This window comes from Thermobia domestica, chromosome 4 (genome assembly GCF_964235325.1).
Source record: "Thermobia domestica chromosome 4, izTheDome1.hap1.1, whole genome shotgun sequence".
NCBI classification, from domain to species: Eukaryota; Metazoa; Arthropoda; class Insecta; order Zygentoma; family Lepismatidae; genus Thermobia; species Thermobia domestica.
The window spans coordinates 34,520,732-34,592,820 of NC_137457.1; positions in this window are offsets into that span (position 1 = coordinate 34,520,732).

Genomic DNA, 72,089 nt, shown 5'->3' on the forward strand with positions numbered 1-72,089 from the left:
GCACTAAGCTCACAAGACGCTGTAAGTTACGTGGGGCCTTCGTGGGGAACACCCACGAAAAAAGAGCAGTCCGCATCAGTTCACTTTGTATATGATTTCCGACTGGACCCGATATTTTCCTTTCACAAACTTGGATTAAGAGGCGGAGAGAGAGGTTGTTAGCTTTGTTCGAATACTAAAGGTAAGTGCTATCCCCATACATTTGGAAATCTTTTTTAATATGAAGGTCATTTACAACTTTCTGCCGCTGAAGCTTACAGAGGTTTACTGCCTTTAAAACAATTTCCCTTCAGTTTGTGGTAAGTTCTCACCTAGACATGCTAAGCCATGTGGGAGCAAGAAAAGAAGAATAGAAGAGGAACGTAGAGTTTTTCAAGTGAAATGGGAGATCGCATATTTTTGTTGTGAAGTGCGTGAAAAGATAATATGTTTGATTTGTTTGACAAAATATTAGTGTACCGAAGGACTATAATATAAGGCGACATGAAACCCATCGTGCGAAGTACGAAGAGTTTGAAGGAAAAACGAGAGAAGATAAGCTTCGGGACTTGAAGTCGACTCTTGCCAAACAGCAAAGCACATTCACTAAACCACACAAGGACAGTGAGGCAGCAGTAAAAGCTAGCTATGTAGTTGCAGAACTTCTGGCCAAAAATCAAAATGTTTTACTGAAGGTGAATTTATAAAGGACTGCATGGTGAAAATCGCAAACATTTTGTACCCGGATAGTATTAATTCATTCAAAAATATTGCGTTATCGAGAAATACAGTGGCAGAAAGTATTGTGGAATTAGCAGGTGATATTGGCGAAGAGTTGAAAGAAAAAATTGAAAATTTTGTGGCATTCTTACTAGCGATAGATGAAAGTGTGGATGTGTCTGGTGTCGTGCAGTTAGTAGTGTTCATTCGCCGGTGTGATGGTGATTTCATTGTCAAAAGGAATTACTTATTATTCCACTCCACGACACAACTACTGGGGAGGATATTTATAACGAAGTGGATGTCATTTTGCAAAACTATAATCTTCCTCTAAATAGGTTAGTGAGTGTCGCTACAGATGGAGCTCCAGCAATAAAAGGAAGCCACTCTGGCTTCGTTTCTAAACTACGAAATAAAAAGATCAGTAATTATCCTGAAAATATTTTACATCATTTTCATTGCATTGTACCAAGAAGTTCTTTGTTCAAAGGCTAAATATGGACCATGTATTAAACTAACTAACTCTATGGCCTATGGAACCCGGAGGTTCAATGCCGCGTTCACAAAAGCTCTCCACTGACTTCTATCCTTGGCTAACTGCATCCAGTTTCTACTTTGTATTCCAATCTCTGCGAGATCCATCTTAATATTGTCCTCCCATCTGCCCCTAGGTCTTCCTAATGGTCGTTTTCCGATTGGTCTTCCAGTCAAAACTTTCAAAGCGTTTCTACTTTCTTCCATTCTAGCTACATGACCCGCCCACCTAAGCCTCCTAGACTTGACGACCCTAACAATGTTGGGTGAGCCATATAAATTATGTAGTTCCTCGTTATGAAGTTTCGGCCATTCCCCATTCCCGTTCCTCTTGGGTCCGAATATTCGTCTCAGGATCTTGTTCTCAAATACTTTCAGTCTATGTTCTTCCCTCAGAGTAAGTAACCATGTTTCGCAGCCATACAGAACAACATGTATGATTATCGTTTTATATATTTTAAGCTTCAAATTCCTCGATATAACTCGCGACGACAAGCGATTTTGAACCGAATAGTAACACGAATTCCCTGGTTTTAGTCCACATTTAATTTCTCCGTGAATATGATTTTCGTCGGTTAATATTGATCCTAGATATTTGAAACTATCCACTTCATCAAAAGTATTATTTAATATTTTAACGCTTCCATAATTTGCTGTATTACGGTCCCGATGCACTTAAATGTATTTAGTTATCTCTGCATTTACTTCTAAACCCATGTCCCTGCCGGCGTTTAATAATATCTCTGCATTTCTTTCTATTGTTCTCCCATCATCCCCTATTAAATTTACATCATCTTCATATGCCATACCGTTCAACTCTATGCCCTGGTTGCTATCTTTGATTTTCCTTATAGCGTATTCCAGAACGAAATTAAATAACAATGGCGACAACGCATCTCCCTGTTTCAGGCCATTTTCGACGTGAAAGCTCGTGGACAAAAATTTTCCTACCCGGACTTTACTTTGTGATTCATTTAAACATATCTTAATTAATCTAATTAGTTTTCTCGGTATTCCAAGTTCTGTAAGAACGTTGTATAATGTTTCTCTCCTAACCGAGTCGTACGCCTTTCTAAAATAAATAAATAGTTGATGTACCGGGGTATTGTATTCCCACTTGTTTTCGAGTATTTGGCGAATGGTAAATATTTGGTCGATAGTTGATCGATTTCGTCTGAATCCGCACTGATATTCTCCAATAATGTCATCTGCGTATGGAGTCAGTCTTGCTAATAAATTATTTGAAAGGATTTTATAGCATGTTGACAGAAGAGAAATGCCTTGATAATTATTACAGTCAGTTTTGTCGCCTTTCTTGTGAATTGGAACAATGGTTGATGCTTTCCACTTTTGTGGCAATTCTTCCTTGTTCCAGATAAGGAGAATCAGTTTGTTTATCTTGTTCCACAATTTTTCGCCCCCAGCTAAAATTACCTCAGCCGGAATTTCATCTACATCCGGAGATTTGTGTTTCTTTAATTTCTTTATAGCGGTTTCTACTTCTATTCGATTGGGTTCTGGAATATATGGTTTTGCGGTGTGTATCTCCTTTTCTCCAATAATAACGTTTTAAACTTTATATGGGGTTTTATAGTTTCGATTTAAGCCAATTTTATTTTTCCTATTTTGCCTATTTCCACCTTTACTTCCTAAATCATTTCTTTAGTGTCTAATGTTGCCTATTATGTGCATTTCCTTCAAAATGAGCCTACATTAGGAAAATACATAATTTATATAACATAAATATACATATATTAGGTGTTTGTTAACACAAGCACCTGATATGTTACAGTAAATATACATACTTCTTACATACCATGTACATACTTGGAGAGGCGATTTTTGACATGAAAAGAAGACAGAATGTTCTTTTGAATGTCACCAATCACCTCCCGAAATATTTGCACACCTTTGTGTCTCGTCCAATTGTTAGGATTCGATTTTCGATTCCAAGTTGGCCTCCCTGTCACTCGTGCATGACGTGGAATTTCTCAATATGCAAGAGGACTTTTTGTCTTCTTTTGATGTCACCAATCACCTCCCGAAATATGTACAAATCTTTCAGGTTCACCCACTATGTATGAAATGCGTAACAAACTTCTTTTTATAAATACAATAAAATGTATTAACAAAGAAGTATGTTCCTATATTCTTTATACATTAACCATGACTTGAATATATTTTTAATAGTATTAAGTATTTATCGCCATTGTTTATAGTTACATTTTAGTGCCTATTTCACTATCTACTGTTTAGTTTTTAGTGCCTATTTTCCTGCCTATTTTTGAGGTTTTTAGTGCCTAATCCGGTCTCTAATAATGAATAACTTTAAAGGCAGGACTTTCATCCGTTAAGAAATTAAATAACTACTGCAATTTGAAACACGTGTAGTAGCCAAACTATATTTTGGATTTTAAACACAAACGTTAAATATATCCTTCAGATTCAATAATCAATTTTGAGAAATTCGCAAGGAAGACTCCTGAATTTCCGTTACGTTACAATATATATACAGGCCGGTCCAAAAAAATATCCCCACTTGAATAGTTTGCTGAAAAACAATATTTGCTTCTATAATGAGAGACTATTTGAACATGATTTTGCATGGTGTGTTTCGCAATGTATTTTACAACATATTTTCAAAATTGTTTACACATCTGACATCGATTTCAGTATTTTGTGTGATGACATTTAGCTTGTTTCAGTGCCTGTACTCGTTTCGGCATTGATGCAACAAGATTGTCACAAGTGCCTGGCTCGGTTTCATGATACAACACATGAACATTTGTTTTCAATTAGTTCCCTTTTATTTGTTATACAATATTTGCTTAGTTTAGACGACATAATGGCCCACAAATTTTCAATAGGATTTAGGTCCGGTGAATTTGCAGGCCACCGCAATCTCTGGATACCAAGATTTGACACACATTTGTTAACAATCTTCGAGCGATGACACGCAGCATTATCGTCTTGGAAATTGAACGGTACCAAGTTAACTCCACTGAAATGGTCCCTGGCTGAAATGGTTTTCTAATATCTCACAGTATTTCGAACCATCAATTGAACCAACGCACACTTTCCATCTTCCCACTCCCTTTGAACACATCGCTCCCCACAACATGACACTATCACTAAACTTTTTTGTTTCTTTGATGCATTCTTTCTGCAACTTCTCTCCAGGCTCAATCCACAATTTCACACTGCTGTAGTTCCCAAAACACTAAATTCCTTTTCATCTGAGAAAACTTCCAATCTTCGGCTGTCCAGTTTTCAAACATTTCTACGAATCGCTTTCTGACTGTAATGTGTTTGCCTGACAAAAGTGGCTTCCTTACAGGACTTTTCTTCTTAATGTTCATGTCAGAAAACCGTCGGAGCACTGTTTGATGTGAAACTGACTTCCCTTCTTTATCACTTATCTTAACAGCAATCTGCTTGGAACTTAATTTCCTATCTTGCCTAGCAATCCTTTTCATTGTCCTACAGAGTCGGTCGTTTGTCTTCTCTTTGCGCCCACATCTATACTTTAAGCTTGACATTCCGGTTTCTGCCTTACGTTTCAAAACGTTAAAAACAGTTTTATGATCAATGAGTATCCTTCTAGCAATTCCCGTTAGATATCCCTTCCGAATTCCATGCTAAAATTTTTCCTTGCTTACGAGGAGACAGGTCTTTCGCCTTTCCCATGATGTAAACACTGATACTTTAGAGTAAAATTAATATTAAATTACACAAACACATCTACAGGACTGTGAAATTTAGAATCGAACAACAGTTCACTGAAAAATCATCACACTAAACCTTCAGTCTATAGTTCCAATGATCTGCTTCCGCAACAACAGCTGACTGAGAATGGCGGGAAAGTGTTCGAGAGGGACTTCGTGATTAGCGGAAAAAAACAGGAAATGGTGATTAGCAGAGACACCTAGGGGATATTTTTGTAAACTAAAAAGAAACGAATGCCATTTCTCATTTGATTGTTGCACTAATTTTAAAATTTTGGAATGAAATCTTTCTGTAATTTCATGTTAAACAAGACAGGCCAGCCTGTTTTCTGACATCTATTCTCTAACAAAATCAATAAAATTAGAGACAATATCAATAGAATGATTCCTAAGTATATTACGAATTATTTACAATACACATTTAACCTAAAACCCATGATAGGAAATAAAATTTGTTTGAAAATCTGAAATAAAGAATACGTTTAAAGTAAATATTCACAGTGGGGATATTTTTTTGGGGATCGGACTCCATATATGTATAACAGATTATACTATATATATATATATATATATATATATATATATATATATATATTCATCCTCACGGCATTGTCAAGGCTCTATATTTGTATTTTACATTTAAAGTTGCAACCAGGTGTCTCTGACTGCCGTATTCGGTAGCCCGATCATCACCCCTGTTCTTCGCGCGCAGAGTCATTGGAAGAACTGAAAACGTACTCTGTACACAAACAGTTTATGGTTGTGAACTCGGAAAGCCTGGTACTTCTGCTTGTCATGATCAAAAAGTGGGAGAAAAAATGATGTGTAGAATGTAAAGAGGGTACAGCAGTGTCTGATGCTTGTAAGGGAACATATTCATTTGTAGTTCGTGCACATTCCGCCTGTAGCGCTACTGTGACACAACGTATATTTTAACTGTATAACTCTTGTACACCGCTAGTAGGTCTATTGGCGTTAGTGAAACTATGTTGTCAGCTCTGACTGCGATAAGGCACTGCCGTGCTGCTTTTGCTTTTCTTTTTTCCCCTTTTTCATTTGTGAGACGCCAAACATGTTGTTTTTGCTTGTTTTTGCTGAACGGGTTCCTGCGAGCGAAGTATTTAAGAAGTTGACTACATATTCTTGTTTGCGATAGTTTTAAATTGGTTAACTGTTGAAAAATATACGAAAATATAGCTGTACTTAAGGTATATTAGTCGACGACGTAGCTACTGACAGTGTTGATTACAGATTTTCTCGAGGAAGAATTTAATTACAGTAGAGGTGAAAAGGAGACGTCCATTTAGACAGCCCCCCCCTTATCAGACTCAATCGGAAATGGTCTCAATCGTTTGTACACAAATGTGCAGGCGAAATTTTCGTTTGTACTCAATTAGGGGCGCCGTCAGAACGAAAACAAAGTGGGGGCTGTCTAAATGGAAGCCCCCCACCCACCATGTCCAATTCAATCACAAATTGTCGCAATCGTTTTGTACATCGTTTGTACAGAAATGTGCAAGAGAAATTTTCGTTTTACACAATAAGGGGCGCCGCCAGAACGAAAACAAAGTGGGGGCTGTCTACGTGGTAGCCCCCACCATGTCCAATTCAATCACAAATTGTCGCAATCGTTTGTACATGGTTTGAACACAATGTGAAGGCGAAATTATCGTTTGCACACAATTAGGGGCGCCAGCAGAACGAAAACAACGTGAGGGGCTGTCAAAATGGAAGCCCCCCACCATGTCCAATTCAATCTCAAATTGTCGCAATCGTTTCCACATCGTTTGTACAGAAATGTGAATTCGAAATTTTCCTTTGTATACAATTACGGGCGCCGCCAAAGCGAAAACAAAGTGGGGGCTGTCTAAATGATAGCCCCCACCATGTACAATTCAATCACAAATTGTCGCAATCGTTTCTACATCGCTTGAACAGAAATGTGCAAGCCAAATTTTCGTTTGTAGACAATTAGGGGCGCCGCCAGAACGAAAACAAGTGGGGGCTGTCTAAGTCGTAGTCCCCCACTACGTACAATTGAATCAGAATTGTCGCAATCGTTTGTACATCATTTGTACAGAAATCTGCAAGCGAAATTTTCGTTTTCAGATAATTAGGGGCGTCGCCAGAACGGAAAAAAGTGGGGGACTGTCTAAATGTTAGCCCCCCCAAAATGTCCAATTCAATGACAAATTATCGCATTCGTTTCTACATCTTTTGTACAGAAATGTGCAGGCAAAAGTTTTGTTTGTACACAATTAGGGGGGCCGCCAGAACGAAAACAAAGTGCGGGCTATCGAAATGGTAGGCCCCCCCACCATGTCCAATTTAATCACAAATTGTCGCAATCGTTCCTACATCGTTTGTACAGAAATGTGCAGGCGAAATTTTTGTTTGTACACAATTAGGGGCGCCGCCAGAACGAAATCAAAGTGGGGTCTATCTAAATGGTATTCTCTTCCACCATGTCCAATTTAATCACAAATTGCCGCAATCGTTCCTACATCGTTTGTACAGAACTGTGCAGGCGAGATTTTTGTTTGTACAAAATTAATGGCGCCGCAAGAACGAAAATAATGTGGGGGCTGTCTAATTGGTAGCCCGCCACCATATCCAATTCAATCACAATTTGTCACATTCGTTTCTACATCGTTTGTACAGAAATGTGCAGGTCAAATTTTCGTTTGTACAAAATTAGGGGCGCCGCCAGAACGAAAACATGGTGAAGTGGGGACTGTTTAAATGGTAGCACTTCACCATGTCAAATTCAAGCAAAAATTGTCGCAATCGTTTCTACATCATTTGTACAAGAATGTGCAGGCGAAATTTTTGCTTGTACATAAATGGGAGCGCCGTAAAAACTGAATCAAATTGGGGGCTGTCTAAGTGATAGCCCCTCCCCAAATGTCCAATTCAATCACAAATTGTCGCAATCGTTTCCACATCGTTTCTACAGAAATGTGAAGGCTAAATTTTCGTTTGTACATAATTAAGGGCGCCGCTATAACGACAAAAAATGGGGGTCTGTCTAAGAGATACCCCCCCCCACCATGTCCAATTCAATCACATATTGTTGCAATCGTTTGTACATCGTTTGTACAGAAATATGCAGGCGAAATTTTCGTTTGTACGCAATTAGGGGGCGACGGCAGAACGAAAACAAAGTGGGGGGCTGTCTAAATGGTAGCCCCCCACCATCTGCAATTGAACCTCAAATTGTCGCAATCGTTTGAATATAGTTATAGAGAAATGTGCAGGCGATATTTTCGTTTGTACCAAGGCCGGCGCTAGAAGTTTTGCCGCCCTGGGCGGTTCTTACACATGCCGCCCTTTTATTGTTTTCTTTCTCAAATTTTGCCGCCCCTGTATTTTTTTCTTTTTTCAAATTTTGCCGCCCATCAGACTTGCCGCCCCGGGCGGTGGCAGGGCTCGACCCCCCCTCGCGCCGGCCCTGTTTTGTACAGAATTAGGGGCACCGCCAGAACGAAAACAAAGTGGGGTCTGTCTAAATGGTAGCCCTCCCACCATGTTCAATTCAACCACAAACTGTCGCACTTGTTTGTACGCCTTTGTACATAAATGTGCAGCTGAAATTTTCGTTTGCACATAAATGTGGCCCCGCCAAAACGATAACAAACTATGGGCTCTCTAATTGATAGCCCTCCCACCATGTCGAATTCAACCACAAACTGTCGCACTTGTTTATTACGGTTTTGTACAGAAATTTGCAGGCGAAATTTTCGTTTGTACACAATTGCGAGCGCGCCAAAACGATAACAAAGTATAGGCTGCCTAATTGGTAGCACCTCCCTACTCCGATTCAAAAGAAAATTATCTCAATTGTTTGTACATCGTTTGAGCAGTAATACGCAGGCGAAAGTTGTTTTTCTACGCTATCAGGTGCGTGGACAGAACGAAAAAAAGGGGAGTTGTCTAAGTGCTAGCCCCACCATGTTCGATTGAACCACAAATTGTCGCGATCGTTTATACATCGTTTGTGCAGAAATGTGCAGGTAAAATTTTCGTTTGTATTAAATAATATACGGATGTGAGTATTTTTAATATCTGCGATCAACGTTAACCGGTTTGAATAACGGTTGCTGAGTTTGAAAATGGTACCTATTACACTAGTCGAAAAAAAATTCTTTTTCTCTGGCACACGGAAGAAAATACCTGATTCTAATAGAACTTTTCACGTAGAATTCGAATCTGCAATCAGTTTTTCGTGACAGAGGTGTTTTCGGAAAATTTCCCCTCAAATTTCTTTTCTTTTTCTTTTTTCTTTTTTTAAAAACCATTTTCATACTTGTAGCTTGGATACGTTAGGTATATAAACACACAAATTATATTGTATGTTAGCTTGATTTATACTTAGTAAGCCCTCTAAGTAGCATTCTTCTATCTAGAGAAATAAACATATTTATATAAGAATATGCTATGTGTACTGTTCATTTTACAATATTCATTAGTGCAGATAAAATAACATATAACTTCCATTACAATATAAGCACGGTTTATATCTTATTGGATTTGAAATAAAACATATGTTCAATGATGTATACACCGTGTCAGCACTTTATATCTACTTAATAAATAATACAATAGAAGTGAGTGGTATCTTCTTAAAAAATGGACACTTACTTACCTCAACTAATATGTTTTAGTTGTCGACTTTCTTCTGTGTTTGGTTTCTAGAACATCTCTTTTAAGTGTCCAACAGTAATCAGCTAGCATTTTTGAACTTCACTGTCACTGGTATCTCTTCTCCATGGAGGAATTGTCCTGATGAAAATGTTCCCCATACTCATCACTAACAGCACCAAGGTTTTCAGGAAAGAAATGCAGGTGGGAGTCTAGAAAGTGAACTTTAAGTGACATGTTGCAACCCATTTCATTGAATGATTGCCGGAAATCACTCACAATTTCACGGTAATTTGGGGCTTTCTTGTTTCCTAAAAAATTCTCTGTTAAACATTTAAATGGACACCAAGCTGCTTTCTCAACCAGAGTTAAGAGATCCTCAAATTTTTGGTCACGAATCAAACATCTTATTTGGGGGTCTGCAAAACTCCCTAGCGTCACTAACCCGAGGAATTTTTTCCTTGAGGTAACAAGATCCTGCATTACTTTGTCCATTGCCCTAACAAAGTTTTTGAAGAGCCCTAGCTTTATGTGAAGAGGAGGTAGAATTATCTAATCAGGGCTCACCAGTGAGGAATAAACAGTATTCTTCTGTCCAGGAGTTAATACACGCTTTAGCCATTCCTTCTTGATGTAATGTTCCGCTTTGTTCCTGCTGTCCCATTCGCAGAGGTAACAACATTTCGTATAACCAAGCTGCAAACCCATTAACAAAGAAATGACGTAAATCACAGCAAACGGTCCACTTGTATTTCTCATACTGAATGTTTTCTAACACTATTTCGATGTTTTCATAGGTTTCCTTCATATTAGTTGCATAAGCCAAAGGCACTGAATTAAATTTGTTGCCATTGTGCTAAAGGACAGCCTTAAAACTAGTTTTCGAAGAGTCAATAAGCAATCTCCACTCTGTACTTATGTGCATGTCCAAGTGTATCCATCACAGCACAGACATTATTACAATACACTAAATCATTTTCTTGAAAATAATAGTTTTGAAACTCTGTATGAAGGTTTCGAAAAATACACACTTTAGTGTCACGATGGAGCAGATTCCAGCCTTAAAAGTAGTATCAAGAAGTTCTGTCTGTGTCTTGGAGAGTTTTAAATCCCGTACGAGGTCATTTAGTTCACCCGGAGTTATCAGATGGGGATCCAATGTAGATGTGCTTCCTACATAAGTAGGATCATCATCTTCATTTGGAACTTCAATAGTTGCCTCAAGTACGTAATCCTCATTTAGCGTAAGATGAGGAAGAGGTACTGGTATAGGTAATTCTGCACTGTGTGGAACTGGCCTAATTGCTTATGGCAAATTAGGGTACAGTACTGTGTGGTTAGATTTACTGCTTATTTCTTTTAACTGTGTCATACAAAAGTAGCAGTCTGAAGAATGATCTTTGCGTTCCCTCCAGATCATCGGTACTGCGAAGTTCATGTTTCGTCCACCATTTGACCACCCAGTCAGACGTTTCACGCAAGTACAACAAATGTAGTGAGGAACCCAGTTCTTATCTTGGTCTCCTACACAGCAACCAAAATATAACTGATAACACTTCCTCACAAGTGGAGTAAAACATCGACGTTGTGATTTAAATATCAGCTCCCCACATACATAACAGAAATTGTCCGGTTTATTACACACTTCCTCGACATCTTCTATCCTGTAACGTATCACACACACACACACACAGACACACAGGAATCTACACTCCATCAAATTCCCACAAAATCCCTCTAGAAATTTCCTCATACAAAAATGGTGACATGGTGTACACATCATTGAAAATGTTTTATTGGAAGTCCAATGAGGTATAAACCGTGGTATATTGTAATTTTCGTGGAAATTATATGTGTTGAAGACCGACCCGACCCCACGCGTGACCCGAATTGGCTGACCCGACCCGACAACCCGACCAGAGCTGACCCGATTGGCCCGACCCAAAGTGACCCGAGTGAACCAACCCGAAGTGACCTAACCCGACAACCGACCCGAGTGACCTGACCTTACAATCTAATCAGTTTGAGAGAGCTAGAACCTTACAAAACTGCCACCAGAAAAAAATGCTGACCAATTCTTATGCATAAACCATTGTTTCGGCTTTTTTTATTTGTAGTATAATTATCCTTCTCCTCCTCCCCAGTGTTCTGCCATTAATGACAGGCCAGTTTCCGTGAACTAGGTAAGAAGCTTCCATTTTTGCGATTTCCCGCTAATATCTGCCTCGCAACCCAACATAAAGTACCACCCTCCTTATTACAATCTATCAATTGCTATCTTCTTACACACTCTCGCTCTCCTGATATCACCCCCTTTACTACATCTCTCAGAATGCAATCCCTTAGCAAGATCGAAACTTGTGATCCGTCCATTTTTTCGCTTCCTTATATCGTCTAATATTGCTCTCGTCTCTTGCATTTTTTCAGCAATTCCTAATTCGTTTTCCTCTCTACCCTGCTAACCTTCTTTATTTTACTCCACATCCAAATTTCCAAGGTTAAAATTTAGGCAATCAACTTCGAAAATCAAAATAAAATTTGACTGAGTTCTGAAGACTAAAAGAATAAAAGTTCTGAAGACAACATTATTTTCTAGTAAGGAATGTATATAGAACTTCTTTTAATATTTTTTGCTGTGTAACGAACAAAAATTTCATCACGTTAACATTCCGATTTTTCTATTTAAAAACAGCGCTGCTGTCTGATAGAATCATAAGGAACTAATTGCACTGAAATTTCATTCTGTAGGGAATTACCTTTTATTTTTTCTTGATTAATTTATCTAGAAGATATTTGCAACATTATATAAAATTAGCAAGTATTTTATTGGGGAGAAAGTCAAATCACTACCGAAGCAATAATAATAATAATAATAATAATAATAATAATAATAATAATCTGAAGATGACCAAGAAAGTTCTGTCTCTTTGTGGAGGTCTGTGTTCAATTGGGCCTCACACCGTGAGTTGAATGCGAATGGATGTAAGGTGAAGGTCAGTTGTTGGACGAGACGAGACGAGACAGAATTTTCATGAAGGGGTACGAGATGAGACAGAGCTCTTTCAATAGAAACATATGCACTTTTCGAGACAAGACTACCTTCACGACACATTTTCGAGACGAGAATGCCCCAAACCTGGTCTCGTGAGCAACACTAGTAAGTATATCCAACATACTACTTGGTTGTGGCTGTTCAGATACACCGTGAACGTGCGTAAGGACTGAGTGAACATGGGGCCTTCACAGAGCGTCATAAGGGCTTGTTTGCTGTACGAGTTCAAATTGCTGCTCCGCGGGGCGGAAGATATGACAGACCTTTGGTGAGGGTGTCGTGACTACGCGGAGAGTGCAGTGGTATGACGGTTTAAGGACGGTGACGAAACACTCGAAGACGCACCACGTGCCGGAAGACAAACAGATGTTCAAAATAAAGATCTTCAGGCAGCAATTGAGGAGAAGGCACATATGTGAGGAACTGGTACTACATTTCAGTGTGAGTGGAGAAACCATTCGGCACCACCACCATCAACTTGGGAAGCACTGCAAGTTGGGTTGATGGGTCCTACATGATTTGACTTGGAGCCAGAAAGCAACGCGAGCAGACACCTGTGTTTCTTTGGTGTCTCGTCTGAGGAAGGGGCAATTTCTGAATAGGGTGTTGACATGTGATGGGAAGTGGGTCATGTACGAAGCTCCACGGCGCTGTCATTGTTGGTTAGCATCCCATGAACCGGTTGAAAACAGCCCAAGCCAGCACTACACCAGAGTAAGGTTCTCCTGTGCATTTTGCGGACTGCTCGAGGCATCGTCCATCGGGAACTGCTACAAGCTGGTCAGATCATCAATGCAACTGTGTACTGTCATTGTGTACTGTCTGGATCCAGCAGTTCTGAATCGCATAGGGGTCCTCTTGTTACAAGGCAACGCTAAGCCCCACGTGGCTAAAATGACCCAGTGCATCATTCTACGCCTTCAATGGAAAACACTATTGGATCCGCCATACTCCACGGACATTGCACCGTCAGATTATCACCTGTTCCATTCCTTGGACAATCACCTTAGAGAACGCCAATTCAAATCACTAGTAGAGGTTCAATATGCACTTGATACCTTTTTCACTTCACGTCCCACCAAGTTCGACTGCGATGGAATCCATAGCCTTCCAGAACGTCGGCAGAAGGTCGTCGAGGCTGATGGAGACGATTTTTGATATTCTAGGTATGTCTTAGGTTACATACCAATGTTCGAAGGTGTTGGTGAAAAGGCGGCGGAACTTTCTTGGGCACTCTTAAAGTTATAATAATAATAATAATAATAATAATAATAATAATAATAATAATAATAATAATAATAATAATAATAATAATAATAATAATAATAATAATAATAATAATAATATTAATAATAATAATGTGTCCTGCCCAAAGGCAGATGTTTGACCCGAAGATCCATGGGTATTGATTCCAGTCCGTACCAAGTAAGTTTTCTGGTGGACAAACACCATGTGCATGGGTTTTCTCGGTGTTCTCCCATTTCCTCCCACTTTCTGCATTCAACCACTTCAATTATTTCTCATCATCGCTGTCTCTCTTAGCGTTGCTGCATAACGTTGGACGTTAACTAGATATTTCCTTTCAATTTCACTTAATGTGACATTCAACTTGACATAGAAACGCAGAAAGGAAAAAAGTCGGTAGTAATATTAATTACAATTACAATGCCAATTAGTTAATATAGGGTTAAATTAAAATTTTGTTACTATTTCACCTTCAATTAGTCACAATTATCATTCATTCACCAACTTCGAATTGAATTCTACAACAAAGCTCCTTATAGTATTCCGTATAGAAAATAAGTGAAGAATGTGACGACTCGACCCGAGTGACCCGACACGAGCTAACCCGACTAACCCGACCCGACAACCCGACTCGACCCGACCCGACCCGTAACCCGACTCGACCCGACCCGACCCGACCCGTAACCCGACCCGTTTGAGAGCACTATTAGAGGGATACAATTTACAGTACAATTTATTTTGTATGGTTTAGCATACTTTAAGGCTACCATACTTTTTGAAAACAGAAAAAACGGGACATCTTACAAATAGTAGTAAATATTGCATTTTGTATTAATTTTATCTTTCCAATTTTACTATAGTATCGCACTAGTTATACAACTTAAAATAATGTATTAATATAGTCCATACTTAATCAACAGTGCTAAAAATTATTATAGAAGCTAGAAGCTGTTATACAATATAAACGCAATCAGTGAACATACAATATTTAGGCAAAAATTATATTTTCAATATTATTACACATACCACCTTTACATGCTCTACATGTCTATAAAGAAAAAAAATCCAGATTTATGAAGTTGTTTCCAAATTTCAATAGACTGATTTATTTTTGTTAACCTAAAATGCGAACTAAAATAAAGCAATTTGCATAATTGTTTTTCTGAAGCAGAAAAAATTTGTTTTCGGGGCTGGTCTGCAACGTCACAAGAATTTGTTGCCACCTCGGGGTATACATTCTTACTTTTAGTGATAAGAGTGCTACTTAGGAGGATTTAAACATTGCATGTTATATCCGGGGAAGCAGCGATTGGAATAATAATAAAGATTAGAATGAAATTGTTCCAGATATAGTATTGTAGATATAGTAGTATTGTATTCCAGATATAGTATCCTTTTACAATAAAATATAAGTGTTATCAAATTTGTCGGAATTGAAAGCAAAAGGAATAAGTCGATTTTATTATCTTTTCAGAAATTGTGATATGTAATTAATAATAATAATAAAGAAAAAAACAGGACAAGAAGGAAAATTTCTGCACACCGGAACAAATTTTAAGAAACCGGGGCGTATGGTAGCCTTACATATTTATTTGCATGCGGAGTGTCAGTACGGAGCCACTACGTAGCAGAGTTGAAACAAAACCTCGTAAATAGGTTGCCAACTCAGGAAAACAAAATTACCGGCACACCCTCAAAATTCTCTGTACAAATGAGAAACTGAAGACTGTATTGATCGTTATTTTATTTACCAGCAATTGTCACTTGTTTAAAATTATCGAAACAGATGAATAATACTGGATATTAATCTTTATGTAACAATTTTTGATTCATAAAATGAAATTTACTCTATAAACTTACACTTCAAACAAAGGAAATTGCTTTAAAAAGTCATTTTCTACTCTCAATAAATGTATAAAATCCTTTTACAATAAAATATAAGTGTTATCAAATTTGTTAAATAAATAAAAAAAAAACTGCCATACATTAAAAAAATATCGGTAATGTATAATACAACGGAAATTTGTGTTTGTAAAGGCACTGTTGAAAAATTTCGATGTTCAATGTTATATTCTGGATTGCAGATTCCAAAATACCCGTGAGAAGGGGTCTAAAAAGTTTGTACCGGTCACCGGCCTTATTCAAAATCACAGCAAATACCGGCCAGTTAGCAACTCTACTCGTAAATCAGAATGCTGAATGCACCAAAATACTTCACCATGCATTCTATAGTTTCTGCAAAATGAGTTTAATGAAGATGATCAAATAAAACAAAATACTGTGTTATAATTTTCCCTTTAACAGTCTACTTTGTGAATTTGTTATATCTTCCACTTATCAATTTCCTGTACGAGATGAGAATAACGGTTTCTGCGCAAGATAGAAAGAAAAAAAATTCTTCTCATAAGGATTCAGCTCACATAAGAAATAATGAATAAGTTTAATAATAAGAGCCAAGGAGTGATAAACTAACTCAGCAATAATGATTGTAAGTATAAATATAAACAAAAAATAAACATTTAATTCCATCATCGTTAGAATAAGATCAATATAGTGAATCACACGATAGTGTGAAAATACCAAACCACACAAAAGTGTGAACAAAGTCCTGTTAGAAAAATACTCCATAAATGTGACACATTTTTTTTAATGTTTCTACCATTTATACAGTCCCCCACATTGTTTTCGTTCTGGCGGCGCCCCTAATTTTGTTCAAACAAACATTTCGCCTGCACATTTCTGTACAAATGATGCACAAAAGAATGCGACAATTTGTGATTGAATTGGACATGGTGGGGGGCTACGATTTAGACAGCCCCCATTTTTTTCTGTTCTGGCGGCGCCCTAAATTGTGTACAAAGGAAAATTTTGCTTGTAAATTTCTGTACAAACGACGTACATGCGATTGCGACAATTTGTGACTGAATAGGACATGTTGGTGGGGGACTGCCACTTAGACAGCCCCCACTTTGTTCTCGTGCTGGCGGCGCCCCTAACTGTCTACAAACGAAAATTTTACCTGCACATTTCTGTACAAATGACGTACATAGGATCGCGAAAACTTGTGATTGAAGTAGGCATGGAAGGAGGCTTCCATGTAGACAGCACTCCCACTTTGTTTTCGTTCTGGCGGCGCCTTTAATTGTGTACAAACAAAGATTTCGCCTGCTCATTTCTGTACAAACGAAGTACAAACGCTTGCGACAATTTGTGATTCAATTGGACATGGTGGAGAGGTTATACTTAGAAAGCACCCTACTTTGTTTTCGTTCTGGCGGCGTCCCTAATTGTCTACAAACAAACATTTCGCCTGCACATTTCTGTACAAACGAAGTACAGATGATTACGACAATTTGTGATTCAATTGGACATGGTGGGTGGGCTACCAATCAGACAGCCTCCACTTTGTTTTCGTTCTGGTGGCGCCCCTAATTTTGTTCAAACAAACATTTCGCCTGCACATTTCTGTACAAATGATGCACAAAAGAATGCGACAATTTGTGATTGAATTGGACATGGTGGGGGGCTACAATTTAGACAGCCCCCATTTTTTTCTGTTCTGGCGGCGCCCTTAATTGTGTAGAAAGGAAAATTTTGCTTGTAAATTTCTGTACAAACGAAGTACATGCGATTGCGACAATTTGTGACTGAATAGGACATGTTGGTGGGGGACTGCCACTTAGACAGTCCCCACTTTGTTCTCGTGCTGGCGGCGCCCCCAACTGTCTACAAACGAAAATTTTACCTGCGCATTTCTATACAAATGACGTACATAGGATCGCGAAAACTTGTGATTGAAGTAGGCATGGTAGGAGGCTTCCATGTAGACAGCCCTCCCACTTTGTTTTCGTTCTGGCGGCGCCTTTAATTGTGTACAAACAAACATTTCGCCTGCTCATTTCTGTACAAACGAAGTACAAACGCTTGCGACAATTTGTGATTCAATTGGACATGGTGGAGGGGTTATACTTAGAAAGCACCCTACTTTGTTTTCGTTCTGGCGGCATCCCTAATTGTTTACAAACAACATTTCGCCTGCACATTTCAGTACAAACGAAGTACAGATGATTACGACAATTTGTGATTCAATTGGACATGGTGGTTGGGCTACCAATCAGACAGCCTCCAGTTTGTTTTCGTTCTGGCGGCGCCCCTAATTTTGTTCAAACAAACATTTCGCCTGCACATTTCTGTACAAATGATGCACAAAAGAATGCGACAATTTGTGATTGAATTGGACATGGTGGGGGGCTACGATTTAGACAGCCCCCATTTTTTCTGTTCTGGCGGCGCCCTAAATTGTGTACAAAGGAAAATTTTGCTTGTAAATTTCTGTACAAACGACGTACATGCGATTGCGACAATTTGTGACTGAATAGGACATGTTGGTGGGGGACTGCCACTTTGACAGCCCCCACTTTGTTCTCGTGCTGGCGGCGCCCCTAACTGTCTACAAACGAAAATTTTACCTGCACATTTCTGTACAAATGACGTACATAGGATCGCGAAAACTTGTGATTGAAGTAGGCATGGTAGGAGGCTTCCATGTAGACAGCACTCCCACTTTGTTTTCGTTCTGGCGGCGCCTTTAATTGTTTACAAACAAACATTTCGCCTGCTCATTTCTGTACAAACGAAGTACAAACGCTTGCGACAATTTGTGATTCAATTGGACATGGTGGAGAGGTTATACTTAGAAAGCACCCTACTTTGTTTTCGTTCTGGCGGCGTCCCTAATTGTCTACAAACAAACATTTTGAATGCACATTTCTGTACAAACGAAGTACAGATGATTACGACAATTTGTGATTCAATTGGACATGGTGGGTGGGCTACCAATCAGACAGCCTCCACTTTGTTTTCGTTCTGGTGGCGCCCCTAATTTTGTTCAAACAAACATTTCGCCTGCACATTTCTGTACAAATGATGCACAAAAGAATGCGATAATTTGTGATTGAATTGGACATGGTGGGGGGCTACAATTTAGACAGCCCCAATTTTTTTTCTGTTCTGGCGGCGCCCTTAATTGTGTAGAAAGGAAAATTTTGCTTGTAAATTTCTGTACAAACGAAGTACATGCGATTGCGACAATTTGTGACTGAATAGGACATGTTGGTGGGGGACTGCCACTTAGACAGTCCCCACTTTGTTCTCGTGCTGGCGGCGCCCCTAACTGTCTACAAACGAAAATTTTACCTGCACATTTCTGTACAAATGACGTACATAGGATCGCGAAAACTTGTGATTGAAGTAGGCATGGTAGGAGACTTATATGTAGACAGCCCTCCCACTTTGTTTTCGTTCTGGCGGCGCCTTTAATTGTGTACAAACAAACATTTCGCCTGCTCATTTCTGTACAAACGAAGTACAAACGCTTGCGACAATTTGTGATTCAATTGGACATGGTGGAGGGGTTATACTTAGAAAGCACCCTACTTTGTTTTCGTTCTGGCGGCGTCCCTAATTGTTTACAAACAAACATTTCGCCTGCACATTTCTGTACAAACGAAGTACAGATGATTACGACAATTTGTGATTCAATTGGACATGGTGGGTGGGCTACCAATCAGACAGCCTCCACTTTGTTTTCGTTCTGGCGGCGCCCCTAATTTTGTTCAAACAAACATTTCGCCTGCACATTTCTGTACAAATGATGCATAAAAGAATGCGACAATTTGTGATTGAATTGGACATGGTGGGGGGCTACCATTTAGACAGCCCCAAATTTTTCTGTTCTGGCGGCGCCCCTAATTGCGTACAAACATACATTTCGCCTGCTCATTTCTGCACAAACGAAGTGCAAACGATTGCGACAATTTGTGATTCAATTGGACATGATGGGGGGGGGCTAACACATAGACAGCCTCCCACTTTGTTTTCGTTCTGCGGCGCCCCTACGTTTGATCAAACAAACATTTCGCCTGCACATTTCTGTACAAACGATGCACAAAGGAATGCGACAACTTGTGATTCAATTGGAAATGGTGGGGGGTATACCACTTAGACAGCCCCAAATTTTTCTGTTCTGGCGGCGCCCCTAATTGCGTACAAACGAAAATTTCGCCTGCACATTTCTGTACAAACGAAGTACAAACGATTGCAACAATTTGTGATTGATTAGGACATGTTGGTGGGGGGCTAACACTTAGACAGCCCCCAATTTTTTTCGTTCTGGCGGCGCTCCTAATTGCGTGGAAGCATACATTTCGCCTGCACATTTCTGTACAAACGAATACAAACTATTGCGACAATTTGTGATTCAATTGGACATGGTGGGGGAACTACCACTTAGACAGCCCAAATTTTTCCTGTTCTGGCGGCACCGCTAATTGTATACAAACGGAAATGTCGCCTGAATATTTCTGTACAAACGAATTACAAACGAATGCGATAATTTGTGATTGAATAGGACATGCTGGGGGGGACTACCAGTTAGACAGCCCCCAATTTTTTTTCGTTCTTGCGGCGCCCCTAATAGTGTTCAAACGAAAATGTCGCCTGCACATTTCTGTACAAATAATGTACAAACGATTGCGATAATTTGTGATTCAATTGGACATTGGTGGGGGGGGCTACCATTTAGAGAGCCTCCCACTTTTTTCGTTCTGGCGGCGCCCCTAAGATTGTTCAAACAAACATTTCGCCTGCACATTTCTGTACAAACGATGCACAAACGAATGCGACAACTTGTGATTGAATTTGACGTGACGGGGGGGGGGCTACCACTTAGACAGCTAATATTTTTTTAAGTTCTGGCAGCGCTCCTAATTTGTACAAATGAAAATTTTGCCTTTACATTTCTGTACAAACGACGTAGAAACGATTGCGACAATTTGTGATTGAATAGGACATGTTGGTGGGGGGCTGCCACTTAGAAAACCCCCAATTTTTTCGTTCCGGTGGCGCCCCTAATTGCGTGCGAACATAAATTTCGCCTGCACATTTCTGTACAAACGAAGTACAAACAATTGCAACAATTTGTAATTCAATTGGACATGGCTGGGGGGGCTACCACTTAGACAGCCCCTCAGTTTTTTCTGTTCTGGCGGCGCCCCTAATTGTGTACAAACGAAAATTTCGCCTGCACATTTCTGTACAAACGAAGTACAAACGATTGCGATAATTTGTGATTGAATAGGACATGTTGGTGGAGGGCTACCAGTTAACAGCCCGCACTTTGTTTTCGTTCTGGCGACGCCCCTAATTGTGTACAAACGAAAATTTCGACTGCACATTTCTGTGCAAACGATGTACAAGCGATTGATATAATTTTTGATTGAATTGGATATGGTGGGGGCTACCATCTAGACAGCCCGACTTTGTTTTCCTTCTGGCGGCACCATTAATTGTGTACAAACGAAAATTACGCCTGCATATTTCTGTACAAACGATGTACATAGGATTGCGACAATTTGAGATTGAATTGGACATGGTCGGGGGCTACCACTTAGACAGCCCCCAATTTGTTTTCGTTCTGGCGGCGCCTTTAATTGTATACAAACAAAGATTTTGCCTGCTCATTTCTGTACAAACGAAGTACAAACGCTTGCGACAATTTGTGATTCAATTGGACATGGTGGAGAGGTTATACTTAGAAAGCACCCTACTTTGTTTTCGTTCTGGCGGCGTCCCTAATTGTCTACAAACAAACATTTCGCCTGCACATTTCTGTACAAACGAAGTACAGATGATTACGACAATTTGTGATTCAATTGGACGTGGTGGGTGGGCTACCAATCAGACAGCCTCCACTTTGTTTTCGTTCTGACGGCGCCCCTAATTTTGTTCAAACAAACATTTCGCCTGCACATTTCTGTACAAATGATGCACAAACGAATCCGACAATTTGTGATTGAATTGGACATGGCGGGGGGCTACGACTTAGACAGCCCCCATTTTTTTCTGTTCTGGCGGCGCCCTTAATTGTGTACAAAGGAAAATTTTGTCTGTACATTTATGTACAAGCGAAGTACATGCGATTGCGACAATTTGTGACTGAATAGGACATGATGGTGGGGGACTGCCACTTAGACAGCCCGCACTTTGTTTTCGTGCTGGCGGCGCCCCTAACTGTCTACAAACGAAAATTTTACCTGCACATTTCTGTACAAATGACGTACATAGGATCGCGAAAACTTGTGATTGAAATAGGCATGGTAGGAGGCTTCCATGTAGACAGCCCTCCCACTTTGTTTTCGTTCTGTCTGCGCCCCTAATTGTGTACAAATAACTTTTACGCCTGCACATTTCTGTACAAACGAAGTACAAACGACTGCGAAAATTTGTGCTTGAATTGGACATGGTGGGGGGCTACCACTTAGACAGCCCACAATTTTTTCTGTTCTGGCGGCGCCCCTAATTGTGTACAAACATACATTTCGCCTGCTCATTTCTGTACAAACGAAGTGCAAACGATTGCGACAATTTGTGATTCAATTGGACATGATGGGGGGGGCTAACACTTAGACAGCCTTCCACTTTGTTTTCGTTCTGCGGCGCCCTAAGTGTGATCAAACAAACATTTCGCCTGCACATTTCTGTACAAACGATGCACAAACGAATGCGACAATTTGTGATTCAATTGGAAATGGTGGGGGGTATACCACTTAGACAGCCCCAAATTTTTCTGTTCTGGCGGCGCCCCTAATTGCGTACAAACGAAAATTTCGCCTGCACATTTCTGTACAAACGAAGTACAAACGATTGCGATAATTTGTGATTTAATAGGTCATTCTGGTGGGGAAATACCAGTTAGACAGCCCCTAATTTGTTTTCGTTATTGCGGCGCCCCTAATAGTGTGCAAACGAAAATTTCGCCTGCACATTTCTGTACAAATAATGTACAAACGATTGCGATAATTTGTGATTCAATTGGACATGGTGGGGGGGCTACCATTTAGACAGCCTACCACTTTTTTTCTGTTCTGGCAGCGCCCCTAAGATTGTTCAAACAAACATTTTGCCTGCATATTTCTGTACAAACGATGCACAAACGAATGCGACAACTTTTGATTGAATTGGACATGTTGGTGGGGGCTACTACTTAGACAGCCCCCAATTTGTTTCCGTTCTGGCGGCGCCCCTAATTGCGTGCGAACATACATTTCGCCTTCACATTTCTGTACAAACGAAGTACAAACAATTGCAGCAATTTGTAATTCAATTGGACATGGCAGGGGGGCTACCACTTAGACAGCCCCCCAGTTTTTTCTGTTCTGGCAGCGCCCCTAATTGTGTACAAACGAAAATTTCGCCTGCACATTTCTGTACAAACGAAGTACAAACGTTTGCGATAATTTGTGATTGAATAGGACATGTTGGTGGGGGGCTACCAGTTAGACAGCCCGCACTTTGTTTTCGTTCTGGCGGCGCCCCTAATAGTGTACAAACGAAAATTTCGCCTGCACATTTCTGTACAAATAATGTACAAACGATTGCGATAATTTGTGATTCAATTGGACATGCTGGGGGGGCTACCATTTAGACAGCCTCCCACTTTTTTTTCGTTCTGGCGGCGCCCCTAAGTTTGTTCAAACAAACATTTTGCCTGGATATTTCTGTACAAACGATGCACAAACGAATGCGACAACTTTTGATTGAATTGGACATGTTGGTGGGGGCTACCACTTAGACAGCCCCCAATTTTTTTCGTTCTGGCGGCTCCCCTAATTGCGTGCGAACATACATTTCGCCTGCACGTTTCTGTACAAACGAAGTACAAACAATTGCGACAATTTGTGATTCAATTGGACCTGGGTGGGGGGGGGCTACCACTTAGACAGCCCCCATTTTTTCTGCTCTGGCGACGCCCCTAATTGTGTACAAACGAAAATTTCGCCTGCACATTTCTGTTCAAACGAAGTATAAACGATTGCGATAATTTGTGATTGAATAGGACATGTTGGTGTGGGGCTACCAGTTAGACACTCCCCAATTTGTTTTCGTTCTGGCGGCGCCCCTAATAGTGTACAAACGAAAATTTGGCTTGCACATTTCTGTACAAACAATGTACAAACGATTGCGGCAATTTGTGATTCAATTGGACATGGTAGGGGCTACAATTTAGGGGAACTCTCTCGAGAAGAATCACTCTACTTATTTATTGCAAAAAGCAGAATTTAAAAATTCGCATTCGTTCAAAGTTATCGTTGGAAGTAACAGCCGTTTGCATGTGCGTACTAATATTGATAAGTTGCACTACGCGATCCCAATTAATACTTCATATACCCGCGCCACACACACACACACTAGCATATGTACACACGAAAGTATACCTGGTAGTATCCACATGCTTACGCCGGAAACTAGAAACAAAAACACACACACACACACACACACAGAGAGAGAGAGAGAGAGAGAATATCTTGTTGTACCTTTATACTGAATGCACCATTACTCACAAAATCAGTTAAAAAAGAAAAAGGAAAAGAGTTGTAAATGAAACTTTCAAAGATTGTTACCACTGCTGCGTGTCACACATGAGATTGTTCCATAATGATTGATTCGTAATATGATGTATATGGGCTTCTTAATGGTAATATAACAAAATGCCTTCAAATTGACCACTAAATAAAAAGTGAAATTTATTTCTCAAATTTTGTAAAATCGAAGTCGGTGGGCATTATGGGAACAGTCTACAATAACAATATATGCAAATAAATATTAATATACTTCACGTTTTCCAGTGGGTGCAAGAAAGCTTCGAATAGTGTTTGTTGTGCTAATGATTAGCTGATGTAAATATATATATATACCAGATTATCATAAAATAAGTATCCCTGTTCACAGAACTCTGGAGACGTAACCACTTGACAGAATGCAACCAAACCTGGTAGTAGTACATTTCAGAACATGCAGAAGCGATTGATGTAGAAAAGAAAATCAGTTCCAATTTTTGCCACCAAAGGTAATTCTCGTGCTGTATAACACCAAGTAAGTGCAGCTTGGAAGAAAAACGGCGGTAGTGGTGGTAAATGATACGAAAGGCTCTAATTATCTGTCTTGCGGGTCTCGTGGCATTGATTACCAATTTTATTAATACTCTGTGGTCAGTGGCGGATTTACGGGGGAGGGGCCTTTTGGGCTTAAGCGTCCTATCAAAATTCTTGGATATTTTACAAAATTAAAGTTAAATGTTAGTATTTCCTGTGCTCATAAAATGCAACCTCCCTCCAAAATTCCAGGAAAAGATAAATGTCAAATCTCGCCTCAAGAGGTTATTGTGTTTCTGTTCAGTGTTAAGTACGGTGAGTATGATGGTATGGATGACAAATGATATTATTGATATTCAATGAAAGGAAGGCCGTAATTATGCCCCCCGTGCGACGAGTGGCATTGTTTTGTACTCCTATTTATAACTCCCTGGTGTGTTATTGGCGATTATGACGCTGTGAGCATCCGCACAAAGGCAGGTCTTTGACCTTAAGGTTCCTAAACAAGAAAAGCGCATAGTGACTAGTACTGTATAAGATGATGATAACGTTCTAAGGATGGGACCTACAGGTTAAAATGGGATCCGACTCATGTGTGTCTCAAAATGAAATCGAACCCGGGACCCGTTGGACACAAGGCAAAGGGTCTCGGAAGAAAAAAGAAGCAAAGTTTGGATCACCATCAATTCACTTCTGGGACATAGTGGCTCTCAGATTCTATCACTAAAACACATGCAGAAGTGAGTAAGCACCTGGAGAGATAATTACAAACTCTCTTATCACTTAGCGTCACTAGTGTCATTTTTCTTCTACGATGCATTTACACGGCGATGTACAGCGCCACAATTACTTCTGGTGGCAAAAATCGGAACTAATTTTGTTTTCTACGCCAATTGCTTCTGCATGTTCCCAAGCTTGCTTCTACAATGTTTGCTTGCATTCTGTCGAGTAGTTACGTTTTCAGAGTTCTCTGAACAGCGATACTTATTTTATATATATTTACTTATACATTTACTTTTATATGTACTTATACTTATTTTATATTTTATACCTTATATATATATATATATATATATATATATATATAGTCATAAAATAATTTACATTAAAATGCTACTCGTGTGGTCACATAAAGAATAAAATTACAATTTGTAAAATTCTATAACTGTTCTCCAAGTGGATTTAAGAAGTCGTGTCAAATTTAACAACAACTCTTAGTTATAAAAGAATACATAATGATCGTTTCTGGCTATTGCAATGGTCTGTCCAAGCAGCTTGGGGGGATCTCGGTGGCTCAATGGCAGAGTGCTCACCTCTGGGTCAAGGGGACCCGGGTCCAATGACACTCAAATCCTAGTTTGCGCAAGAAGGAACATATCATCTGGTCGGCGTTGCTCTTCGGTATTTTTATGTTGCAATCATATTATGGTTATATAATACATTATTTATTTGTTTCATTGATTTCTTTAATTTCAAATATGATATATTGTATAAATCTGATTTTCCCTGTGCAAACAACGGATATTTCAGTTAGTATAAAATAATTCATTAAATAGATACCTTGCTTCAGTAAATTGTACTCAAATTGAACTAAGGATACGTAAGTTAAAAAAAAAGTATGTTTTGTGAAGGTATTTTTTTCAGGTAAATTTGTCTTCATATATTCTCATTCCGCCCCTTTGAGCAAGTTTGAAGGCCTCCAGTAGTGTATTTTTTGTCTATTTTGCGCCAGAGGCAACGTGATTCATTTCTAACCATGCTGACACTCACCAAGGAACAATATTATTATTATTGTAGATATGAATTTATAACTTTACTATATAACTCATATATGATGTATAAAAGGGTGGGCCGAAAAAAAAACTTTTTTTTTATTTTTTAAGTCACTATAGCGCGGATAAGTTGCCTTTGGTACTGAGTACAAAAGTGAACAAAAAAATTGAAATAGGTTAACATCTTCCGTTCGCGCATCTCAGATAAAATTTACCGAAAATGACGAAAATCTTGAAATTTTTAATTTCTTTTGTCTTATAGTGAGTGGAGTTAGCGTAAAAATATTTCACTTCCGGCTACCAGTCTGCAATTTTACACACTTCTTATATGTATACCAAAGAACAGAAAACCACCGGGAGACACTCGATCCAATGTCCAGAACTCGTGTGATGACGCATCAAAATGGCGGACAGCTTGATTAAAAAATAAGCCATATCTCCGTTATTTATGGACCTATTTTCTTTAAACTTGGCTCATTTTAAAGGACATTAAATTTGCAATAAAACATGTTACCGAAATATTTCCTCTAAAACTAACCGTTTCGGAGTTATTTAAGAATTTAATAAATTAATGAGTATTTATTGAAGAAAAATACATAATAACTCCGAAACCTTTAGTTTTACACGAAACACTTAGGTAACGTGTTATATTGTTAATTTCATTACCTTTAAAATGAGCTGTTAATGAAGAAAATCGGTCCATAAATAACTGAGATATCACATATAACGTGTTAATTACATTGTTAAAATGGCGGTCACGACTTCTTACAGATAGCGACAAATTCAGCCAAAGTAATTCACTTCCATATACCAGTTCCAAATTTTGCACATGGTTTATATACATACTACGCAATTTTAAAATATCTGGGAGACACTTGATTTAACACGCTGAACTCCTATGTTAACGTCATCAAAATGGCTGCCGGGATTAAAAACATAGGTTTGTTTAAATACAAGTATCTCCTTTACCGATCATTTTTTTGTCTTCCAATTGTACCATTTGAAAGAGCATGAAATAAGCTACCAAAATTTTATTCTATTTTAAATGGTTTATGGCGATGACAACGTGGAAGGGGTAAAAAAAAAACAATGTTTTAAAATGGTTGCTGTTGCCTTAATATATTTTGAAATGACATTTCTGTTATTATAAGAGGCGTTAACTCAAGTAAACACATTACATCCATTGCAATGTTGCATGCTTGTATAATTTTTTAAGAGTGATTCATCTTTAATTATAAATTATACCACAAAAGAGTGAACATGAAAATAAAAATAGTTATTTACATCTTTTAGTGGATCCAATGCTCTCTTTATACTGATTGGCAAAAATGAAAGAAAAACTTTTTTTTAGAAACAGTAACAGATATTTACAACAGTTTCTCACAATGAAAACATGTACAGTCCATATGGGTTATTAACGTGGAAGCCACAACTATTGAAAACAATGTAATCTTTAAACAAAGTGACAAGTTTGTAAGATTAAACTTAATTTCTGCATTGACCCTCACAACTACAAAGTAAAGTGCAATGTTTGTGCATTTTTACACATCAACAGCGCGTGCAAATCTGTTTGCACTTGCATGCTATCAACTCTTTTAGCTTTTCCATGGTGAAGTTTGGGCTTGTCGACCAGAGGGGCTCGAAGTCATCTGCGATATTTTTCCATCCCCACTCACAAGGATCCAAGCGTTGACTGTTCCGTTGAAGACAGTTTGTCCACAAAGAACATTGTAGGATGGCCCTCTTCAAGTGTTGCAACAGAGCATTGCTGGTTGGTGGAATATTTTCAATGGGTCCGTTTTGCTGGGTAATCCACCTTGCCCCATTGACGGTCTCTGCAGAACTTGATGAATGGTACATAAGAACTACAAAGCGTTTAATGAGTAAAAACGTGTCGTCATCTTCAGAGATGGTGTCCAGAACTTATGCCGAAAAAGCTTTGTCTACATCTCGGAAATTCATCCACGTTTTCCATGCAGTGGTTTTACCAATACTTACAAAACTTGACACAGTGTCAGCCCCCGTAAATGCATGGAAGAAAGACAAAAGATCTGGAACTCCTCGTGGAACTTTGTTGTGCAACTCGTGGATCGGAAGGTATTGGAGGTGATTTCCACTGCCGTATTCAATCCAAAATTCTTTCAGTGTATTGAGTCTAGAAAAGGCATATATAGCAATTACTACCACGTCACTATCAACAGTTTTCACCATGACCTTAGAAAAACCCGAGTATTTCATGGCATGATATATATGGAGTAGGAGACGGGCATCGGCTTCTTCATGGAATTCGGAAGATATAGCTTCAAATGTCACCTCCATTTGCTATCCAATTACCGTGTCTCTGTAGGTACAAATAACTTTTTTCCCGGCGGGGAGATCCATTTTGACCAGGTTTTCAGCTAAAATTCAAAGAGTTCTTCTTTGTTTTTACTGTGAGCAAGGAACTTACTGAAAGATTTGGGGATGACAACATCAGATTTCACATTTATTCTGAGCCCAAACCCTCTCGACTGTCTTACGTCACTTTCTAGGCTTCCTTCTAGGTAGCGGGCAAAAACTAGGTCAACTCTTTCCACAGATCTTAATCTCATTAGAATGTATGGTTTAACAATCTGATTGCAGTACTCTTGAAATGTCCAGCTGCATTTAGGGACAAGCATATGGATCAAGGCTGCTGCATAGATTATGAGCGAAGAAACTTCGGGCTCATGAGCAGTGGTCACCCAAACTCCACTTGACTCGACGATACAGGACACCACATCGAATTTTTTTATTGGTTTTCCGAGCTTACCGCGGTCGCATATGGAAGGTGGGCATGAGCTATTTTCATGGGTAAAGAACTTTTTGACGTCAATTCCCCTTGATTGACTAGCAACATACAACTTGGCAAAAAGAGTACTGTCTTTTCTCAGGTATACTATTTTCTGCTTGTCTTTGGACTTAACTGTCAGTTTCTTAGCACTCATCAAGGGAAGGTTTGTTTCTTTTGATGACTTCATGGATGGAAACTTTTCTAAGAATCAACCGATCTTCGACAAACGTATCAAATTGGCTTTTCCCTGTAGCATTTGCCGACATGACGTTCATCGCGTTTTCTTCCGGGAGAATGATTCTACTGCTGTTGACTGTAGTTAGCTCTTTATCTTCGAATGGGTTGCCGTGTGATTCAAACACTTCAAAAAGGGCAGAAACATGGTTTTCGAATTTCTTATGAAAACTTGGTGTATTTTCATGATGCTTATCGGAAGTGATGTTACGATTTCAGGTTCCGATCCTTTTCGAACTCTCCAATCATGCGGACAACTTCGGGTCCTGCAACCATCCATTATAATAGCCCCTCCCCTTGACTTAGACGGGATAGCTTAATTGAAGAATGTTTAATTAGTTTGTATTTCTGCTCATGTAACTGGTCATGTGCCATCCTGAAAATTTTTCTTTTAGTTTTGCAGCCAGATATATTTGCGTTTTGGGACTCACGGAACATTGTTGGATCCATCTCTGGCAGTTGCTTTAAGTTGTACAGAAACACTGGCAGCCATCGAACATAGTATGATCGAGAGCAAACATCCATGGACAATTTTTTTCCAGAGTCTATCAAACTGCCCTGTCGAACGCTGCGGACCTAATCTAAAAGGAAACATTCTAGCACTATGGTGGTCTTCCAGTACGTTGTGTGATAGAATATTTGTTTCTTTTCTAAAAATTCGGTAAATATCAGAAATCACCACTAGCAAAAACAAAAGAAATGTTTTTGCGTTTTCTTCAAGTAGAAACTTCTGCCATCTACTAGAAGAAAATGTACGGATGTTCTTTTCATCCACTTCCAAGTTGTCATCGCTATATATAATTCATAAACCATTTACCTATAAACTAAATCGAATAACATTTTTGTAGCTTATTTCATGCTCTTTCAAATAGAACAATTGAAAGACTCAAAAAAATGATCGGTAAAGGAGATACTTGTATTTAAACAAACCTATGTTTTTAATCCCGGCGGCCATTTTGATGACGTCAACATAGGAGTTCAGCGTGTTAAATCAAGTGTCTCCCAGGTATTTTAAAATTGTGTATTGTATATATAAACACTGTGCAAAATTTGGAACTGGTATATGGAAGTGAATTACTTTGGCTGAATTTGTCGCTATCTGTAAGAAGTCGTGACCGCCATTTTAATAATGTAATTAACACGTTATATGTGATATCTCAGTTATTTATGGACCGATTTTCTTCATTAACAGCTCATTTTAAAGGTAATAAAATTAACAATATAACACGTTACCTAAGTGTTTCGTCTAAAACTAAGGGTTTCGGAGTTATTATGTATTTTTCTTCAATAAATACTCATTAATTTATTAAATTCTTAAATAACTCCGAAACGGTTAGTTTTAGAGGAAATATTTCGGTACCATGTTTTATTGCAAATTTAATGTCCTTTAAAATGAGCCAAGTTTGAAGAAAATAGATCCATAAATAACGGAGATATGGCTTATTTTTTGAATCAAGCTGTCCGCCATTTTGATGACGTCATCACACGAGTTCTGGACATTGGATCGAGTGTCTCCCGGTGGTTTTCTGTTCTTTGGTATACATATAAGAAGTGTGTAAAGTTGGAAACTGGTAGCCGGAAGTGAAATATTTTGGTGGTTTCTGACACTAACTCCATGCACTATTATAAATGTATAATATTTAATCGATTCCATGATTTATTTTCGTTAATATAAATTGTAGTAAAGCATAAAAATAGTAACACTGTGTTGTTTTATTTTATGTTTTCCAATTGCACAACTTTACTGAAAACTTTTTTATTTTGTAAAAAAAAAACTTTTTCATATTTTATGTCTGGGGTAATTTTGCACATATGAGTTAAATGATTGGTTTAAAAAACAAGCAGATTGACAGAGATATATTTCATCGCAGTCAGACAATTTGCTGTTTGTAATCCCGCTTTCCCTCCCTTTCTGCAAGATAGCTTGACGTTGAGAGTGTTCGAGCATTGTTGCTGAATGCTGAACGCTGCAAGTTTTGACACGCATTCCGTGTGCTTCACGTCCTCGTCATTTCCTCAGTTAGAGATCAAGTGTGGCGCGTGACGTGCTCTTCAGTGTTAGCTGCCATTTGTATTAGTTGTTCTTTATAATCTTGAATTATAGTGCTTAGTATTTTTGTTGCATTCCGTGCGCTGATCTTTCGTAGCGCTACAATGACAGCTTCGAAGATGATTACGAGGCAAAACTTTTAGTGTCCTCTTTTTGGTCATCCCAGAGATTTGCCACTAACTAAACTGCCTACTTATGAAGATGTACTTCGCTGTTGTTTTAACGAAAGACTACAATTGTACCCACAAACAAACAATGCAAAAGTGAGCTTTTCAAAAGTTACTGGGATAGTAGCAAAAAAAGAAAAAGAAAAAGAAAAAAAGAAAATGAAAAAGAAAAACATTTATGACAGACCATCCATTCATACCGTTACTGATTACAGGATCCTGCAGCTTGCTGTTGCGTATCATGACAGTTACTATAAACTGAGAAAGTCGTACGGTCGTGATTTGAACAAGCCAACATTTGCAAAGAAAATGGCAGACTTCAAGCAAACATCATTGTCGTTATTTAATGTGACAGCATGCAAATGTCCTATCATTTTGAACTGTGCGTGTGATAAGACAGAAGATTTGTGTGAATGTTTAATTTCTCTCAAGTGCAAGTGTGAAAAGTCTAAGAAGATACCTGCCCTTGAGTTACGATTAATCTATTTTGAAAGGAAGTGTAGTTTGGGCAAAATTGGATCAATAGATCTTCAACAAACGAAAAGGCTAACTTCAAGACTGAGAAGAAAGAACTGCAAACATAAACCTGTTTTTAATGATACGCATTCGAGTTTATCAAATATTTTTCAAAACGACCCTACAGAATGTTTCAGCTCAAGATTTCAACAAGACGGTTCTAGCTCTTCCGAGTTCTGTGAAAGTGAAAATGATGAGTTCGTCCCAGATATCCCCACCAAAACTCCGTCAGAATGGCAAATGAGAATAAAACTGAAGACAGCGGCATTAATAGTGATAGATTTGGTGTATCTGACCGTGCTACTACTGCAATTGCTTCCAGCGTTCTACAAGATATTGAAATGGTGACAGACACGGACTATTCTCACGTGGTCGATAAAAATAAAACACGGAGAGAGAAAATGTCATAGCAGGAGATCTTTGCAGTGTAAACCTGATACTTTGTTTCGTGGTCTACACTTTGATGGGCGCAAAGATGATACCTTGGTAGTTGAAGAACGTGATTCTGAGTTATTTCGTAGTCTTCAAAAAGAGGAGCACTACACTATCATTCAAGAACCTGGGTCGACATATATTGGCCACGTTCCTCCATCATTGGGATCTTCTACTGATATCGCTTCCAGCATAATTTCCTACTTGACTGAAGTTGACATTTCTTTGGACGAATTAGATCTTGTTGGCTGTGATGGTACTGTTACGAATACAAGATGGAGGAATGGTGTAATTCGGCAAATTGAACTTCATATAGATAAACCGTTACAGTGGGCTGAATGTCTTCTCTATTTTAATGAGTTGCCTCTCCGCCACTTATTTCAACACTTTGAAGGGGAAACACCAGGTCCTAAAACATTAAGTGGGCAGATCGGTTAACTACCTAATGGCTGCGAAAGATTACTTGTAGTTGAGTTTGAAAGAGGTGACTGCATAATCCCTGAAGTAGACGGTCAAATCCTCAGCAAAGACAAGCAGTAAGTTTTGGACATTTCAAGATCAGTAAATGCAAGGAAATGTCCAAAAGATTTGTCCTATCGAGACCCTGGCCCTATGTTGCACTCACGATGGCTGACAACCGCAAACAGAATTCTTAGGTTGTATCCTCGTCGCCAGAAGTGCCTTTACATCGCAGTGACGGGTATGTGACCGCGCAGTACTCCAAAGAAGGGATGGTTGTATAAGAATTTTTGATTAATTTTGAAGAGTTTTTATTTTGACTAGGAAATTAAGATAGGTATAAGGAGTAAAGACACAGATTTGAAGCATCAGTGCACGAAAAGATTCGTATTCTCAGTTTTTCTATTTATTGTTTTATATGTTAAGTTAAACACCACAATATGTATCACTGATATCGCAGATCGTATTATTTTGTAAAATCGTGTCTGTAACCTATTGTCAAAACATTCATCTCAAGACATGATGTAGAGAAAAGAGAAAGAGATGAGACATCTGTAATATATGTATAATTACTCAATAAGTAATTATAAGTAAATTAGACTCAATAAGTAATTGTAGAAATTAGTTAAAGGACACGTAAGAGAGCGAAAAGGAGGTCTAGAAGTCCGAACTTTTTAGAAACGTCCTAGATAGGTGAAAATATAGTTAAAAATTGCAAAAGGTATCATGTAATTTATCTTTCTTTTCTTATATCCTAGTATACTTTTTTCTTTCACATCCAAACATCTCTATTCAGAATTACGAGATAAAGGTGAAGAGAGAAACATTTCCATCTCTAGAATTATATCAGAAAAAAAATCTTTTGATTTAGGCTAGATTCGAACTCGTAACCCTTGAATCCATAAGTCTGCGCTCTACCGATTGAGCTAACAATTGCTGTTGTAAAAGCCTGATTTCTACAACTACCGGTTGCTGAATGGTGTGTATTAACGAAATTGGCCGAGATAATTGCTTCATATAGCTATTGCAATAATAATAATAATAATAATAATAATAATAATAATAATAATAATAATAATAATAATAATAATAATAATAATAATAATAATAATAATAATAATAAAGAAGATGATGAACAGAATTTAAAAAGTCGTTGTTAAAAGTTTGGTGTGCGAAGTTAGTCCTAATATGAGATTTTATTAATTATATATAATAAATGTAAGCGTGGTTTATTCGTGCGTGCTATTCAAACTGTGCAACTCATAAGGGTTGTACGCGTATGGTACAGTAGCCTTGCGTCCTCCAACCGTGAAGAAAGATTCGGTTTGAGCCTATGCGTGTCCTAAGAGGAAGGAGGAGATTCAAAGAAAGAAAAGTGGTTTAGAAATTGTGCAAAAATAGAATATCTTACGAGGTGAGGTGATATAGAGTTCAGCGTGTCTTTCAGCTGTGACTCAATACAAGATGTGCATCTACGACTTAACGTGGAACCCGAACCACACGACTCCTGCCGGGAATCGAAACCCGTATCATCTCTAGCTCTATCATGAGAGACACACAAGGGCGCCCATATTGTGGTTTTCAAAGGGGGCAAGTATAAGCGACATTTCAAAGATAGTTCCAAATTTTGGGGTAAATATTCAAACCATTTTTGGGTTTTCGATCTTGCAAAGTATAATTTCCTCTAGAGGGGGCAATCGCCCCCTCTTACTCCCTTAATGGGCGCCCCTGGAGACACAGGGACATGCAAAAATAATCGAAAATAAAATATATTAATGTTAAATCCATGGCTATTGAGTACATGAATTATGAAACCTTCTGTATCGTTCACATCAAAGTTTAGCATTATCGGCATGGAGGTTTAATGGGAGGGGTGAAAATTTAATAATTCTTAATTGAAAGATATGAGTGTCTATTCAATAGTTTTCGGGGTTGAAGAAATTAATAATTACACTCCAGATACCATTAAAGCCCAAAGCTTTGCTCCTTCGTTAGCAGGAAGGTTATTCATTTACTTAACTCAGGAGACCTTAAAGTTAAGGATATGAAACTCGATGCATATATTTCTAATTCAAAATTATTAGATACGTATTGTAGCTTAGATTTCTAAGGAGGGGAAGGGCCAATTTATGCAATGATTTCCTACACATTCGAATAAAATACTGTTCCATTATATTGCGAAAACTCATTTCGAGTAGTGTCATTGCTAATAGTTTTCCGTATTTGTTTAGACCCCTACTCATTTATAACAGAATCTCACTTTTCCTGTAACACCTAAGCAAGCACTTAGTAAAGTAAATGCCATTAAAATCTATATTCATAGGACAGTGGTGCAAATGCAGTTGAGCTCTTCGGCAATCTTTAGCATGGAAAGAGAAAAAAGCCACCACATTGATATTGGAAAAGTAGCTAATGAATCCCTCCCCGAAAAAGGTCACCCGCACATTTATTTTACAGATGGTGGTTTATAGCTATACGTAAGCTTGTTGAAATTGCTCCATAGTTGTGGGGGGCGAGACACTGAAGTCATCCGTAATAAGGGGGCAAGTGGCATGTAAAAGTACTCAATATGAACAATATTAATATCGAAATCGTTATGGAATTAGTTTTCGTAGTCGCAGATGAATAGTGACGCTGTCGATGTTGCTTAAGTTCAAGTTAAGCCTTGGTTGGAATGGAGGTCAGAGTGGGAGGGTGACAGGCAAATAAATAAATAAATAAAATAAAATAAAATCGAGTGTCGAATATATATTTTTCGGGATCTCTGACATAAACGGTAATATTCCAGATGTGGTACCGTATATGACCAAGGTTGGCCCCATACGCATGCGGTTTCAGAGGAGAGAACCGGTGAAGATTTCAGAACAGTTCCTTTGACTTAAGTTTCAATACACTTAGAGTGAGGAGTGGTAATACACAAATACTGGTGTCACATCCGGACCTATCAGAGGTATGATTTCTGGGGAACTGTTGTTGCTCCAGGGAGACATTACCCCATGATCAGTCCCTAAAATTCTTACTGCTTTACAGGAGCGTAGGCAGGAATTTATTTCAGTGATCGATAGCATTTTTAGGGTTAAATTGTTCAGATGGTAATGTATACGTATACTAAATTCGTTTGAAGTCCCTCCAGGAGCCCATGTTGCATCGTACGTTCAACTGTACTTTTTTCTGAATCAAAACTTTCTCTCTCTCTCTCTCTATATATATATATATATATCTATATCTATATCTATCTATCTATCTATCTATCTATCTATCTATCTATCTATATATATATATATATATATATATATATATATATATATATATATATATATATATATATATATATATATATAACAGTAACAGGATCGGTTGTAGACATTTTGTAAGTGTAAATAAACAATATTTAGTCGCCCCCGCCTAAATGATAATAAAAGAATAGAATGCTGTAATGGACAAAAATTCTTCAGATAATTGTTACAGTTACAAATTTCTTCAATATATAATAATTCAGTCTTCCTGTGAGTATTAAAGGAAAATGGCGAAATTAAACCTAATTAACTGTGGATGAATCATGACCAAAGTTCCAGTTTTAATAATTTATATTTTTTTTATTAAATAAGCACAGGAAACAACTAAAATGTATACCTAAGATGTATTTTGGCAAATACAGTTGAAACATAAAAGTCGAAATAGAATAAAACTAATGAGCTTTAAGTTTAACATTATCACAGGTTTGATTTTGACAAAGAGATATGCTCTTACACTTCATTAAAAGCATATTTAAATAGTGTTTTCCAGTGATACAAATATTGTAGTTAGCTTAATTTCTCGTTTTCTTTGTTACTGTAAAGTTCATGTTATAAAGACACTTTCCTGGCTTTCAATTTGGCAAAATCTCTTATTATTGCATCAATATCAATATCATTCAGAATGTAATTTTCAATGGCCATCAAAGCTAGTCCATTTAATCGTTCTTGAGATATACTTGATTTCAAATAATTCTTTATTAATTTTAGTTAAACTAGTTCAATACACAACAAATGACAAAAGTGTGTGTCTTAATTGATATTTAATTTGTCCTCGATCCAGTGGCAGCACTTTAAAATCAGGTTCCTTCGCAAAAAATTCTTTTCAGGGCCCTTTAGGCCTATAGAACAATTTAATTATTTCATGTTTCTTTTTAACATAAACGTACGAAATCAGGCAGTAACACAATGTAAACACAAGCAAAGATGCACCTAAGATTTTTCTTTCGGGTTCGAAGATTTTTCGGAATAGCCTACAAATGCAAATAATTTTGTGTATCTGCCCCTGAAATTGTGCTAATTGAAGGATCCAGACTCTCAGACTACCTGTGCAGTGTTTCTTCCACACATATTTTTAGGGGGCCATTTTCCCCCGGGGAGGAGATCAAAATAATATGTCTGTAATATAATAATAAATAAAAGAATAGCAGCAGTGGCCCTCTGAATACTAAGTGTACCCCCCGGAAGATTTTTTCTGAAAGGAACACTGCACCTATTAGGGATGCCCACGAGACAAGATGTGTAGCTGTCTCGTCTCGAAAATGTGTTGTAAAAGTGATGTCTCGACTCGAAAAATGTATATTTCTCTATTGGAAGAACCGTGTCTCGACTCGAATTTTATCTGGAAAATCCTGTTTCGATTCGTCTCGTGCGCATCCCTAGCACCTATGTCGGTGCATCCCTGAACACAAGTAACTAATAATCAAAACTCTACTTTGCATTAGAATTATTACTAATTTAAAATATCGCTCCATCTAAATTTAATAACAGAGAATGGATTAATAATTATTGTTATACTGTTATAATAAAACAAGCATCTTTATATGCTGCTGTGATTGAAAGTGAGAGTACTGAAAAAAAACTACTTGTCATCCAAATGACCTTTCATCGCTTTCGATTATATCCTTTCAAGTTATATACTTATATGCCGCGTGAAAACTAATTGTATTCAAACATATTTTGAAATACATGAAATTTAATTCAGACCCGTAACAGAAATGACCGTATCGTCCCATTTTAATTCAACAATTAAATTACTGCAATCAGGTAAAATAACCTTACAGTTTCAAAAGAATGTCGACCTGCAAATGCTTCGTTAACAGTGACTGGTATTGACAACTCCCCATCTCAACATTTGTATGATTTTGTCCAGAACGCGAAAGAAACCTTTTAGAGCCTTCGGTTGCCTCTTATCTTCTTTCATGTTTTGTAGCTTTCTTTTCCGATAAAATGCTCACTTGGTTTTATATCGTTGCTCATTATTATTACATGAAAAACAAAGTACTATTAAAAAGTGAAAGCACACATCATTATAAATTTAAAAAATAAAACAAAAACGAAATGACTTAGGATAGAAATGAAAATCTTGACGAACGACAAATGAACTAATAGATATTAAACAAAGTGAGCATTAAGCAGTGGACAGCGTTTTGAGCCATTAGGAACTTAAGTTAAAATTTCCCTCAGAAATGATTTTTAAAAAATCCATTTGTACTGCCCGTCTTTTCCTAGTACCCTGCCCTGGGGGAATGGACAAGAAAAGCCTACTTGCTTGCATGGGGGCCCGAAGAATTGTTTAGAGGGGTCATCTTTCTGGTTGGTATATTACGTTTGGTATTTTTATTTGTATTAAGAAAATCTTAAGAAATTATACATATATATTATACTTGTCGTAAGCCAGGTGGGGCCCGGTAGAATGAAGAGAATAATACTAAGAAACATGGTTAGAAAAAAAGAAACATTGTTGTTTAACGAATTGATAAAATCAGGCTTTTTCAAAACATAAAAAAATACTGTATGGTATGGGATTATCATGGAAAAAGTAAAAATAGCCATCGAGGACACATTAACCAACTACTGTACGCGGATAAGTCCAGGTTCGTTAACTTGGTAGGCGTATATGAAGAAACCACTAACAAAAAATAGCTGATAGCTTTACGCCTAATCATCTCAGCGACCTCGAAACTACATTAACATCGGTTGTCGTTTTCGATCATTTTATGTTACTCCCTTCCATTGTCCAAGGTATGTCTTACCCCTTATCCCAATGCATGAAAAGCAAATAATATTTTCGCAAACACCGCGAGGGGCAGGGAGGGAGTAACAGAACGCACACAGCTCGCTGTATGGCTTTAGGGCAAATACCTAAAGGCATAAGCAATAGGCCACTTGACCAAGAGCAATGTTGCCAAACGTAAACAATGTAAGCCCACGAGCAGTCTGTCTCTTCGCGTGACATTACTTTCGACGCAAAATCACTGACCCTTCGAACAAGATAACATTGTTGCGCTCTCAGAGTCAGGTTTTAATTGCATTTGTGTTGAAGAAATGAAATGAGATCTTTAAGTTTTACGTCCCACGGTTGTGCCGGTTAGACTAAAGGAGACGGTGATGATGAGTAATGAATGAAATGAAGAGAGTGGGAGGAAATAGGAGAACCCCGAGGAAACCGACGCACACGGTGTTCGTCCGCCACAAAGTTCAATTGGTGGGGGCTGGGATCGAACTCGAGGCCCCAAGCACTAGAGGTGAAAGCTCTGCCACTGAGCCACCGCGGCCCTAAAGGAAAAGAAAAGAAAAGCGCACCCAAGACAATACCTCTAGAGTTGTGGGGAAACTTGTCCAAATAGACTTTTCTTTTTATTTACATTTAAAAAGAAATAAAATATATTTCCATGATGGAATAAAATTCCACTAATATAATAGACATCTACATTAGAAATAGCAAAAACAGCTGAAAGTAAGGAGAAAGCAGTAATTTCACATCAGGTTCCAAAGAGAATAAACAGCACCGAGTAAGCAAACAACAGCGTTACTCCTCCTGTGGTCCTGTCCCGAGCATGTGTCAAAGGTGACGTCATTGCACGATATGACGGAAACGCGTTCAGTGATGAACTTACCAAGCCAGTAACTACTGTATTTACACCACGAAGTCCGACACTCTATAAAGTGCCTTTTATCTATACAGGATTATGCGCGATCAACATTATAACTGTTACATTTTTCATTCTCTGTTGCAAGAAAATAATTGACATAAGGATAGGACCTGTACTTAAACGCAAAATTACATAAACGGTTTGGTAGTTTTAGTTAGAACGATCCGTCAAGTGGAGGTGGGGTAAGTTCTCAAACATTTAAATATACGACGTCTTATATACTGCAGGCGCACTACGCAACCAGTTACTAGAGAACAAACCCCGAAGTAGGACTGGTATCGAAACGAGACAATACGAGACTATTTACAGTATTAGTCTCCTTTCAACCGACAAATAGCGGTCTCAGTCTCGTCTCGATAGTTTCGAAATAAATTATTTGAAATTATTCCACACTAAATTCGACAGTAGATAAATAAAATACACCTTCAATAATTCTCCCTATTGCTTCAGAATATATAATGGATGCACCATTTTCTACTAGATAAAGTATGAATTAGCCATTCATATACAACATTCAAAAATACATATGTCTGTTTCATTAAATATACTCACCCTTTTTAAAATTATTTATTTACTAATTGAAATACCCGGTGTTCCACGGGAAGAATAGGTTTATATTTCAAAGATATATTTGAGATTAGTTTTCCCAGTAGAATACACATTTGAATCGGAATGAAATAGTACGAATCCATTTCCAGCAGGAGCAAATGAATTAACTTGCCGCTAACGAAGAATAAAAACTTGGACTTTTATGGTATCGGGAGTGTCATTATTCACTTCAGCGACCCCGAAAACTATTGAATAGACACATATCTTTCAATTAGGAATTTTTAGGACTTCGAAAGCTATGGATTTAACATTAATATCGTTTATTTTCGATTATTTTTATATGTATCTGTGTCACCCATGATAGAGCTAGAGGTGATATGGGTTTCGATTTCCGGCAAGAGTCGTGTGGTTCCGGTTCGTTACGTCGTAGATGCATATCTTGTAAAGAGTCACAGCTGAAAGACACGCTGAACTCTATATCACCTCACCTCGTGAGATATTCTATCTTTGCATAATTTCTAAACCGCTTCTCTTTCTTTGAATCTCCTCCTTCCTCTTAGGACACGCATAGGCTCAAACCGAATCTTTCTTCACGGTTGGAGGACGCAAGGCTACTGTACCATACGCGCACAACCCTTATGAGTTGCGCAGTTTGAATAGCACGCACGAATAAACCACGCTTACATTTATTATATATAATTAATAAAATCTCATATTAGGACTAACTTCGCACACCAAACTTTTAACAATGGGACTTTTTAAATTCTGTTCATCATCTATTATTATTATTATTATTATTATTATTATTATTATTATTATTATTATTATTATTATTATTATTATTATTATTATTATTATTATTATTATTATTATTATTATTATTATTATTGCAATAGCTATATGAAGCAATTATCTCGGCCAATTTCGTTAATACACACCATTCAGCAACCGGTAGTTGTAGAAATCAGGCTTTTACAACAGCAATTGTTAGCTCAATCGGTAGAGCGCAGACTTATGGATTCAAGGGTTACGAGTTCGAATCTAGCCTAAGTCAAAAGATTTTTTTCTGATATAATTCTAGAGATGGAAATGTTTCTCTCTTCACCTTTATCTCGTAATTCTGAATAGAGATGTTTGGATGTGAAAGAAAAAAGTATACTAGGATATAAGAAAAGAAAGATAAATTACATGATACCTTTTGCAATTTTTAACTATATTTTCACCTATCTAGGACGTTTCTAAAAAGTTCAGACTTCTAGACCTCCTTTTCGCTCTCTTACGTGTCCTTTAACTAATTTCTACAATTACTTATTGAGTCTAATTTACTTATAATTACTTATTGAGTAATTATACATATATTACAGATGTCTCATCTCTTTCTCTTTTCTCTACATCATGTCTTGAGATGAATGTTTTGACAATAGGTTACAGACACGATTTTACAAAATAGTACGATCTGCGATATCAGTGATACATATTGTGGTGTTTAACTTAACATATAAAACAATAAATAGAAAAACTGAGAATACGAATCTTTTCGTGCACTGATGCTTCAAATCTGTGTCTTTACTCCCTATACCTATCTTAATTTCCTAGTCAAAATAAAAACTCTTCAAAATTAATCAAAAATTCTTATACAACCATCCCTTCTTTGGAGTACTGCGCGGTCACATACCCGTCACTGCGATGTAAAGGCACTTATGGCGACGAGGATACATCAGTACTGAAAATCTCTCGGAAGGTCTTAAAGAATTTGTACTTTTTATATTACGTTTGTAAGTGCCTTTGTGGTTTAAAATCAAAACAAGGCATTCCTTTTTCAGACGGTTCGAAACATGTTTTTGAAGCAATTGCTACAACAAGCAATTGATACCTGCTTGAAGCTCTTCGGCAAATGGTAGAGCCTGTATTTTAGAGCAACGCAAATCCAGAAAACTTGCTCTTGGCTATGATAACGGACGAAAGGGAATATATTAGAGAACTTCCTCTTAGACCGCTAATAAAGGCAAGACAGGCACAAACTTAAGGAAAGACAATCAGGAACTTCATACAACCCAAACTCAATTTTGGTGCTAAAGATTATACTGAATTGATTGACTGCTCGCCCTGCAAAGTATCTTCTTCTCCATTTTTGCATGAAATCAATGATGATGAAATCAGACTCCTTATGTAGAGGCATGGTACCCGATTGGGAAGTTGAAAGTGGATTCCCTTGCCGCACTCAAGCTGTCGAGAGACATGTAAAATTGGTAACAGAAGCAGCTGGCAAAATATGTGGTGCTCAGTCAAGAGATGGATATATCAGGGCAACTCTGTAATCCAGAGCTATTATGCCACACTTCAGTCACAAATCTCATTTCAAAGTGAACCCTCATTGCTAAAACAAGTGAAAAATTAACAAAAAACAAGAATTAACTAAAAATATTTAAAACACACCTGCATTGGATGTTTGGTTGGGAAGGTTGTGGGTGGACCTCGAACTGCAGCCACCTCCTCGTGGTGAGTTCTGGGCCATTCCTGTTTACGAATGGGCGAAGAGCTGCAGACGAAATTATTTAAATTTTAAGTACAATTTAAAAAAAATAAAAAAAAGTTGCATGAACGGTTTTACAATTTTCATTTTGCTTTTCAAACCAGTCATTTAACTGAAATATTCCCTACTATGTTATACAAATGAAAAATGTTATTTTTTGGCAAATAATTTTCAGTTATGTTGTGAATTTAAAAGAAATACAATAACTATTATTTTTACAGTTTAATACAATTTATATTACAGAAATTAAATCATGGAATCCATTAACTATTATTTATTTACAAGACAAAAGAAATTAAAAATCAGAAGATATACTTCATTTTTGGTAAATTTTAACTGCGATGAGCGAACGGAAGATGTTGACCGATTTAAATTTTTTCTTAACTCTTCTAATCAATACCAACGGCAACTTTTCCGCGCTTTAGCGACCTAAAAAAGTAAAAAGTTCTTTTCGGCCCACCCTAATGTATAATTCGGAATAGTAGGGGAATTATTCATAATAAAAGCTATTTATTGAATTGTAAGTAGCTTCCTGTATATATGATTTCTTACAGGCATATATAAGTGAATCACAATAGGCTTTTCTGGTAAGTATTTTGTTTAAACAAATGCATTGAATAAATGATTTAAATAAGTCTAAACTTAGGAATTTCTACCTAGCAGAAGCATAAAATTAAAAATTAATTTATTTAAATAAAAATTGAATTTGTCGTAGATGATTGTTCAGAAGATTATTGTAGTCAATAGTTACGGTTTACCATCGAGTCCGAAACTTAGAATCCAGTCGCAATAGCAAACGTCTATATGCATGGCGTGATACTTTGTCTTATTTCTAAAAATATAATTCAAATTTTCTAGTGATAACACACCATATGTTCATCAACCCAGTGAATTATGAAATAGGAATGTTCTTCTCCACACTATACGTGATAGATTTTATACTAAAGTAAAGAAAAATACAATGATTTTCCATATCTTGCGTTTTCCGTTTTTTCATTTCAATTTAATAATTTACACTTTCCCTTTGAAAGAAAAAATAACGATACTATTTATATTATACGAGTAAGGTAAAGCTTAGCTCATAACATTGATAGAGCTAGGAAAAAATGCAAAGCTGAGTTGATCAGTTAGAGATTTTTTTCTCTCTTAAATCTGAAGCTTTACGCAACACGAAACCCACATTTAATATATGGTGCGAGCTAAGTGTATACGTTCCGATTCAAAATGGAGTACAGAAGAACAACTTTTGTTTTCTTTCTATTTTAACAACCCACGTTTATGCATCGAGGTTAAGAGAGACGATGATGATAAGACGAATGATATTGGTGTAATGTTGAAAGTAGGAGGAAACGGGAGAAGAAGACTCTCGCAGACGGTACTTGTCCACCACAAAACCTACTTGATGAGAACTCTAATGGAACCCAAGATCCCATTGTTCATAGGTGAGCGAACTACCACTGAGCTACCGTGGTCCAGAATGCCATTACTTTTGGGATTCTTCTGAACATAAGCAAAACCATCGCCTGTCATTTTCCTCATGGTTGTATGGTTAGCATACGCGTGTTTGGCACGGTATAGCCGGGTTCGATTCCTGGTGGGATTTGGTCTGGTTCGAATGCCCGTTAAGCTGTAGGCCCAAGTCTCATATAATCTTGCTGCTGGACACAACGATAAAATAACAATTCAACTCAGCTCAATATTCTTATATATAAATGTGACACTCGTTGTTTTTTAAATACACTATATTCTCTAAGAAGAAATAACACAGGATAAAAAAATAATACATTCTAACTATGATGTTACTGTGTTTAACAGATAAAAATTTTGGTGTTATGAGATCTCATAAAATTTAGGTTTCATGTCAACATGTAGAATTATGTATCATATAGCTTCCTATGAGTTTTAGACTTGATGCTGACATCCAACTATTTATTGCGCAAAAGCTTATAGCATCATAGCATATATTACTTTATATTATAGTGCAATAATGTTTAAATACTGTATTAATTTGATTAAATTTGAGAGTTGCGATTTTAGACAAATTGAAAATTCGGCAACTGTGAGCAAACGGTTTGTTTAGTTTCTTTGCTAAATTGAAACTTTCTTTCTTAGATTTATTACTTGTATAAGCAACAATTTTGCAAGTTTGTGCAGCTCCCAAGTTTGTGTGGGGATAGGAAGCACTGGTCTCCTATTATGTGTTCGCCTCTGTTGAGGAAGCATAATACGATAGAGTCATTCTTCAAAATTCTACAATATTGTTAACTTTCAACGAGAAAAAAAGCTTCTCCAAAGATGAGATACCAAATGATATATCTGAATGAGATGGACAAAATTTAATGCTAGAGTGTAAAAGCTCACATGTAATTTTCGGGAAAATAAAAGGAAAAAACTTAAGAAATTATTTCTTATAGGAATCCTGCTACTTATTGAGATGAAAGTAATACTGAAATATGTCCTTTCAATCTCTTCATTATAACACAAGCAAGATGGCAGTACGTAGCACGTAGTATGGATCAATGAAAACTTGACCCACGACCCACTGACTCACCACTCATCGTGACCCATGAGCCACTGACCCACCGTGACCCACTCTGATCCACCATTCTCCATGACTACTCCGAGCCACAACACACCATGAACCAGTGACCCACTCCGACCTACCAAAACCCATCATCATCTAATCTGACCAATGATTCAAGACCTCTTCTCTAATGACTAAAGAGTTTCCACTTGTAATAAAGTAAGATTGCAAAATTATCAGTAATCGAAGTTTGAACTTCTGTGCTGATTCTCGCAAGCACCGCTCTGTTACAATACCGGTGGATCTGACCTTTAATATATAAAATGATAAAGTGTTTAACATAGTCCAAATTACTATTAACTTCAATTTAATCATCATATATAAGAATTTCCTTGTTGAATTACAGATACTTATCAGTGGAAAATTGAATGAAATTTGAGTCTCAAATCAAGGTATAGTAGACCAACGAAAAGGAGAAAAAAAGTGTAGTATAATTAACCATACTGTACAAACTTAAAATTTCAATTAAGTAAGCTTGAAATAGAAATTTTGTGTCTATATTTCTCACAATTTTATGGCTTCATTGCCTTGTACTCTAAATGCTCCACATAATAAATATAAGATTCAGCAAATATTATAGTAGAAAGCAGTGAATATATAATGCGAAGCACTGTATTTCTCTTGTCTCAATTAAATATTATTTCTCTTTTCTTTTAGTTTTACGCCCCGCGGTTATGCCGGCTATACTAAAGGAGACAGTGATGATGAGTAATGAATGAATGTTTTTCAAATAATATTCATCGTTTTCTTTTGCTTTTGAAACCAACCCACTACCAGTTTCCCATATATAGAAAGTGCTCACCCCACCATAAAAGAGATTTTTAAAACAATGCTAGGACACGTTCTGTTTAATTTTAATAAAAAGTTAATATACTGACTTTGTAACCATTTCCTCTCTCCGTCCCCACAACCCACCCAAGACAACATTGAATAAATCCAAACATGTTTTGGAAAGCAGGCCGTAAGGCCAGAGAGACAAAACAACCACACATCTGGATGAGTTATTTAACTTCCCGAAAATCTAATTTGGTTTCTGGCCAAAATACATACATGAATTCTATATACTATTGAGGTTATACTGCTGGTTTTATAAATATAAAAAAGTCAAAAAAATTAACAATTATATATATAATCTTTAATTATCAAAAATATTCAACAAGAAACTAAACGCAATTTAGTTTTGTCAACTCTAAGTTTTGGATATGTAATATTTTTAGTTTTGTTCAAAATTACCTTAACCACGAGGACACCTCTTCTTTTTGTTACAAAAAATGGCGCCAGCCAAAAGATAAAAAAATGACAAATAATTATAATTATTATGTATGAAAAATGTATGAACTAATACTCGTAAGATTCACATAAATATATGTGTATATATTTTAAACTTATCTGCAATACGTATATTACTGGCAAGACTCGATTATACTGTCACAAAACTATAGATAATTAATGAGCTATATAAAAAAAATGAAGTTAACTCACCAGGCAATTACGTCAACTGAAGCATCTGAGAATTTTTACATGGCGAGCCAGAAAACTCCCAGCATGCTCCAGTAGATAACAAGTGAAAAATTAAATTCGTAAAACAAAACTACAATACCGTGAAATAAAAACAATAACCAAAGCAAGGGAACAATAACATAATAATAATAATAATAATAGTAACATTTTATAAATGACTAGATTCTGAATACATTACGTATCACCCTCCTCCGTCTGAAAAAGTTCAGGTGATCAGGCTGAACTTTTTCAGGCCCAGAATGATACCAACCTTATTCAGAAAATAGACCATTAAAAATATATAAACCATAAATACATATATGTATATATAATACAGTAAATGAAACAACTACCAAATATACACAAAGGAAATAAGTATTACATATAGATAATTTTGACGTTTTTATGGCCACAAAACCAATTATAAAGTGCAATTAACACAACAAAACCAGAGAAACATATTTATATGTAAATTTTATATATCTAGTAGTCATGCCAGACCTTCTTAAACCTTAAGGATCATTAACATGCATCCGAGGTAAGTAGCGTTTTAATAACGATACATGATAAGGAAACTTCCTATTTTGAGATTCATTGAATAACAAAGCTGTATTTTTACTCAAAAACGACTCAAATAACCACGGGCCCAACCCATAAGAGCGACAAGGATTTATTTCGCATCTTTCTTAGACGACAGAATATGAGAGTGATACAGCACTTTATCCCCTTCTGAAAATGTTACTGGAGTTACTCGTTTATTATAAATACGTCTTCGTTCATTCCATACTTTTTCCATATTGTGAAATACCTTCGACCAAATATCCTTGGCATCTTGAGCTACAATATCGTTATCAGAAATATCCCACCTAGCCATTAAGGGATCAATGGGTTCTCTTCCCATATACAAACGAAACGGGCTATATTTAAGTTCTGAATGAACTGCCGCATTAATGCCAAATTGCAATTCTTTCAAATAACTCGACCACTTGTCTTGTTTGTCATGAAAATAACTTCTGATAGCCGTTTTCAAAACCTGCACGTATCGTTCCACGGCGTTTCCCCCAGGAAAATAGGGTGAACTGCGTATATGCTTAATACCTAAGACATGCAGGAAAGACCTGAAGCTATAACTTGTGAAATAAGAAGCCCTGTCCGTAGTGAGAGAAAACGCGAAACCAAATTTACAAAAAATGTTATTTAATTCGCGTGTAATAGTAGTGCTATTGGCCTTCCGCAATGGAATTAAATGCAAAAAACGTGTACAGTTATCAAGTACCAATAACACATAAGAATAGCCAGAACTAATGGGCAGAGGACCAGCCAAATCGGCAAATAGATGCCCATTAGGAATCTTATTATATTTAGATATTAATTCCCCTTGAGGTTTGGCTAGTCTAGGTTTCGATATTTGACAAGTATGGCAAGTGGTTACAAAAGACTTGATATCAGCCATCATATTAGGCCAAGTGAAAAGCCTACGAATTTTACATAAAGTTTTAAAATAACCAATATGATTGCCCGTTAGCTGAAATTCGTGATAGTAACTCATGATCATATTTCTCAAACACAAAGGTAAGAATATTTTATACTGAACAGTACGAGCTTTAGTTCGCTGGTAAAGAATACCATTTTCTATTCTATAATCACCGAACTTATTTCCATTATTAGCGACTTGTTGATATAAGTCTTTCGTATCAGATTCAGTTTTTTGATAATTCCTAATATCGCCATAGACTAGAGGCAAATCTCACAAACTACATATAAAATTCTTAGCATAAACGTCTTCATCCAGTGGTTCATCTAACACATCATACAAATTGGTGTAATATGTACGGGTGAGAAAATCCGGTATTAAATTCTGTCCCGAGGTAATATGTTCAATTTTAAAATTGAACTCAAAAAGTCTTTGAATTATGTTACCATAACGAGATATTTTCTTAGGATTGCGTAACATATGTACCAAACTCATATTGTCAGTAAGGATAGTAAATTCATTTACCAAGAACTGCTGAAATCTAATCACTGCATTAAAGATACTAAGCAGTTCCAGTTCAAAAATTGTACGATTAGCGTCAGCCTCCTTTAAACGTTTAGAGTAGAAAGCAATAGGGAGCACTGAACCATCAGTTGTCTTTTGTGAGATTGTCGCAGCCAGGCATTTTAGAGAAGCATCTGCCTGAAGATAAAATCTCTTATTAACGTCAGGAACCTTTAGTATTATATTTTCTTCAAAGGCTTCCTTTATTCTTTTAAAGGCATCGACCTGCCTAGGCCCCCACTCAAATTTTCGTTTAGGAGATTTTAACTCAGTAATAGGCGACATTATTTCCGCATAATTAGGACAATGTTTCGCATAATACCCCCGAGGTCCCAATAATTTCTGAACCCCTCTTCTACAACGGGGGGGGTGGCAATCGACGGATCGCCTCAATACGCTCAGGGAGTAATGAAACATTACCATCAGAAAACAAAAAAACCAAATACTGAATAGAAGTTTGAAACAGCTTACACTTTTGAGGCGAGACCGTTATCCCTCTAGAACGCAATCTAGAAAATACCTCAAGCAACAAATTCTTTTGAGATTCTACATCTGAAGAAGATAGGACAATATCGTCAATATAGAAATCAACAACCTTTCCTTTTAGATCACCCAGCACATCATACAAAACACGAGTAATTGCTTGACTTCCTATCTTTATTCCCATAGGGATTCTATTCCACACATAGGTTTTCCCCTCAAAAGCAAAGGCCGTGTAGGCCCTACTACTTTCTGCAAGGACAATTTGATGAAAACTCCGTTTGGCATCAATATGTGATATTATCTTAGCGTCAGCTAATGAAGCCATACACTCTTCTACATTAGGACAGATCATATTATCACCCATTAAATGCTCATTTTTATTTCGCGTAATTTAAAACTACTCTACCTTCTCCTTTGGAATTTTTAACAATGAAACAAGGAGATCGGTAATCAGAATTCGCTTCTTGAATGACCCCATTACGCTTATATTCTTCTATAAATTTTCTCATCTCATTTCTGTGAGCTTTCGACAGCGGATACTGTTTTTCACAAACAACAGTGTTATCCTTTAATTTTAAGTGATATTCAAAATTGGCAACCTTACCTATTTTATCTGTAAGAACTTCTTTAAATTCGTCACACATATATTGAACAAACGAACTTAATGTAGGATTTGAAACAAGCAACTTTTTATCAACACCATTTATAATACTATTCATATCAACACTAGGAGCCAAGTTGGCTGCATTATCAACACTACAACAGTACATTTCATATTCCACTGGTTGAATGTCTGGCACAAACAGGTGTATAGGAAAACAGCTGTTATTTTTTTGTCTTTTTGTTGATAAACCTTCATTTTTCGCTGGCAAATGATAAGCACTCGCTGAACGTGTGGACTCTCGATTCTCATAATTATTAATAGATAAAGACCTCACCTGCTGTTTTTGAATGTCAGTGGCGTATCTTACCGGGACATCCATCTCACCAGAGACGCCAGGAATCAGGTTCCCCTCAGATAGCCGAGAATGTAAATCCTTCCACTGTGCCCCAGCAACAGAATAAACAGATGCAGCCTTAGATCGACGATCCTCTGCATTGTTGAACATTCGAACAGCGCAGGAAGTATCTGAGGTGACAGCATCCCCAAAAAGAGCGTGTATTGGGTGCCCTTCATCGACAGACTTCCTGCAAGTAGAATCAAAGGCACCAGTATCCATGTTGGAAAAAGATCCAGGGGAGGGTGGGGGGAGTTGAGTTGTTATTCCCGTAAGTAGGGGAATACACAGTTGATAGCGTTGAAGTTTTAAAGATTTACTCTTAAAGTCCATGTAACACTGAGCATCATTCAAAAATTCCAACCCCAAATAAAACAGGAAATGCAAGTTCTGGATAGACAAATGAGCGCACACTAATAAGTTTGTTTTGTATTTTAAAACTGAATCGTACACACTTGTGTAACACAAGTTCGGTATTATTAACTGCCTTTCCTTTAAATGTTTTAGGAATAATTTTTAAGTTCATATTTGTTTTCAAAAACTGAAACACCTCATTATTTATTAAATTGATTGAAGATGCTGAGTCTATACAAGCATGATATTGTTTACTAAACAGCTTAATTAACACATAAACACCTCTATTAGTCTCTTGTGAAATGGTACTGAAGCGTCCCAGGCCTTCAGTATTATACGAATGCCCTTTGTGTTCATAGAATTAAAGGAAGACGAAGGCAAGCGCGCAGCACTATCTTTATTGTGAAAAGTTCTACCACCTTTTGGAGAAAAATAATGCCCCGATCTAGATTTATGAAACGAGGGGGAAGCACTATCAGTAACAGTTCTCGTAGAGGACGATGTGGGTTGAAACGAATTATTGAATTGCAGAGAATAAAGTTCATGCTTCATATACTGTTCTAATAATTGTTCAAAGTCTCTCATGGATTTAGGCATTCCAGCATAGAACAATTTCTCCCTAACACTGGGAGTAACACCCGAAGCAATTGCACGCAATATACTTTCTTCACCCACTGTAAGATCTAAAATTTTTACACTAGTACACACCCTCTTTACATAATCCTTAAAAATTAGTAACCATAAGGTGATGTTGAGCACAGTCAGAAATTAACTACCGAACAACGTGCCTACATACAGGGTCCCAAGCGCTAGCTAAAGAACAGGCTTCAGTAAAAATATCACTAAGAGGATTTCTCATCCTGGATCTCACTGCCAACATTAAACATTCGAAAGGAAAAATGTTCAACTCGTCCAATTCTCTCAATTGGACTAAAAAGGTATACAATTGGTCGGGCATTGTACCATCGCACATCGGAAGTTGATTCACATACATATCAATAAGCTTCAATTGTACATTTTGTTCTAATTTGCTATGAGGGATTGAATCCGAACTCTCATTCATATGAGGTAGCGTTGGTCCGCCTTTCATATGTTTACTAGTCCCACTATCACCTCCTGACACAAAATCGGTTTGAGTAACTTGTGACTTCGCCTCGGGTTTTGAACCCCATACCTTTCCGGAACGAGTAAGTTGCAAGTCCTTATCTTCTTCAGATTCTGACATTATGAATTATTACAAATATTTGTTGGTAAAACAAATAAATGAAGCTTGTAAGACCTTAACAGAACATAGCTGTCGCTTTTCTTTCCTATTAAATAATAGCACGTACCTGTATTCGTAAGAAGGCTACACACCAGCAATCTACACCTGTTGTTTATAATTCAATTGATAACACGAGAAACAGACAGGTTTCTTTCACTATCAAACAAATACAAGTAATAGCAAAGACTACATGCCCCCGAGCTACTTCGCTTAAAGGCCAGAAACAAAAACATACGAGAGTGAGTTGACGTAATCTATTATATGTAACCATTTCCTCTCTCCGTCCCCACAACCCACCCAAGACAACATTGAATAAATCCAAACATGTATTGGAAAGCAGGCCGTAAGGCCAGAGAGACAAAACAACCACACATCTGGATGAGTTATTTAACTTCCCGAAAATCTAATTTGGTTTCTGGCCAAAATACATACATGAATTCTATATACTATTGAGGTTATACTGCTGGTTTTATAAATATAAAAAAGTCAAAAAAATTAACAATTATATATATAATCTTTAATTATCAAAAATATTCAACAAGAAACTAAACGCAATTTAGTTTTGTCAACTCTAAGTTTTGGATATGTAATATTTTTAGTTTTGTTCAAAATTACCTTAACCACGAGGACACCTCTTCTTTTTGTTACAAAAAATGGCGCCAGCCAAAAGATAAAAAAAATGACAAATAATTATAATTATTATGTATGAAAAATGTATGAACTAATACTCGTAAGATTCACATAAATATATGTGTATATATTTTAAACTTATCTGCAATACGTATATTACTGGCAAGACTCGATTATACTGTCACAAAACTATAGATAATTGATGAGCTATATAAAAAAATGAAATTAACTCACCAGGCAATTACGTCAACTGAAGCATCTGAGAATTTTTACATGGCGAGCCAGAAAACTCCCGGCATGCTCCAGTAGATAACAAGTGAAAAATTAAATTCGTAAAACAAAACTACAATACCGTGAAATAAAAACAAAAACCAAAGCAAGGGAACAATAACATAATAATAATAATAATAATAATAATAATAATAATAATAATAATAATAATAATAATAATAATAATAATAACATTTTATAAATGACTAGATTCTGAATACATTACAACTTTCAGCTCCTTCAGTTGAACGACTTGTGAGATACTCAATTTTTTTTTGCAAAAATGCAGACCCGCACTTCCCCCTTTGTATATGTATTATAATGAAATTGATATAGTATTTCAGTTGAGACTGGGGTCTAACTATATCTCAAAAGTCATTTCAATTCGCTTTGTTTTTTGGCCATGATCATCACGCACAGATAGTTACACTCAACTTTTATGTAATAATTCATATATTACAGCTGATTCATAAATATATTTTTCCAGTAGATCGCTCCTCTAAAAACTCACAGGCTTTATCTGGAAAGCCAGGTTGCAAGTCCTATTGCTATTATTACAATTACAAATATCAATGTCCAAAAGTACCTGAAGATCTTTTTTCACTTAGATATATACACTCCTCTCAGATAAGTAAACAGAAACAAATGAAAAAGGAAGGAAAATGGAGGCTTTGGAAGTAAACCATATAGAAATCCACCAGTGTTCACCGATGTCTACAATGCACTGAGGAGAGTGGTCCTATAAGCTGTCATTTTTTCTCAATAATAATAACTGACATTCTTCATTTTACTAATATTAGATTTTTTTCTGAATGCAAAAATTTATATGTAGTAAAATGCACTGTTAACTAGCAGACTATAGGTCCATTTGTTGTTTGTCTTGCTGAATGCTGACACTCACTCATATGCATATATTACTTCTAACCCGACCATACAATTCAATTGTTTCATATGCTTTTATTTTATATTATAATTGCTTACTGTTTTGTTTTAATTCCGGAAAGTATATTTCCTTCTCAATTTCTAATGTTATTCCTCATTTATTGATTTAAGTCAATCTACATCAATGGCACCCATTTTTTATATTCTAGAGAAGGTCAAAGAACTGTCTCCCAATCATATGGGATAACTAAATAGCATTCTTAATAAGTCAATAGGCGCGGGAGACCCAAGTTTGATTCCCGACGGGAGCTCATGTGGCTATGCTTCACGTTAAGATATACGTTCATGTTTCATATAATCTTACAGCTGAAAGGGACACTTAAATCAAATAAAATCACCAATCTATATGATAACTTAAACAAAGTATACATAATTGACATTTATTGAAAGATTTACTACTGAAAAGCCTACAATATTATTTATAGTCATTCATTTGCAAAGTGTGAAGTTATGATATAAACGTATGCAGTGCAAACTTTGTAACATTACAGGTAATTACAAACTATGTTTTTTAAATTATTGCATTAGAGCATTTGGCAACTATAAGTAAGTTTACTACAAACAAAATGTCGACATTTATTTCAGCATTAGCTGTAACCACTTCACCTCGAATCATAAACATGTTGCTCGTAGTATACAGGTAATACCGCGAGATGCAGCGATTAGCTGTAAATGACAGACGAAATGAGAAAGTACGAGATAATACTGAATCATTTCCATAATACTATACTTAATATTTATTGCCCTCCCCGCTGGTTTAGCAGCTAGTAATCGCGCCTTTGGAGTACGTGGTCGCGGGTTTCATTCTTTGTTGGAGAGCATTAAATGTATTACGATGGTTTTGATTCCAAATTTTAAACTGTAGGTCAATGTCTCATACAGAATCAGTTTGGAAGTGACACTAAATTTTAGAAGCAAACAAACAAGCTAATATGTCCATTTCCGATTCTACTGTAATAATTAAACAGAATGGTTAGGGACAAGCTTACGTAGTTTCTTCATTGGATAGTCGTGTTCGATTCTCATTGGGAGCTCGTTTGGTTCGGGTCTCGTTTTAAAATGAAAGTGCATGTCCCATATAGTCTTGGTGCTGAAAAGAGACGACACAATTTAAACTAAACGATCAACCAAAGTGATTCATCAGCGACCAGTCGAAACCACTCAGAAGCTTTAGGTTTAGATAATAACAGCTGCTTGCTTTTGTTTGATATTTTTTAACAATCATTTTGGTTCTTATTGTCGTTATCTAAAAAGTATTCTTGCTCGCTCGAAATCTTTTCAGACGAATGGCCACACCGGTCTGGCACGGATTATTCTCAAGTGAAGTTTTCCCACTGGACCACCTTGACAAGTATGTCATAATTCATATCAGAGTATTCCCCGAGGCGATAAGATTCAAACGATCTCGCTTCATGAGAATATCTTATTACAATTACAACGTTGAAATTTGACTAAATATTTATTTGAATATTTCACTCAAAATTTCACATTTTCAATAATAATAATAATAATAATAATAATAATAGTAAAGTAATAATAATAATAATAATAATAATAATAATAATAATAATAATAATAATAATAATAATAATAATAATAATAATAATAAAATGGTGTTTTGATCTAAAAGGTGCAAAGTGTTGCAGTTTTATAGTTTTATAGAAATTGCGTGTAACTCCGAAAAGGTTATTTGAAAAATGTTTAAAATTTAAAAGGTAATCATAATTTTAGGACATTATGGTTGTTGTATCTTATTAACGATAGAGTGGACTGTTCTCATGCTAGTGTAGTAATGAAAGGGTGAATAGTGTATATTTAAGTAAAAGTTTCATTTTGATTATTGACCCTATTAATGTTATATACGAATGACATGTTTTGTACCATAAAAATTTACTTTTGTCGATTTCTATCGCATGAGGATTGCTTATGAGTATTAAGATTCACACATGTCCAGTAGCGTAGCCAGGATGTGTGTTTGGGGAGGGTCAAGTGCTGTTATAGGTACATATAGAAACATTACAAACAAAGTAATATATAAAAATTATATAAAAAATTACAAACGTCAAGGTACCGAACTACATTGTCGAACTTCTTTGGAAGGGGCCGGCCCCTCTGGGCCCCCCTACCCTACGCCACTGCACATGTCATTCAGCTCAGTGAGACCTAAGGATTGATGGATATCTTATTTTGGACGTTTTTCCATGGAGCGGCAATTGTTAACTAGTAGAAATTAGCGTTACCCACAAAGTATTGATATTATAATATTACTAGCAGCGTTCACCCCGCTTCGCTGCGGTCACCCCGGAACGCAATAAACTTTGTTACTTAGATAATTTTTACTTTTTCGCTTTCAAGTGATATGATAAAAACCATAGAAGATTGCAGTAAATCTTAACATTATATCGCCTGTCATTTATGTTAACCCGCCCCGCTTCGCTGCGGTCATCCCGGTGCTGGCATATTGTAAAAGTGTCTGTAAAAATAAGCAAATCAATTAAAAAATTTTAAACAGAAGATTCAAGCTATTTTCCGCTGTATATCGCCTGTCATTTATGTTAACCCGCCGAGTGACACGGTCATGCGGGTTGCATATAAATACGTTTATTTTTACCTATGATGAACTAATAACAAAGGATTTGTACGTTATGGACACTTGAATGGTCAATTATCTCAAGACACTGGTAATTAAAAATTAAAGTGATATGATAAAAACCATCTAGGGTCCAAATCCTAATAACCCCCCAAAAATGAAAGAAATTGGTTCAGCCGTATTAGCGTGATGAGCGGACAAAGGATTTTGTACGTTCTCTTTTATATATATAGATTCTGTTGTTGAATCGAAAGAGGCTATATAGACTATCAATAGTATATTTTTATACGTATATTGATGAGATATTGATAATAACATTTTTCATTATCCTAAGATATTACTAAAAATGTTCCTTAGTAAGATCCTTCTACGTTTTCTCGAGACACTTCTACCCTCTCTATATAGTCTAAATCTCTCAGAAATGAAAGCTAGCTCATGGAACTGAATACTACTATGTCCTCCACGCTGATCTAATAACCAGAGCGAACACCTAAGATTCAGAAATTTAAACCGACTACGGTGATTCGGGTTCCACTCTAAACTCCCATCAAATCAATTAACCAACCAGTGACGTACGCAGAATTTCGTCAGGGAATAAGTTCAATCACCCAAAATCACATTGTTTCAATTACATTTTTGAACACATGTCTTAATATAGTACTTGTTTATTTTTTCATAGTATGTTCTTAAATGGGGAGTTAAAACCAGAAAATCCGCCCTTTCTGTACTCCAATCCAACCAATCTACATATCCGTGTAAATTACGAGTATTAATGGTAAATTTCTCTCTGGCAAAACGCATTGTTGCACATTTTGTTTTGAGAAACATTAAATATTTTGACGAGATTTTCCAATTTCTTCAAAAGGTAGCTACTTTCGATTGATTGAAAAGAATGGTTGCTATTTGACCTTTATGCTGCGCGAGGGACATCCAAAACCTTCCTAGAGGAATTTTATTAAAAGAGGTTTTCAGAATTTATTCTTGATACATTGGACAGTGTGACCTCTAGGTCTGTAAAGGGGAGGGCAGACGAACTGAATCAAAAAGCCATTTTTAAGTCATATATACGATATGAAACACGTAAATCCGACGAAACTTTTGTTTTGAATTATAACCACAAGACTCTTTACTAGTATTGTTGTTCGAAAGTTAAAAACACATCCTTGCTATAAACTATCTCTTCAGGCTTTCCTAAGAAAATGGCTATATATGAGAGCCCCGAGGAAACACACACCCACGGTTTTAAACTGCCACTTAGCGCGAGCTGGGATCGAGCCAGGAACTCCACGCACCAATGATAGTAGGTTCCTCTGGTGTATGAGGTCACCGGATCAATCTCATTCGTGGCAAGTGGATTTTGACGGACAAACACTGCGTTGATAGTCTCATGGTTCTCCCGTTTCCTTCCATTTTCTTCATTAAGTATTCATTAAGTATTTCCCATCTCATCACCACTATTTTCACATCACCATCGTTAACCTTGTAATCATATTCATGGGACATTAAACTAAATTGAATTATATATTTATTTACAAAATGAGGAAAAATGATTGCTCGAGCCGTTTTTTGAAAAAGTTATCCGAATCAAGTTACTTTCAGAGTAAACTCAGTAAATGTACGGGAATTTCCGCAGAGAAACTCTTCATAAAGTTGTTGATGAAATTCTGGTTTATGACACAATCATAATTGTTAGAGTCATTTTCGAAGAAACAGCGATTTCAAATTTTCAGCTATAAGAAAATTACTTTTATACTGGGGGTAAGGACTAAATTCGATGTCCCTTACTCTAGAGAAACTTATACAAAACCTTAAGATTAAACTTTGCTCCGACACGTTGACCGTATCGTCTCGAATTGTGCCCACATACATCGTGACGATCTGATATTAAAAATATCCTTTTCAACATGGAAGAGTACTAAAATGTGTAAATTTGGTCAGTGATGTATTTAGGGGGAGGCGAACATGGCTCGAGCCTCCTGCATTGAATGAAAAGTTTTTTTAATGTACTTGAAACGATAAGAGAAAACTCACGAAATTGTCACCTAGCGTCTATTTTCGATATGTAGAGTAAAAGGCAGCATATCTGCAACAGAATGACCAATTCCCCTTCACCTTTATCCCCAAACACACAACCTACGAACACTTTTAACAAGCGAAAATGTAATTGCAGTGGAACGCTTTAAAGCTCCACTCCAATTCGGTTCTCTCTGTTCGTGGCAATTTTCTATGTGCATGTTTCTTAATGTGTAAATACATTATATATATTTGCTGTATGTGTATGTGTGTGTGTGTGTGTGTAACACTCATACTTGAATACTTGAATGCATGTTTAACACATAATAGGCCTGTGTTGTATTTAGTTTTGCCCCAAAATTTTCAGCTCCCCCCATTGAAAATTTCTGGGTACGCGCCTGAATCTGTTGAAATCTCTTGTTTGCACTATAACAAGACATTACTATCATCACTGGAAAATTTAAAAAGACATATAGATACTTTAAAATTAAAATTTAAAAAAAAAAATCCCAACAAGGCAAGCCAGGCAGTGATTTCCGAAGTGCTTAGCCGATAATAGAAATATTTACCTAAATGTACCAAGTAGATCTTATTCGTTTAAAAATGTACAGGTTTCGGGTCAGTAGAAATTGTCCCTTGATAAAAGTATGTTTATACTTGGAATCAGTGCCGGATTTAGGGGGGGGGTGAAAAGGTGCACGTGCTCCCCCTTCATTGTAAATATACAATACCTAAAGTGAGAAGCTAGCAGATAAAATAGCAACACTTTCTGAAAACATCTGCTTTCATTTTTCCCTTTGGGTTTAAAAGAAATGCAGAAATCAATAGTTTAAGTAAATTTTTTAAAGGTTGATTGAGAAGGATACATCGAGAGCATACACCCAACATTTCTAGGGAAATTCCTTATTCACACCACAGATACCTAAAGGAAATCAAAGGGTTGCCCGGTGCAGGAGAAATTTACAAGAATAGTCTATGATATTTCGTATACATTTAAGTGCCAATCCATTGCTGCCTGTGATATCTTCTCTCATTCGATATGAGAGTAAAAATGCATTTCGTACATTCTCATCGGTATCTTCGTGATCTACCTAATTATTCTCCAGCACATTGTGGTGCATTTTTTATCTTATTTTATCTTTAGCCAGAACAGAATTCCCGTTCTACCTAATCTTCACAAAATGTATATTTTGACCTCTGTAAAATGTAATAGTAATTATTTTCTCTACAATTGCAGTTGCGTGCAGGGCCTCTTGACTTTCATCTATTATTTCAGCATCGCTAAATTAAATTAACTATCGTAGATCACCATTAGTTCACTACGAGTGTATATATATATGAGGTGATTACCGACCAAGTACAACTTCACCAATGTTCCTTCGCTAAATAAAGGTATTCGGAGGTCGTGCTTAATGATAGTTTCCTGTATAAAATTTAAAAAAAAATCTTAAGATTTATGGAAAGAAATTACAAACATACGTAAAAGTTGTATATGAAAAAAGTGAGTTAGATATAACAATACAGTTTTATTTTTTAACTTTAAAGCATTTCGTGCTACCTATAATGTTCTCTTAAATTATTTTTGTGAACAGAATTATTTAATTTTACTTCTAATATCAGTTTAGAAATGTTGGGCCGTAACTGCTACGTCACTTAAGCACAGATAAATTAAGGAAATTGCTAATAGTTAAGATGGGAAAAATGTAGTAAGATAACTAAAAGAGTGAAAATACAGAATATCCGGTCATTTCTCTTCACATGAGATAATACACTATGAATATCTATGTATTCATTAGTTTTCTCCTGCAAATCTAAATAACAACAATTTGTTTTAATAAAATGGAAATATAATATTTCATAGTTTCGGAGGTCCGAGATTTTTTGGAGGGCACTTGATCCTTCTAGTTGCGAACGTGCAACTAACTAACTAGTAATATAGTTGGCGACATATCCCTGCACCAGTGGTGCTGATATTTATAAACTCTGGAGTCCCGTTAATGTGTCTGTGTTAAATTGTCATATACCCAAACATTTAAACTTAGATTCCGGGGAGCCAAAGGAAACTTGGGACGCCCATGACCGATAAGCATCGGAGCCCATGACCGAATTTTAGTACTATTTTTTTAGATTTCGACACTGTGCTATCCATAAGTGTTGAAAAGTGTGGACGTCTGTGTCCGTCCGTCCGTCTCTCTGTTAACAGATACCAGTGAGAAAAATTTAAGATACGAAAGTGATTATTTTTCAGGCGATTTAGCGTCCCAAGAATGGATTCCATCTCCTCTGTTAAACCTCTATTCAAAACGGAAGCTTTTCAGATAAACCATTTCTTGTTTCAGTATTTACCACCATGTGTATCCTCGTCGCCATAAGTGCCTTTACATCACAGTGACGGGTATGTGACCGCGCAGTACTCCAAGGAAGGGATGGTTGTATAAGAATTTGTGATTAATTTTGAAGAGTTTTTATTTTGACTAGGGAATTAACATAGGTGAAGGGAGTAAAGACACAGATTTGAAGCATCAGTTCACTGCTATTGAAGCATCAGTGCACGAAAAGATTCGTATTCTCAGTTTTTCTATTTATTGTTTTATATGTTAAATTAAACACCACAATATGTATCACTGATATCGCAGATCGTATTATTTTTTAAAATCGTGTTTGTAACCTATTGTCAAAACATTCATCTCCAGACATGATGTAGAGAGAAGAGAAAGAGATACGTCATCTGTAATATATGTATATGTGATTCACTAAGTAACTGTAGAAATTAGTTAAAGGACACATAAGAGAGCGAAAAGGAGGTCTAGAAGTCTGAACTTTTTAGAGACGTCCTAGATAGGTGAAAATATAGTTAAAAATTGCAAAGGGTATCATGTAATTTACCTTTCTTTTCTTATATTCTAGTATACTTTTTCTTTCACATCCAAACATCTCTATTCAGAATTATGAGATAAAGGTGAAGAGAGAAACATTTCCATTTCAAGAATTATATCAGGAAAAAAATCTTTTGACTTAGACTAGATGCGAACTCGCAACCCTTGAACCCATGGCTCAGCGCTCTACCGATTGAGCTAACAACTTCTGTTGGCAAAGCCTGATTTCTACAACTACCGGTTGCTGAATGGTGTGTATTAACCAAGTTTGCCGAGATAATTGCTTCATATAGGTATTGCAATAATAATAATAATAATAATAATAATAATAATAATAATAATAATAATAATAATAATAATAATAATAATAATAATAATAATAATAATAAAGCAGAAGAAGAAGAACAGAATTTAAAAGTCGCATATGTTAAAAGTTTGACGTGCAGAGTAAGTCCTAATATGAGATTTTATTATTTATATATAATAAATGTAAGCGTGGTTTATTCGTGCGTGCTACTCAAACTGCGCAACTCACTACCTAGTCCCATAAGAGTAGGTACAGTAGCCTTGCGTCCTCCAACCGTGAAGAATGTTTGGGTTTGAACCTATGCGTGTCCTAAGAGGAAGGAAGAGATTGAAAGAAAGAAAAGTGGTTTACAAATTATGCAAACGTAGAATATCTCACGAGGTGAGGTGATATAGAGTTCAGCGTGTCTTTCAGCTACTACTCTATACAAGACGTGCATCTACGACTTAACGTGGAACCCGAACCACACGACTCCTGACGGGAATCGAAATCCGTATCACCTCTAGTTCTATTATGGGAGACATAGGAACATGTAAAAATAATCGAAAATGAACGATATTAATGTTAAATCCATAGCTTTTAAGTACATGAATTATGTATGATACCCTCTATATCGTTCACATCAAAGTTTAGCATTATCGGCAAGGAGGTTTAATGGGAGGGGTGAAAATGAAAAATTCCTAATTGAAAGATATGAGTATCTATTCAATAGCTTTCGGGGTCGCTGAAATGAATAATTACACTCCCGATACTATTAAAGCCCAAAGCTTTACTCTTTCGTTAGCAGGAAGTTTATTCATTTACTTAACTCAGGACACCTTAAAGTTAAGGATATGAAACTCGATGCATATATTTCTAATTCAAAATTATTAGATACGTATTGCAGCTTAGACTTCTAAAGAGGGGAAGGGACAATTTATGCAATGATTTCCTTCACATTCGAATAAAATACTGCCCCATTATATTGCGAAAACTCATTTCGAGTAGTGTCATTGCTAATAGTTTTCCGTATTTGTTTATATCCCTACTCATTTATAACAGTATCTCACTTTTCCTGTGACGAGAGCAACACCTAAGCAAGCATTCAGTAAAGTAAATGCCATTAAAATCTATATTCATAGCACAGTGGTGCAAATAAAGTTGAGTTCTTTGGCAATCTTTAGCATGGGAAGCGAATAAAGCCACCACATTGGAAAAGTAGCTAATGAATTCCTTTCCCAAAAAGATCACCCGCCAGGCCCGTATCCACGGGGGGGGGGGGCAAGGGGGGCCGGGCCCCCATAAAATTTCAAGGTAGGATTCCAAATGAACTATAGTATGGTGATCAAGTATAAAATGATTGGGTCGGGCCCCACTAACTTCTACCGCCCCCCCCCTAAATTTTTGGGCTGGCTACGGGCCTGTCACCGCACATTTATTTTACAGATTGTGGTTTATAGCTATACTTAAGTTCGTTGAAATTGCTCCAGTGGGGCGAAACACTGAAGCCATTCGTAACAAAGCGGGAAGGGACATGTTAAAGTAGTCAAATATGAACAACATTATTATCGAAATCATAGTTTTCGTGGTCGCAGATTAATAGTGACGCTGTCGATGTTGCTTAAGTACAAGTTAAGCCTTGGTTGGCATGGAGGTCAGAGTTGGCATGGAGGTGACAGGCAATAAATAAATAAATAAATAAATAAAATCGAAAACATCCTATATTTGTGTCGAATATATATTTTTCGGTATCTCTGACATAAATAATAATATTCCAGATGTGGTATATGACCAAGGTCAGCCCCATTCGCATGCGGTTTCAGAGGAGAGAACCGGTGAAGATTTCAGAACAGTTCCTTTTACTTAAGTTTCAGTACACTGAGAGTGAAGAGTGGTAATACACAAATACCGTTGTCACATCCGGACCTATCAGAGGTAATTATGATTTCTGGGGAACTGTCGTTGCTCCAGGGAGGCATTATCCCCTGATCAGTCCCTAAAATTCTTACTGCTTTACAGGGGCATATATATATATATATATATATATATATATATATATATATATATATATATATATATATATATATATATATATATAACAGTAACAGGGTCGGTTGTAGACATTTCGTAAGTATAAGCCAACAATATATAGGCTATGATAATAAAATAATAGAATGCTGTAATGGACAAAAATTCTTCAGATAATTGTTACAATTACAAATTTCTTCAATATATAATAATCCAGTTTTCCTGTGAGTATTAAAGAAAATGGCGAAATTAAACCTAATTAACTCTGGATGAATCATGACCAAAGTCCCCGTGTTAATAATTTATATCTTTTTTTATTAAATAGGCACAGGAAACAACTAAAATATATGCCTAAGATGTGTTTTGACAAATACAGTGAAACATAAAAGTCGAAATAGAATAAAACTACCGAGCTTCAAGTCTAACATTATCACAGGTTTGATTTTGACAAAGAGATATGCTCTTACACTTCATTAAAAGCATATTTAAATATTGTTTTCTAGTGATACAAATATGGTAATTAGATTAATTTTGTCGTTTTCTTTGTTACTGTAAAGTTCATGTTATAAAGACACTTTTCTGGCTTTCAATTTGGCAAATCTCTTATTATTGCATCCATATCAATTTCATTCAGAATGTCATTTTCAATGGCCATCAAAGCTAGTCCATTTAATCGTTCTTGAGATATACTTGATTTAAAATAATTCTTTATTAATTTTAGTTAAACTAGTTCAATACACGACAAATGACAAAAGTGTGTGTCTTAATTGATATGTAATTTGTCCCCGATCGGTGGCAGAACCTTAAAATCAGGTTTCTCTGCAAAAAATTCTTTTCAGGGCTCCTTAGGCCTATAGAACAATTCAATTCTTTCATGTTTCTTTCCAACATAGACGTTCGAAATCAGGCAGTAACACAATGTAAACACAAGCAATGATTCACCCAAGATTTTTCTTTGGGGTCCGAAGATTTTTTCGGAATAGCCTATAAAATGCAAATAATTTTGTGTATTTGCCCAATGAAATTGTGCTAATTGGGGGATCCAGACTCTCAGACTATATGTTCATTGTTTCGTCCACACATATTTTTAGGGAGCCACTGCCCCCCGGGAGGAGATCAAAATAATACGTCTATAATATAATAATAAATAGAAGAGTACCAGCAGTGGCCCTCTGAATACTAAGTGTGCCCCCCCCCCCGGAAGATTTTTTCCGAATGGAACACTGCACCTAGCGCGACAAGATTTGTGGCTGTCTCGTCTCGAAAATGTGCTGTAAAAGTGATGGCTCGACTCGAAAAATGTATATTTCTCTATTGGAAGAGCCGTGTCTCGACTCGAATTTTGTCTGGAAAATCCTGACTCGATCCAGGTAGCATCCCTAGCACCTATGTCGGTACATTCCTGAACACAAGTAACTAATAATCAAAACTCTACTTTGCATTAGAATTATTACTAATTTAAAATATCGCTCCATCTAAATTTAATAACAGAGAATGGATTAATAATTATTGTTATCTGTCATAATAAAACGAGCATCTGTATACGCTGTTGGATTGAAAGTGAGAGTACTGTAAAAAAAAAAAAAAAAAGTACTTGTCATCCAAATGACCTTTCGTCGCTTCCGATTATATCATTTCAAGTTATATACTTATATGCCGCGTGAAAACTAATTGTATTCAAACAAATTTTGAAATACATGAAATTTAATTCAGACCCGTAACCGAAATGACCGTATCGTTCCATTTTAATTCAACAATTAAATCACTGCAATCAGGTAAAATAAATTTACAACTTCAAAAGAATGTCGACCTGCAAATGCTTCGTTAACAGTGACTGATACTGACAACTCCCCACCTCAACATTTGTATGATTTTGTCCAGCACTCGAAAGAAACTTTTTAGAGCTTTCGGTTGCCCCTTATCTTCTTTCACGTTTTGTAGCTTTCTTTTCCGATAAAATGCTCACTTGGTTTTATATCGTTGGTCATTATTATTACATGAAAAACAAAGTACTATTAAAAAGTGAAAGCACACATCATTATAAATTAAAAATATAAACAAAAGCGAAACGACTTAGGACAGAAATGAAAATGTTGACGAATGACAAATGGTCTAATAGATATTAACAAAGTGAGAATTAAGCAGTGGACAGCGATTGTGAGTCACTAGGAACTTAAGTTAAAATTTCCCTCAGAAATGATTTTAAAAATCCATTTGTACCGCCCGTCTTTTCTTAGTATTCGCTCCACTCCCTGGACGAATGGACAAGAAAGTCTACTTGCTTGCATGGGGGCCCGAAGAATGTTTTTAGGGTGGTCATCTCCCTCGTTACTATATTACGTTTGGTATTTTGATTTGTATTAAGAAAATCTTAAGAAATTATCAGTAGCGTAGAGTGCTATGAGACACTGAGACACTGTCTACCCTTTCAAATTAAAAGAACAGTTTTAGAATTTCTTAATTAATAAGAATCAATATACGTTTCATGTTGTAGACAAAATATAGAAATAATAGGTTTCGTGATAGCTTGGTTAATAGCAATAGTGGTAGAATCCAGTAGCGGATCGTAGTCTGTACAAGCACCGGTTGCAATGTTGCAATATCAAAGGTATGTAGGTACGCGCAAGTGTTCCCCTCCCCCAGCATTCTTGAGTCCTATCCAAGAAATATTCAGGAAATATGAAGAGGAAAGTCTTTTAAGCTCTATTAATATATTATTGATTAAATTATTTCTCGAATATTAATTTAATATATAAGCTATTTCCTTTTTTTCAAACAACCACTATCAATGTACGTTTATACACTATTTATATACAAAACCTCTACACTCATGTTATTGGACACGAGATAAATCGAATATATAGTATGTGCTGTAAGCCATGAATGATGGCGTTAATCCGAAAAGAAGAAAAAAAGCAAGAAAATTGCATGCACGCAGTTAAACAAAATTATTTAATTATATAAACTATGCATTATTTTAGAGTGGAAGGTCTTTCTTCGATCTTTCGGGCTTCAAATTTTTCTATGACTTTATTGAAATCTGAAATGCTGCTCGCCAAGTTTCTCTGAATAGAAAGCATCGCTACCGCAAATATTTTCCGCTTTATTTTCTTTGGGGTCCAGAAACACCTCTCTCCTCCGACAATACGCATTTTGTTAGCATTTCTTAGTATAAATATACGGAACAAAAAGTCCATTTTCAGGAACCACGTATTTTTTTTTGTCTGTAAAGAAGCATGAAATCTAAGATGTTTTCCTTTGAAAATTAAAAAAAAAAATAGTTTAACATTCCAGCAAATTAGTCTAAAGAAGACAGATGAATATTGGAAGTGAATGATTTTATATTAATTTATGCTCTCCGCCGGAAATCGAACACGGAATCATGTGCACGAAGGACACAGAGCTAGGAATTAGACCCGTAATAAGACATTTTCTTCTTGGAGACTCGATTGACCCCCCTTCCTCCCCAGAATAGGATTTTTTTAAAAAATAAATCTTATCCCAAGAATTTTCACCTTTGTATTATAAATGTTAAATAAAATCTATTGACTTCGAACGACCGCCCCCCAAACTTTCAGCCTGGATCCGTCCCTGCTACCACCAGACTTGTATTTGTTCTTTGCGAGTTTATGTTTTGTGAATAACTTCTTTCTTCCACGCGTCTGTATCTTCCTCACCCTATCAACTGAGTCAAGCGCTGCTAAGCGGAGGAATTCGTAACTATTACAGAAGCTGACCAGTTGCGGAAAAAGTGCAACCGTAAGGGACCAATACGGGAAGATAGGAGCGTTGCAAGAATAAATCCACTTCCCCATGTTAAGAGATAGGAGCTCGCTGCCATATGCTCAATGTTACTGCTTCCAGTGGCAACGTTCGCTGCCACTGGAAAGGTAAATCTCTCTCTTTCTTTTCGTTTTTTAATTGACTTTTTTCAGAAATGCATCAATACTGTTTTGCGCTCAAGAGCAAAGGTTTATTTTTTACTGATACACTACTTTAACACTTAAAAATATTTTTAGTATTTAAAAAAATATCCGGTTGCACAACCATGCAACATATAGTACCAGCCGCCACTGGTAGAATCTAATTTGTAAATAATTTTATTTTTCAAAACTGGGGAATTAAAGTTCTGTCTCCGTCAAACAGGCCACAGAGAGACATCAAGAAATCTGTCTCAACACGGCTAAACAAGTCAGTGGAGCTCCTACTTGAAAGTTGCGCGCGCATGTGGCTGTGTGGGGTTCTCGCTCGCTGAAAGAACCTGGCAATGAGACATGTTTCAGCTGCAGTGATACCACACTCAGCGCAATTGCACTATTATAAATCCAATACACTTTTTCCTCTTCTTTTTAGATATTAAATCATATTTCAAAGAAAATTTAAAGAAATAGAACAAAATAAAAACTAAATTAATAAGTACCGGAACAATTGCTGATAGTTTTATGAATACCAGTAATTCATATAAATCTTCGATGATCTAGCTTCGGCTTCTGTTAAATCGCAATATCAGAGTGTCAACACTGCGAAAGGCAAAAGCGAGCGTAAGATATGTTATAGTCTGCTGTTCTGTTGTTGTTTTTAAAATCGTTAGCTAACTTTATGTGAATTTGGATATGTGTTAATTATGTGTTATGTGCAAACTAAATGATTAGATATAGATTTATTACACCAGTTGTTATTAAATGGCATGCTAAGCTGTCGTATGAAAATTAGTATCAAGTTTAAAAAATAGCTAATTTCTGAACTTACATTTTGAATCAGAGATCACACTTTACAAAGGCTAAGCAAGTACGATTATACATAGGAAGTAAATTATTAATTCTATTTAACGTATCCAATGTATATACTGAGATTCTTCAGAATGAATCAATATCGGTATACTTGTTGGATTTAATCGTTAAGGGTTTTTTGATGAAAATTAAGTCTCCATATGTTATATACAGTAGCGCAACCTCGCAAAAATCAGTTTGTAGCGAAATTTTCGTCAGGAGTTTAATATTCCTTTCCATCACCCAGGCTGTATGAGACATGGCCCTACAACTTAATGTTGGTTCCGAACTCGAGAAGAAATAATAATATCTACCAGGCACACACCCAATTTTTTGTTGGGAGGGCGGAGGGCATGGGCGGAGCTATGGGAGCATGGGGGCCATTGCCCCCAACTTTTTGACAAAAAAATAAAATGCCATATATAGCCTAACTCAATATTTGTCTAGAAAGTGTTCTACAGGTTCGAGACTGACCAAAAGGTCTGCCCCAGCAGACAATTCCAAACTGGAGGGGTCCAGGGTTTGGGGGGATCCAAGCCACTACTTCTATGTAGTATTGAACGGATTTTTTTTTGCACTCGACAAGACAAGTGATTGTAAAGTACTTTCATCTATATTTTCAGAAAAAAATATGGAACTACATTATTTTTATAACACAAATAGTACAGATATGTAACATCAAATTTTCATGCTACATCAATCATTTCCCTACTAAACAAGTATAGCTTTATTAAGAAAGTGAATAAAAGTATATTGACTTAAGAAGTTTTGGGGATGTCGGAACCCGGTTGACTCACCCAGCCTCCCCTCCCCACGTGGATGTGCCTGTGCTGTCTACCCGTTGCGAAAGTAAACGCTACGCTACTGGAAATTATACATATACATTATACTTGTAAGCCAGGTGGGGCCTGGCCCCTTCGTCCCCTTTTGGGCGCCCATGCTTGATTCAACTTTAAAAATGTGCATTTCATTTACGGTGATCTTTCTCAACCCTTAACTGTTGAGAAAGGAATGAAGAGTCTCTTATATTTGTATTTTGTGTATATGGTGGGATTGTGGAAAGAATACCACTGTCTTTAGCTCTACGGTCATAGTGCTTAATACAACATCTATTGGAAAGCTAAATTTAGCTTCATTTTATCTCATAGTCGTAAAATATCCCTTTTCCCTCTTTAAAAGATCTATCCTGTGCCGTGGAGTGAGTACAAATAACCAACGAAATTTCTGTACAATTAAGTCACATTTACAGGTCGCTTCATTTTTGCCTTGTTTTAGTTATTGTAGGATTAAAAGTGGATCTGAAAAGGCATGGGGACGCATTCGGTCACGCTGTCCCGCGTGCCTATTTTTGCCCAATGTAATATTTTAGGAAGTAGGAGATGCCACGTATATTTTTTGAAGTGAGGCTAACGGCGGCCCCCCCATTCCCCCTCAGTTTTACCCCTGATTTGTTGCCAAAACTTTTAGAAAAATGTCACTATTTGTATCCTCAATTCAAAAAACGCTTTCTTCAGTGGAGTGGAAACATTTTTAAGATGGTTTACGACCAATCGAAGAATAAACTGTTTCTGTTCCTAGTCTTTTGTCAAGGCTTCATTATACTTTTGGATGAGACTGATACCTCTTTCAGTTACATTATTCACCACAGCCATTTATTTTAATAATTCACAAAATTCTTGAAAAAAAAAAAAAAAAAGAAGCATTATCTCGCCAGCGTTGTAGTGTTTGTTTGAGGAAAGATTGAGACTTCTCTTTGCCTTTTTTCATTAGGACATCAAATATTGAGTGTTCTCGCTGTTACTAGATCCTTCAAATTAAGTTATTCGGGTTTCTTTGTCAACTTAAGTCGTAGTGGAATGTTTGGTAATGCTGGCCGCTGCAGGCTTTGGACCATCTTTTCCTTTGTTTCTTCTGATACTCTTTCATAAAAAAAATAATAATAATAATAATAATAATGCTAATCCTGATAAAAGTTTAGACAAAAACTAGAGATATCTTGAAAATGTTGCACATGCACTACTAGAAATGCAGTCCTCTGGGTAAGTTTACAGAAGTGACATAAAATTAGTCATTGAGAGAGGTTTGGTCGACAAGGGGAGCTTCATTCCACTTTTTTACATAAACAAGGCTGACAAACAGCGCTAAACATGTGATAATTTTGCTTTCGCGCACAGTCATCCTGAATTGAGACTTGAAAAAAATTCAATGCTTAAATGCCTTTCCTCATCCACCTAGCGTGATGTTGTGGGTCTCGAGCTCGAAATGACTGATTGTCGTTGCATCCACCAAGAAATATGATAAATAAACGCAAAAGTTCCTTATAATCATCTCTAGGCTTCTTGGCTTAAGGAGCACTTGGTAAATATTTTAACATCTGATATGTTTGTGCATCAATGGATTTTATGCATACCATCTGTGCATCACTGGACTCTCAAATAGGTCGTCAGTTGTCTTTGTAAATCATCCTGATTTATTGATGACCACTGTTTATGAAATCGTTTGAACGATGAAGTTGATAGACTTTCTGCCGGACTAAACAAACATTTGAATATACTAGAGAGGGGCCGTGATGTGTCAGTGGTAGGCGTTCACGGGATCCCGGGTTCAAATTCTGCTCCCGCCAAGTGAACTTTGTAGTGGACAAAAACCGTGTGCGTTGATTTCCTCGGGGTTCTCCCGTTTCCTCCTACTTTCTTCATTCCACCATTTCATTCATTTCTCAACATCACCGTCTCCTTTAGCCTAGCCGGCATAAGCGTGGGACGTAAAACTCAAAAATTTCATTTAATTTTTAATACACTAGAGAGGATTACCCCCATAACATGATGACACCATCTAAGGATCACGATGAAAGCTACGAACTTATCCGGCTATCTGGCTATTAGCACAGCAACTGTGTTAAATTACATTGTAGTCTTGACGCCTATAATATAGTATACATGAATATAATGGAGCGTATACCCATTATCAACCTAATATTTTTATAGTGCAGCCTATATTTACCTTAAATTTACGAATGAACGAGTATATACGGAGAAGGGTATACGCTATATTTTTGAAAACGGTCCAGCGTATACTTCAGAAAACTTCTAGCGTTAGTTCATTGGTAATACCACATAAACAAAAAGATTTAAAATGGAGCGACCTGTAAATATTAAGCAATA